This window comes from Pyrus communis, chromosome 3 (genome assembly GCF_041283825.1).
Source record: "Pyrus communis isolate YQ-2024b chromosome 3, ASM4128382v1, whole genome shotgun sequence".
In the NCBI taxonomy this organism is placed as follows: domain Eukaryota; kingdom Viridiplantae; phylum Streptophyta; class Magnoliopsida; order Rosales; family Rosaceae; genus Pyrus; species Pyrus communis.
The window spans coordinates 3,964,433-4,021,636 of NC_142567.1; the positions used below are offsets into that span (position 1 = coordinate 3,964,433).

A 57,204-nucleotide genomic window follows, 5' to 3' on the forward strand; every position below is an offset into this window, starting at 1 on the left:
AACCATTATCATGTACTCTAAGTTCGTCATTAACCTCAGATACATCATCATGTAATCTCTTTTTCAAGAAATTAGACTTGGCCCATTTTGTATGGAAATATATCCTCAAAAAATATTGCATTTATAGATTCTATAATAGTATTGACATGTATATCGCTTACTTCGGAATGAAAAACAAAGAATCTATAAGTTGAACTATTAGATGCAAAACCAATAAAAACACAATCTATAGTTTTAGGCTCTAATTTTGTTCTCTTTGGCAATGGGACTTGTACTTTTGCTAGGCAACTCCACACTTTAAGCAATTTAAATGTTGGGGTTCTTCCTTTCCATAATTCATATGGTGACTCCTTTCTCGTTTTAGGTGGAATTCAATTCAAAATTTTATTTGTAGTAAGTGAGGCTTCACCCCACAAATTGTGTGGAAGCCTAGACCTATTCAACATGGAGTTAATCATGTCTTTAAAACTCCTATTTTTCTGTTCAGCAACACCATTTTGTTGCGGTGTACAGGGGCAGTTGTTTGATGAATTATGCCATGTGTGGCACAAAATTCAGCAAAGGCATGTGACTCATATTCTCCTCCCCTATCGGACCTCAAGACAGTAATCTTCTTGTTAAGTTGATTCTCAACTTCTGCCTTATATGGCTTAAACATATCCAAGGTCTCATCTTTACTATGAAGTAAATAAATATAACAATACTTACTGAAATCATCTATAAAAGTTACATAATAGTTCTTTCCACCACGAGTTGGATATGATCTAAAATCACACAAGTCACTATGAATTAAATCTTACAAATCATTGGATTTTTCATGCACTGATTTAAAGCTTTGACTTGCAAATTTCGATTATGTACATGTCTCACATTTAACATTTTCTAAATCATCAAGTTTGGGCAACAAACCTAAATTATGCATTCTAAAAAGAGAACGAAAGTTTACATGTCCTAGCCTAGAGTGCCATAAATTAGACGAATCAACAATATAAGCAGACGCATTATTTATTTCATTCATAACATTAGCAAGTACATTTAGTTTGAATAATCTATCAGCAAGGTAACCCTTTCCCACAAGCATTCCTCCTTTAGTTAGTACAAACTTAGTCGATTTAAAAACTAGTTTGAATCCCTTACTACTAAGGATATGATAAGAAACAAGATTCTTCCTTATGTCGGGGACATGTAGCACATCAAGGAGTGTTAATTCTTTTCCAGAAGTAAGTTTTAGAACACATTTTCCTATTCCAGCCACAACAGATGTGGACGCATTTCCCATAAACAGTTGCTCGTTTCCCTCGACTTTCTGGTATGAAGAGAACATGTTTATGTCACCACATACATGGCGAGTCGCACCGATATCTATCCACCAATCAGTGTGGTCAAATACAAGGTTGATTTCAAAAATCATTACAGCCAGGACATCCACATTATTTTCAATCAAGTTTGCGCGGTTGTTGTTACCTTGATTTCCAGGACCTTGATCCCTTCGATGGTGACATTCTTAAGCCCTATGGCCTTACTTTCTACAAACCCAACAACTTCCCTTAATTTTCTTGAAGTCTTTGCCTTTCATACCAGGGACAAAATTCATTTCCTTCTTCTTAGTTTTCTGGAATTTCGGCCTTTACTTTGATGAACTTCCTTCAACGACATCTGCCTTGGCTTCCATACTCGAAACCAGGCCCTTCTCATTCTTTCTGTTATCTTCCTCAATTATTAGCCTTACAATGAGATCCTCAAGGGTCATCTCCTTACATTTGTGCTTGAGATAATTCTTGAACTCCTTCCAAGAAGGTGGCAGTTTCTCTATAAAAGATGCAACTTGAAAAGACTCATTGCTCACCATCCCTTCAACATGAATGTCATGGATCATTTTCTGGAGATCTTCAGTTTGAGAGACAACGGACTTGGAATCCACCATTTTGTAGTCCAAAAATTTGTCGCAAATTTGCCTGCGACAAATTTCTTTGAACCAACATCCTCCGTTTTATATTTTTTCTCAAGTGATTCCCAAAGTTCCTTGGCTGTTTTGCACACTACATAGACATTATACAACGAATACTACATAGACATTATACAACGAATCATCTAATGAATTAAGAATATAGTTTCTGCAGAGGAAATCATTATGATTCCAGGCATCTATAATCGTCAAAGTTTCTGCAGAAAAAAATATTTTCTCCATCTGCAGTAGGTACAGTCTCGCGCAGAACATTAGCCAAATTCAGAGTTGTCAAATAAAATAGCATTTTATGCTACCATCTTTTGAAATCTCCACCCTTAAATTTCTCAGGCTTTTCAGAATAAGGTTTAGTTCCTAATTATTCCATATTGTTCGAAGATTGTTGGAGAAAAATTTAAAAACAAAAATAACATAAATACAAAACTTGAAATACTTATACTTTATTACTCAAAAATACTTGCAATACAGAATGAAATTACACAATAAATATAGAAATTAAAACGATACTAACTTGAATGAACCAAAGGTAGAGGCTAGCGTGTTCGAACAGTATTTTTGTCCCACTCTTGTGCTTATGATTCTACGTCTGCTCGACCAACATACAACTACCTAATTCTACAACCCGTACTGGATTATAGAATTCTAGCGAATTGTTTTATGTGTTTACTCTCTGGGAGTTTTGTACATAAGAAAAAGAGGAAGAAAAGATGATGTACGATGGAACTGAGACTCCAGTTATATAGGCTATTTCATATCTATTCAAATACTTTTTGGATGTATCTAAAGCTACACAATTAAGTAAAATGTTTTTAATTAATTTTAATTAAAAACATAATTCAAAATTAAAATTAATGATTTGATTAATTTTAATTCTAAACTAGAAGGGCCCCCTTGTCTTGATTAATTAATAGCCCAAACCTCAATCCTTATTCCAAATGGTCCAACACCTAATCACTAATAAAGGTGACTGACTTAGAAGGTGACTAACTTAATATGAGGACCCCAAGTTCCCTTGAGTTCCCCGATGTGGGACTAAAGGAGCTCAAAACTCCAACAATTATAACTAGACAACCCATCTAATTTATGAAGTTCTTTTGTTTCATACGAGTATATGTGACAAAGACTTTGTACCTATGAGGACGGGGATGCTCAGACATCTTCTTTCTAACCTAAAAACATTGAACGTCAATGAATTGCAATTTTCCAAAGAAAAATAGCTGATTGAATCTTATATGCTGATTCAAAAGCATAAATATTCGAAGAAAATATCATTGAATCATACATGACTTCACCCTTGGGCTCTTTTAATGCTTGTATCGTTCTCTGCTTCAAAACTTCAGATTCAACCAAACTATGAAGGTTTAAAATCCAACAAACATTTACTCTCAGTTTCTATGTACCTGAACCATGTTTCCTGCCTTTGTTCCATGGTATCCTCCCTTTGTTGGCTTGTCCTATTATTTTCCTTCTGTGTCTCTCCTCTTCTTCCTTCCTAATACTCATCAGAGACTCGCTGTCATTAACTGATGGAACCTCCTTGCTTAAACTTTGCTCCTCGTATGCATTTATGTCGAGGAAAGAATGATGGATGTTGATAATTTCATAATTTTCACCCATGACAGCATTGATGCGTGCGGCTCCCAAACAGTGAAGTCTAGGGAAGGATACAAAGGCGACCAAGGGTGACAAAATAGGTAAATAATAGCTCCAATTCTCTGTGTTCTGCCGAATGCGAGTGGCTTCCCCCACATAACCAACCAGTGGAACATGATTGAGAGTTGAGTATGGAGCAGCCAATCCCCAGACGGCAACCCCGAACATCAATCAGAAGCTGATTTCATTCATACAAATTATCAACCAAAAAATAATGCAAACATCCATGACTGTGTGTAAATCACCTGTCAAGATTATTCCATACAGGCAGGAGACGAGACGAGACGAGGGGATCAGACTCGGAAGCTCGGGTTTGGGACTGAATGCTCTTAATCAACCGAGCTATATAACCCTTATTATTCAATCAGTATCAGATATGCAATGCCACCACTGAAATCACCATACAACCTCATTTTTGTTGTACATTAGTCACATTTATATAAATCCCAACCAGCTATAAAGTATGGTTCATGCCACTTAATATTATGGTATAATGGTATTCATCTTCACTTGTAAGTAAGAGGTCTTAGATTCGATTTTCGCCAAAGGAAAATTTGAACCACATTACTGTTAACCCATTATAAGTCAAAGCCCACATTTTCTCCTTTAGACCATCTCCAACAATGACTTAAAACCTAAAATTTCCCTTCCCCCCCCCCCCCCCAAAATCTACTCCAACCCATGACCTAAAATTAACCTAAAACCTAAAACTTATTTTGAGGCCAAATACCAGCCCAATTTTAGGCCACAAAGCAAAATGGTCCCACCAACTGAGATTGAAACAAGGGCTGTGAAGCCCACTGCCCAGCTCCCACGCGCCAGACCACCCACAATTCAACTGAGACTGACACAAGCTGGCCCACCCACGTGGGGTTGTCCCCCGGGTGTCAGCCCACTGTGTAGCCCAACGGCTACTTTTTTTCAATCCAACGGCTGGATTTAATGGGCCGTTGGTTAATCCAACGGTCCAGGTTCAATTTTTTTTTTTTTTTAGTTTTATATTTATGTATTTATTGAATCCAACGGCTTAGATCAAATATAATTAAATATAACGGTAAAAAAAAGATCTAACGGTCCAAATTTTAATCCAACGGCTAGAATAATTTTAAAAAATTATTTAACTTAAAATTCAACCAAAAACTCTATAAATACCTATGTATTTGTTCAAACATCCACACAAAACTCACTTTTCTCCTACAATTCTTCCAATTTTTCTTTATACCATTTATTCTCATTTCTAGAATTTTCAAGATGGCAAAAGAGCATGTTAGAGGTCGTAATTGGACCTTTGACGAAGATATTGCTTTATGTTTGGCATGGATTTCGATTAGCGAAGATGGTGCCGTCGGCACCAATCAAAATAGAAAGGTTTTATGGGGTAAAATCGTTGATAAGTTCCATGAAAACTCCAACGCCGGTCGAAGGGAAGTTGGTGGTGTTTATGATCAGTGGAAGATTATCAACAAAGCGTGCACTTTATGGAAAGGAAGCTTGGAGAGAGCCATGGTTGACATGCCTAGTGGAAGGGGCGCCTCAGAAATTGTGAGTTTATTTGTTGATATTTTAGTTGTCATGTACATAATAGTATTTTGCAACTAATTGTTTTTATGTATTTGTTGCATAGGGTGACAAAGCAATGGCAATTTACAAGACAAGAACTACAACAAAAAATCAAGCTTTTAAGTTGCATCATGCTTGGAACATCCTCAAGGATTGTCCGAGGTGGGGAACCGATGCGAACCAACAATGTGGAAGATTATTTCATAATGAAGCCCCACCCCCAAATGATGTCAATGAAGGTGTGAATTTTGCCGACAATGAAGGTGTCGAACAAATGACCCCAACTTCCTCTTTTGCAAGGCCCCCGGGTAGAGATAAGCAAAAGGAAGCAAAGAGAAAAGGGAAGTCCCAAGATCCAACACGTGCACAATTTGCTAGCGAAATGGCAATAATGAACGAAATCCAGTGTCGTCGGCAAGAAGAATCGGCCCAAATGCTTTTGGCCATGAAGGAACAAGGGGATAGGGAGCAAGAAAGGTATGAAACAAATTTGATAATGGAGGACCTCGACAAATACACTCCAGAGAGGAAGAGATACTTACGTGGTAAGCAAAAGGAAATTTTACGAAGGAATGCCACAAGGAGTATATTTCAAGATGATGATTCATCTCAAGACTATCACCCAAGTCCATCACCAAGTCAAGATGGTGAATATCATTATTAAGTTTATGTAGTCTATGAGTTTTCGATTGTATTAAGTTTATGTAGTTTATTAATTGTTTTTTTTATTTTTTAAGTTTATGTGGTTTATTAATTGTCTTTTTTATTTTTTAAGTTTATGTGGTTTATTAAATGTCGTTGGTATTAAGTTTATGTGGTTTATCTTGATTTTCATGTATTGATTTAGTGATTTTTCAAAATTTATCGGAATTTAAATATTTTTAGGTTAAAATGTTCATAAAATTAATTTAGGATAGTCTACATAATTTTTTTTTTAAAAAAAAAGTTAATTTAAAAAAAATAGCCTTAATTCATTCTTTGATAATCTGGGGCTAAAATTTTAAGCCAGAAGGGTTGGAGTAGAAAAACTGTTTCTGGGCTAAAAGCTAAATATTTTTAGGTTTTAGGTCACCATTGGAGATGGTCTTAGTGTATATAAAATCGTTTGTTAAAAAAAAATATATATATATATATATATATCTGGTTCATGAAACTGCCACGAGAAGCCAACTAGATACATATGTTCTGGTCCAGTCCATACTACGAAAAGCCCATACTTTCGTCAACAGCCCATTTAACTCGAATATTTACTCATATGAAGAGGCCCAAGGTATCCATCCAGTATAAAAACACACAGAAGAATCACCCGCTCGGAAAACTCCCAACCCCTCACCCTCTCTCTCCGCTCTCTTCCACTTCCCAAAGGGTTAGGGTTTATCCTCTCTCTTCTTCTCCTCCTCCTCTCTCTCTCTCCCCTCCCAATCGACGCAACCAAGAAGTCAAAGCTCGACGAAAACGGTGTCGTTCTGGACACAGATCCCTCCTCCGCCCCCAAGCTTTCCCTCGAAGACGCTCGCAGTCTTCTGTGAAGATTATGTGTTGCCGTTCCTTCGTGTATTGTTTTTTAGTGGGATTTGCAAATCAAGATTTACGAGTCATTTACAAAGCAATAACTTTGATAACATAGGGACGTTTATTATGAAATAAAATGCATATCATAGCTTTATGTTAGAAACCCTCAAATGTAACCGAGCAAACAAATCATTAATAGAGATTATTTAGCTAAGCCATCTTTTCATCCTATTCATGCGCACTGCTAACATGACAAAGAGCCTATCTTGTACATTGTCTATGAACCGAAAGTATGCATATCTCCATGTCTTCTTTGCGATCAAAGAACCACATACTCCCCAGAATCCGAAAATAAACCCCAACACAACGGAAATATAGAACCATGGAAGTTGATGCCGATCGTCCTCATCATTTTGGTTGTCCTCATCATCATCTCGTTTGTTCTTATCATGCACATCAATGCGACACTTGTTCGGAAGCGGAGCACCACAAAGTTTTGGATTCCCCTCAAATGCAGAAGCTTCAAAGCCTTGGAACTGAGTGCTTGTTGGGATTGGTCCTTCGAGATTATTGTAAGAGACATCAAAATTTTTCAAGAAATTAAGGCTCACCAGAGATGATGGGATTTTTCCGGACAAGCGATTCTTGGAGAGATCCAAACCCTCTAAATTCTTAAGGTTAGATATTTGTTCTGGAATGATGCCTGAGAAGTTGTTGTCGTTTAGATATAACCCTTGGAGAACCTGCAGTTGGCCGATCTCAGTAGGTATATTACCGGTAATGTTGTTGAAGGAAAGATCTAGGAATGGAGGAAAGTTAGACGACCTGCAAGACCATCTACGGCGAAAGCCATTGGGATTCATCACCGTGTAAAGAGGAAATTCGAGATCATAATGGTCTGCTTGAGCTGCAACAGGTTCATGTACCATAGCCGGTACTTTACAAAGTTCTTTCGGAAATTCACCTGAAATAAGGTTCATTGACAAGCCTATATGAAAAAGTCTTGGTAGATCAGTCCCCAACCAGCTAGGAATTGTCCCTGTGATTTTGTTGCCTCCCAGAGCCAAGATCTCTAGGCTTTTTAGCTTTGCTAACCATACAGGTATTTGACCAGTGAGATCACAATACGCCAAGCTCAAAAGTCGTAGATTTCGAAATCCATCAAAACCAACCATATCATTGTCAGATGGCATTCCTTCACCGTTAAAGGAGTCCGAAAGGATTAGTGCTCGAAGACTTTTGCAATGCATCAATATCTTCATTGCTCCTGTGACATTTTCCAATCGGTTGTAACTGAGAGAGAGGAAGGACAGAGAGTTCAACGAAAGAATATCGGATTGTACTTGCCCCTCTAGATTGTTCGAACTTAATTGAATTGCCTTCAGGGATCTACATGAGTAAAGGCTTGTTGGCAACTTACCAGTGAATTTGTTCCTATACAGGTCAAGTTTAGTAAGTTGAACAAGTTTGGAGAAATTAAGCTTGGTAATGTCTCCTTCCAAGTTATTTCGTCCCAAATGTAGTTCTGCAAGGCTGGTGCAATTCATCAAAGATTGGGGCAACGAACCTTGTAGGTCATTGAAATCGAGCTTTACAATTTTTAACCTGGAGAGCTTCCCCAAACGGAGAGGGAGCACTGCACTTAGTTGATTGAAGGAGAGGTCAAGGATTGCGAGGTTGGTGAGGTTGACAATTTTATCACTAATGCCTCCATATAGTGAATTCTGAGGTACTGAAACTTCTTCGAGTTTGATAGCATTATAGATATCTTCTGGAAGTAGCCCTGAGAGATTATTGTGACCAGCACGAAAAATTTGCAGCTCGAAACACCTCCCAAAACCGCGGTAAATGTTGCCACTGAATTGGTTTGAGGAAAAATCCAACACTCTAATCAAGGAGTTAGAATGGAGACATATAGAGGATGGGATGTACCTGGAGAAGGAATTGTTGCTGATGTTGAAACTTGTCAAATTCCAAGCATGCATGAAGAACGAAGATGGAATTGGACCATGGAAGCGATTGCTTGACAAATCGAGTGTCCGGATGTTGTCGAATGTTAGAGACAAAGGCAGTTCTCCAAAAAGAAGGTTATAGCTCAAATCAAGAACCTGAAGACGATTCAAGGACAAGAAGTGTTTATTTTCAAGTGAACCATGAAGTGAATTGTGGGAGAGATTCAAGTGGGTGAGATGCATGAGGTTTCGAAGTAACAATGACGAGGTAAAAATATCGCCGTCGAGCTCTTTTGAGGATAAGAGCAAATGGATGACCCGACCTTCCGAATTACAAGCGATGCCTTCCCAACGACAGCAGTTAACGGAAGTCCAATTTAAAGGAGAAGAGGATAGAGTAAGGGCGAAGGACAAGAGAGAGTGACGTTCAGTTTGGTTGCATGCATGGATATTTGTAGATATAATGGACGTGAATAAGAGGATCATGAAAAGGAAGCCATTTGCCATTGTGTTAGAAGGCTGTGGTACCAGTTTAATGCTTTTTGTCTTTGTAGGATCTCTGAGTCTCTGCATTTATAAAAAAACCCAATGCAATTTGTCAACCATTTGGCAAACAACCATAATCACACAATGCAATTTTTTCCCCAACGTTGAATAGAGATTTTCCACTAAAGAAACCACAAACGACGACCTTCGCTAATTGGATCTACTAAAGAGAATTCAAGATGGGGAGATGATAGCAACAAAGATAATAAGCTTAATTAGGCCCGAAGCACATGAAAACATTAAAAAAAAATGCTAAGTGCTTTTTAGAAGAAAAAAAAGCATTTTATCTCCTTCATGTGCTTCTTTCTAAAAGCACTTCAAGTAGTGTTTTGTTTTTTTTTTTTTAACTCACACTTACGGTTAGCCTTTTTTGCCAAACGTTGTTAAAAACTTTTTAGGTGATCTTAAAACACTTTTAGTAACTTTTAAAACGTTGTCAAACATGCCTATTCTTGCCAAGCCTCAACTCCAAACTAAGAATAATAGAGAAGTAGTAAGTGTTCTTTATCTCAAAACTTAAAATGCATATTTGACCTAGCAAAATGACATTATTTGGCTAAAATGCATATATATTGTAGAGAAACAGTGAGTGTTGTTCAAAATGACATTATTATGCACAAATAGGATATCGAGGACCACAACCTTGAAAAGTCTCAAAATGTACTTGATATGAATAAGTATACAAGTTCAAGTTAATTCATTCCTCAATTTGGTCCATAATTTGCTCCGCTAATTAAATGTCATGCATCTGGACTTTTCATATGAATTAGTATACACGTTCAAGTTAATTTCCCGGTGAAACGATTTTTCTTGGAAGATTAGACATTTCTCATTTTTTCAAAGCATTGAGTTTTGTATCTGACCTATCATACTTGCAGTATCTATCCATTAAGATGCCGTTTTTACGCCGTAGTAGTTGTTGACCGTAATTAAGATTGCCCCTAGGGCTGGACAAGTGGCACTATGAAGAAAGTTGAGGTTCCACTACAAAGTCAATCGGCAATATGAGGAGTACCTCATCCTCTTATAAGCCCTTGCATAGTTTAGTCCTTCACCAATGTAGGATTTTGTCCACACATTCTCACATGACGAAAGTTGGGGGTTCCACCATGGCAATATGAGGAGTAGCTCATCTTCTTATAAGCCCTTGCATGGTTTGGTCCTTCATCGATGTGGAATTTTGTCTACACATTCTCACATGAAGATAGTTGGGGATTCCACCACAAACCAATTGACAATATGATGAATAACTTAACTCCTTGTAAGTCCTTGCATGGTTTGGTCCTTCACCGGTGTGGAACTTTATCATCACATTCTCACACGTCTCCTTACGTGTGGCAAATTTTCAAGCTTAACACATAGACAACATAAATTATGTGACTTGGAGCACGTGTTGCCATTAGGCTCCACACTTGAACCGTAAGAAAGTTGAAGTTCCACCATAAAACTAATTGGTTATGTGGAGAGTACCCAACTCTCTTATAAGCTCTTGCATGGTTTGGTCCTTTGTTCTGACATTTTCACTGTACCAGCATCGCTATCACCGCCATATAACCATTGCGACCACTACGACCGTTCCGCCATTATAACGCAGTTCAGCAGTAGAAAGAAGTCTACGACCTGTAGTGTGCTGGTTACGGAAAGAAAAGCAAAGAAAAGATACGGTTATGCTGCTATTCAACTTATCTTGGAGAATAGACTACGGTTCTACGGTAGATTTTGCATCCACAACACAACCTTGCAGATCAATAAAATTGTGACCAAAATGGAAAATAGAAGCCAAATCTGAAAAATAAAATCCATCCCGCAAGGCTTTTGATCAACTTCAAAATATTGGCAAGGCAAGCCAGATATTTCATGAGTGTGAAGGTGAGATATAACTTCCGGCAATGGCAGTTCACCGAACACACATTTTTCTCATGAAAAGAATATTGCACTTCAGCTCGATGAACGCTTCGTTGTAATATTGGCAATTCGGCATGAAACCTTGTAAACAAATAAGGGATGAGGTTACCATACGCTATTTCCTCTATTCCTAGGAATGCAGAAACTTAAGCACACTCCCCTCGTTTCTCATTCGCTGCGCTAACAGAGGATGAGGTTACCATAGCTAGTTCCATTTTTCTGTTTTTGGCAGCTCTGATCTGGTCTGCGATCGAAACTTCTTTCGAATTTTCTCTCTCTTTACAGGCTCTAGATCCAGTTTCTCCAAAGATGTGATATGTGACATGCTTGCTTATGCCCCGTTGAGCAGCAAGCTGGCCATCTATTAAAGTCTTTCTGTCAAGCCATTAAGAATAAAGAGTAGAATGCAGTAAGACACGAACAAACAACATTGAACTACATAATTTCTGCTAACTAGCAATTACCTTAGTTAATCTCTTGTTACGTTTCATCCCCTGAGGAACTGTCAACTCTTCATCATCTTCATTAATTACATGTAGCATGAGTGGAAGTGAGAAGGTTGACATGAGAAGGTAAGTGAGAATGTTGCTAGATATTATAACGAGACAACCCATCTAATCTATGAAGTTCTTATGTTTCATACGAGTATATGTGACAAAGACTTAGTACCTATGAGGACAGGGATGCTCAGACATCTACTTTCTAACCTGAAAACATTGAATGTCAATGAAATTGCAATTTTCCAAAGAAAAATAGCTGATTGAATCTTACGTCATCACATTCCAAAGAAAACATTGAATCCGTTCTGGACGAAAACGGTGTGGAACTTTGTCATCACATTCTCACACGTCTCCTTACGTGTGGCAAATTTTCAAGCTTAACACATAGACAACATAAATTAGGTGACTTGGAGCACGTGTTGCCATTAGGCTCCACACTTGAGCTAACTTGCTCTGATACCGTAAGAAAGTTGAAGTTCCATCATAAAACTAATTGGTTATGTGGAGAGTACCCTACTCTCTTATAAGCTCTTGCATGGTTTGGTCCTTTGTTCTGACATTTTCACTTTACCAGCATCGCTATCACCGCCATATCACCATTGCGACCACTGCGACCGTACCGCCATTATAACGCAGTTCAGCGGTAGAAAGAAGTCTACGACCTGTAGTGTGCTGGTTACGGAAAGAAAAGCAAAGAAAAGATACGGTTATGCTGCTGTTCAACTTATCTTGGAGAATAGACTACGGTTCTACGGTAGATTCTGCATCCACAACACAACATTGTAATCAATAAAATTGTGACCAAACTGGAAAATAGAAGCCAAATCTGAAAAATAAAATCCATCGACCACACCCGCAAGGCTTTTGATCAATGTTAAAATATTGGCAAGGCATGCCGGATATTTCATGTGTGTGAAGGTGAGACATATCTTCCGGCAATGGCAGTTCACCGAACACACATTTTTCTCATGAAAAGAATATTGCACTTCAGCTCGATGAACGCTTCGTTGTAATATTGGCAATTCGGCATGAAACTTTGTAAACAAATAAGGGATGAGGTTACCATACGCTATTTCCTCTGTTCCTAGGAATGTAGAAACTTAAGCACACTCCCCTCGTTTCTCATTCACTGCGCTAACAGAGGATGAGGTTACCATAGCTAGTTCCATTTTTCTGTTTTTGGCAGCTCTGATCTGGTCTGCGATCGAAACTTCTTTCGAATTTTCTCTCTCTTTACAGACTCTAGATCCAGTTTCTCCAAAGATGTGATATGTGACATGCTTGCTTATGTCCCGTTGAGCAGCAACCCGGCCATCGGTTAAAGTCTTTCTGTCAAGCCATTAAGAATAAAGAGTAGAATGCAGTAAGACACGAACAAACAACATTGAACTACATAATTTCTGCTAACTAGCAATTACCTTAGTTAATCTCTTGTTACGTTTCAGCCCCTGAGGAACTGTCAACTCTTCATCATCTTCATTAATTACATGTAGCATGAGTGGAAGTGAGAAGGTTGACATGAGAAGGTAAGTGAGAATGTTGCTAGATATTATAACGAGACAACCCATCTAATTTATGAAGTTCTTATGTTTCGTACGAGTATATGTGACAAAGACTTAGTACCTATGAGGACAGGGATGCTCAGACATCTTCTTTCTAACCTGAAAACATTGAATGTCAATGAAATTGCAATTTTCCAAAGAAAAATAGCTGATTGAATCTTATATGCTGATTCAAAAGCATAAATATTCGAAGAAAATATCATTGAATCATACATGACTTCACCCTTGGGGTATTTTAATGCTTGTATATATCGTTCTCTGCTTGAGTCGCTCACAAGTCTCAGCATTATATGAAAGATCAAAACTTCAGATTCAACCAAACTATGAAGGTTTAAAATCCAACAAACATTTACTCTCAGTTTCTATGTACCTGAACCATGTTTCCTGCCTTTGTTCCATGGTATCCTCCCTTTGTTGGCTTGTCCTATTATTTTCCGTCTGTGTCTCTCCTTTTCTTCCTTCCTAATACTCATCAGAGACTCGCTGTCATTAACTGATGGAACCTCCTTGCTTAAACTTTGCTCCTCGTATGCATTTATGTCGAGGAAAGAATGATGGATGTTGATAATATCACAATTTTCACCCATGACAGCACTGATGCATGCGGCTCCCAAACAGTGAAGTCTAGGGAAGGATACAAGGGCAACCAAGGGAGACAAAATACGTAAATAATAGCTGCAATTCTCTGTGTTCTGCCGAATGTGAGTGGCTTCCCCCACATAACCAACCAGTGGAACATGATTGAGAGTTGAGTATGGAGCAACCAATCTCCTGACGGAAACCCGAACATCGATCAGACGCTGATTTCATTCATACAAATTATGAACCAAAAAATAATGCAAACATCCATAACTGTGTGTAAATCACCTGTCAAGATTATTCCATACAGGCACGAGACGAGACGAGGTGATCAGACTCGGAAGCTCGGGTTTGGGAGTGAATGCTCTTAATCAACCGAGCTACATAACCCTTATTATTCAATCAGTATCAGATATGCAATGCCACCACTAAAATCACCATACAGCCTCATTTTTCTTGTACATTAATCACATTTATATAAATCCCAACTAGCAATAAAGTATGGTTCATGCCACTTAGTACTACGGTCTAGTTGTATTTATCTTCACTTATAAGTGAGAGGTCTTAAGTTCAGTTCTTGCCAAAGCCGAATTTGAATCACATTACTGTTAACCCATTGTGAGACTAAGCCCAACTCCTCTTCTTTAGGATAGATAAAATCGTTTGTTAAAAAAAAAAAAAAAAAAAAAAAGTTTCATGAATATACCACGAGAAGCCCAACTAGCTACATATGTTCCCGTCGAGTCCATACTACGAAAAGCCCATACTCTCGACAAAGCCCATTTAACTCGAATAATTTACTCATATGAAGAGGCCCAAGGTATCCATCCGGTATAAAAACACACAGAAGAATCACTTACTCGGAAAACTCCCAACCCCTCACCCCTCTCTCTCCGCTCTCTTCCTCTTCCCAAAGGGTTAGGGTTTATCCTCTCTCTTCACCACCTCCTCCTCTCTCTCTCTCTCTCTCTTCTCCCTATGGACGCAACCAAGAAGCGCAAGCTCGACGAAAACGGTGTCGTTCTGGACACAGATCCCTCCTCCGCCCCCAAGCTCTCCCCCGAAGACGCTCGCAGGCTCATCGAGCGATTCACCCCCGATCAACTCATCGACATTCTCCAGGACGCCCTCTCCCGCCACGTCGACGTCCTCGATGCCGTCCGCTCCATCGCCGATCCCGACGCCTCCCAGCGCAAGCTCTTCATCCGCGGCCTCGGCTGGGACACCACCACCGAGGGCCTCCGATCCCTCTTCTCCGCCTACGGAGAGATCGAGGAGGCCATCGTCATCCTCGACAAAACCACCGGGAAATCTAAGGGTTATGGGTTCGTCACGTTCCGCCACGTCGACGGCGCTCTCATGGCCCTGAAAGAACCGAGCAAGAAGATCGACGGCCGCATGACCGTCACGCAGCTCGCCTCCGCGGGGAATTCGAACTCCAACACTGCCTCCAACAACGTTGCCGACGTATCGTTGCGGAAGATATATGTGGCCAATGTTCCGTACGACATGCCGTCGGATAAGCTCTTGGCCCATTTTGCCCTGTACGGGGAGATAGAGGAGGGGCCGCTAGGCTTTGATAAGCAGACTGGGAAGTGCAAGGGGTATGCGCTGTTTGTGTATAAGACTCCGGAGGGGGCTCAGGCGGCACTCGTCGATCCGGTGAAGAACATCGAGGGGAGGCAATTGACTTGTAAATTGGCGATTGATGGGAAAAAGGGCAAGTCAGACGGGCCGGGTCAGGGTCAAGGACCCGGGAGTGGGTCCAATACGCACGGCGATGGGATGGGGATGGCACCACCGTCTTCGATTCCTGGGCAGTACGGCATCCCAGGTGGAATTGGTTCTTATGGTGGGTATACCAGTGGGCTTCAGGGCCAGCCTCCGTTGGGTCACCATCCATTGGGTGGGCCTGGGTTGTCTGGTATTGGAAACCAGGTGAATTCGGGTTTGGGTGGTGGTGGCGGCGGATATGGAGGGTTGGGTGGGCCTTATGGTAACTATGGGGGCCCTGGGGGTTATGGTTTAGGTGGTGCTGGTGGGCTGGGTGTTGGACTAGGTGGTGCTGGGTCGGCTGGGGGTGGTCCGGGTGTGGGTACCGGGTCATCTTTGTATGGATTGCCTCCGAGTTCAGGTGGGCTACCATCTGGTAGGTATCCAGAGGGCGGGCACTACGCCCTGTCAGCATATCAGAATCAGCACCACCAGCAAGCTGGGACATCCCCGCATCCAAGGGTTCCTCAAGGTGGCATGTACCCAAATGTGCCACCTTATTTCTGAGGTATTTTCATTGTTTTATCTTTTGCTATTATGTGTATAGCTTGGTGGTGTAGGTTGAATTTCTTGGTGCCTGGTTAGAATACTTGTGTATGATTGCTGCTTCTTGTTTTGGTTCTTTCGCTACAAAATTTGTGGCTTAGACTAATTGTGTATTGCATTTGATTTTTCCTTTTGTTTACATGTGTGCCTAGGACGTCTTTGTTCATGCTTCTGCGTGAATTCCCTTTGCTTTTGTTGATTGAGAGGCGATCAAGTGTTTCATTTTTACATAAGACGAAGATGTTTTCCCTTTTCTGTAGTATTTCTCTTGTTTTGTATTTTCAATGAAATGATTTAACAGTACTTTTTGTGTTGCCTCCAAAGTTTTAATTTTAGCAAAAATAGTAGATGTGGATATTTCATTATAATTTATGATGTTGGGTCATATTTAGTGAAGAACTTTAGCAATTGAGTTTCCAAATGAATTTTAGTGTTTTCTATTTTCTCTTAACCGATGAAATTTATATGACTTGAAATTTGAATTATGTGTTAAGTGTTAACTTTTTAGTCCTTAATTATGGAGTAATATGGATATTACAATCTTTAATCTTTACAAGATGCTTCTCCAGTCCACATAGTGAAGCCTTTTTTGTTTGGTGAGTGTGGATGGAGTTGTGTGCATTTTTTTCCTTTGATCAATGTGCGTGGAAGCTTAATACTTGAGAAGGAATTCAATTATCTCTTTTGTGACTTTTATTATATTTTATGTATTTGTATACAGTTTTTGTTGGGAATTTGATGGGATTGATTGAGCAAGTTATCATAACTTTAAGTGATAGAGTCCAACAGTAATGTCATTAGTCCAACACTATAGATTCCAATAAGTGACATTTTCTGTGTCTGTTAAGAGCCTAAGACATGAGGAATAAAAAAAATAGTGGGTCTTACTGTAAAATCAGATATCACATGAGGGTAGTTTATTCCATACCTATACAACCAGATTCATTCCTATTCATCAATTTCCCAAATCCAATCAAGTAAACATGCCATAGGAGGTATAGCAAGTGACTTACATGGATGATGAGCTTTGCTCATAGTCAGCTTTTAGCGTGTGGGTTTCATCCAGTGTTTTAATACGCAAAAAAAAAAGTATAGGGCTTTCTCCGTCTTGCAAATCGAGTGTAGGCTTTGAGACATGAATATTATTACTAAAAATATTTAAATATGTATATGATACTGAATTATGTATATGCATATTTAAGAACATACATGCAGTATCAAATACTTGAGCTAAATCGCTGCTTTCTACGAAGGGCTGTTTATTTGTTATTGGAGGTTAGTGGTTGCTCTAGTGACTGCACTGTGTAATATTCGAAGCATTCAAATCTTTGTAGTTGTAATATTCGAAGGGTGATATAAATTTGGCTTTAGGAATTGTGGTTAATAATGTGTGTGTGGAGCTTTTGTAACAATTGATTTGGAGGGTTAATGAAGTAGTGAGATCATTATGTGATTGCCTTTTCTTCTCCTAAAAACAAAAAATCATGCATAGGATTGCCTCGAATCATTCATACATTTATTTGAGGAAAGATTTGCTTTTTTCTTGGTCAGTGCAAAGTTTAGCTTGACTTACCAATGAAACCGTCAAAACATTTCCACATTCCAGTATTCTATTGATGTAAGCCAACTATTGGTTGTTAGTTTTATTTAATTATTTTTATGCTCAATGAAGTATAGCCTGCTGTAAGATGATGAATTCATCTTCTAAATTTTGATACAGTCGTATTATTTGTTTTTTTTTGTCACTTTTGAATTATCTTATCATTTTATTGTTCTCTAGTTGTGTGAGTGTTTTCTAATATTTTGGTAAGGTAGCAAGGATGTTTTGATTTTGTATGTTAGTGTTAAAGGTACATGAGCTATCACTATGCCCTGTGATTCGTTTTGATTTTATTTCAAGTTGTGTGAAATCTGTTTTGTGGGGTCATTGATTTGATCTGTTGGCGTGTTTATTGAATTGATGTGTTTGTGTGCTTTATGGTTCAATTGAACATGGATTGAGTTATTGATTGATGTTTGATTCAGGTGTATGACCGCTTGTTGGCGCAGATGCTTTATATGGTTCTGGTGATTGCGTGATTGCAGACTATATGCTGTGGTTTGATGATTGTATTAGCTGTGCTTTTATCGCCTCTTCATCTGCACCTTTTAAGATGTAGGTCATTTCCGAGTTATGGTAGCCAAAGTGACCGAATTAGACTAGTTTTCTGTATTCTGTCGGGAATTGATGTGCTCTGTAGGTTTTTTTACCATAAAGTATAGTTTGTTTTTTATAATAACGGGATTTATGTTTCTTTTACTTTGAGAATGCATGTATGGTGGTTGTTGCTCTTTCTCTAGTTGATAATTGATATGACTTTGTTTGTACGGAGCTCTCAAGATGGGGGCTTGCTGCTGTTATATGTGTCTTACAAGTGCACATAGGTTACCACATTGAGTTTACAACTTATGTTTGCTGTAAAATTATGCTGGTGAGGTTATCTCAAGCTTTCTTTTTGGTGAAAAAGATTGGTTACATTTCATTGGTTTTTAACCCACACTGCAACAGTTGTGGGTTTCCCTATGGTCTCTTATGACTATGATGTGTTTATCCATTAGTTCCTTTATACGTTGTGAATATTGTGGGGTTTTCCTTGGTGTTCTTGTTATGTATTCAGATTGTTTTTTTTTTCTTTCTTGGTAGACATTTGTGCTGAATATCAATTTATGTGATGGTACCCTCCAGTGGAGTCATTTCGACATCGTATCTTGTTATATCCATCCAATACAGTGTTGTGTTATGTTTTCGCTGTCACGCTTTTTCCGTTTTAGATGGTTTGGTGCTATTTGATTGACAAACTACTCTTCCCTTCCAATAATGTTGACTGTTCTTGTCCGAAAAATAGTTTTTTCGTTACACCTAGGAAAATAGTTTCCTTTTTCAAACTGTGGAACGTTTTTCCTGTCTGACGTGATTTTGAGTTGTCTCGCTGTCTTCTCGCCCCATTCTTTTCGTCGCGAGTGATTTCTCTTTGTTGGGCGGGGAGTGGAATTTGGGGACCGGAGGCCCGGAAGTGAAGAAGTTGAGGAATCTGTCGATGCTTTAGCTTGGTGATATGAATTGTGTTATGGTGGTCGAGGCGGATTTTTTCTGCAAGTGTTTTCTCTTTGTCGGGCAGTGAGTGGAATTTTGGGGCCAGAGGCCAGAAGTGATGAAGATGTAGAGGAGTACTGTGATGCCAAATCTTCGTGAGATGAATTGTGTTTCGCTGTGTGAGCCGGACTACGGTGATGCACCGTAGTAGCTGAAGGTGTATGATTGATGTTTGAAACTTGTGTAAGTGTACATTCTTTTATGTTGAAAGTGAAAGTAGAGAGCGATTGGGCATCAATTTTCAGCTTTATTCGTCGTTACGTTTGTTTTTTCTGATATCTGATATCGGTCTTAGTCATCCATCGGCGACTCGAGAAAAAAAAAGAGTAGAAACTTGAAAAATGTATGAGTCAATTTATTGAAAACATGGCCTCTGAGAGGGATGGCTGCCCGAAAGATACCTCTGTGAATTCAAATTGATTTGTACCCTTCAACTTGTGGGATCAAACTTTAGGCCGACAAGTCTGCCCAACAGCACCTACTCAATGTCTAACCAAACCAGCCATATAAAATTGACGGAAAACAACGGTCACGAATGGTGTCTACAGTGTACATTGTATTAAAGAAGGAAATGAATGCTAACTTGGGAAATTCGTTCAGGTTTATCCCTTCTAATTTCATGCGTGTGGGTTTAGTGTGTTCTCAACAATTAGTCTATGAAGACGATTTTTACACTGTTGACTACGAAACAATAATCTGCACAAGAAACAAAAAACAAAAGGAATGCATGCGTTGAAAATTTCACGTACTTTGCGTTTTGCCAAAGTACTGTCACTTACAAATTAACTCGGCTCCCCAAATGATGAGGAGGAGTCATCCTTAAAATACTTCGTGATCGATATTCTAATTGGAATTAATATTACGTATTATGTAAGAGCATTACGGATTTGACTCGTCTATAGACTTGTTTTTGGTGAACTCGGACTTGACTTTTTTTTTTTGGTAAACGAGTCCGAGCTATGTATTTATATTGGTGCAACCGGCTCATTTGGATCCGTTTGATAATGCCCAATTCCTAGGGGTCGAACATATACGTTTTAAATTATATGTTGTATAATAGAACAACAATATAAAACAACCTCTACGTGTTTCGTTATGAAAAAATTACGTCCAACAAAGTCAAAACCAATAAATGTTCTAAAGGGGACTCAAAGACTATTTGTTTGAAGAAGTTTGAACCTCGTTTTACTATTAGGGTTAGATAGATACGGAATCATGAATAATGAGCTTCATTGTGGACCACTAATAAAATGGCAAATACTAAGACAACCTTAAACGGTCTGGGCCAGGTTATCCAGACATAAGAAATATGAACTCGATTTTAGACTCATTTTTACACAAATCGAGTCCAACTCATACCCTTATGAAAATTAAAAATAAGAACCAGATGAATTTACATCAGACAAAGTAATACAATCCAGATCCACAGATGCTAAGAATTGTATGTCCTAATAAAAAGCGAGTGTTGCTATTCCAACCCCTATGTCTTATTTCCCCACCCACTTTAAATTAAAGAAATATTTTGTTGACAAATTTATCCTCTTGCAAAATGGCGTTGAAGGACCTAAACAAAAAAGCATTTTGACAAAGTAAGACTTCTAATTAAAACTAAAGATTTTTATTGCAAATGGTCATGAAATTGACACAACTCACCAACACAATCTCTGAAAATAAAAATCAATTAATGTTATCTATGAATATAGATGTTGCAAATCAATGTCGTTCTTCCACTCTCTTTCCATCAACTATTATATTAGTATTACGAACATACGCGTTGGACGAATACGAACAACACCACGTGAAAACCACCATAAAATCTTGACTTAAAAAGCTAAAAAAAAAAAAATCCATCTATAAATAATTATAAATTCAATTTGAATATTAAATATAAAGAAAAAGTTATAAAAAATAAAAAAAAATAAAAAGGAAGAATAGCAGAACCCTCGTGCCCAGATCGTCCCCTACTCCCCTTCCAATCTTTTTCTTCTCCTTCTATATCCACCAGGAGCACCACTGGCCAGTATTGGTCCCCCCACAAGGGCGGCGTCCTTATCATAATAATTATCGTTAATATGATTCATCTTAATATTTTCTTATACGGGTTAAATGGGATTCAAATTATCTCCAAGCAAGCAGTACAGTTCAAATGGACTTGAGATTCTCGTTATCAGGTTGGAGCAGCATGATGGGTTTGATCAGAATTGTCGTGAGCATGGTCTTCATGCATGCATGGGATGCCAAGACGAAATCACAGGGAATATCCTTTACGTGTGTTTGGAGTCGGTCAACCATATAGGTTATTTCGGTTAATAGTGGTACTTGATGATCATCAAAAGATAATGGAGTGGCATATTCTAGATTGGGATAATTAGTAGCACAAAATATATGCTAATAATTAGTATATACTCCAGGGACAAGCACGGCATGGCTTAAAGCGTTTTAGCTTTGGCAATGCATGTACTTGGATGTGAAGAAGGGTGTAAACATTGCATGGTTGTCTCAGGATGCTACGGGAAGAGTTTCAGTAGCGTAGGCAACCAGCGACATCTTCAGTTTGGATAGATAGCACTGGAGTCATAGAATAGCACTGCTTCGAGGCCGACTGGTTATTTATCCAAGTCTCGGTTGAGAAGGATTTCTGAATTCTTGTTGGCAAAGGTCATCTCATCAACCTTCTCGGCGAAGTGAGATGTTACAAATTGCTAGGCTCAACACATTGAAGGCCTTCTCGGCGATAACTTCTCTCGCCCAAATCCAACCCATGACAAACTTCTCCAGCTGAGATCCAAAGGGAAACTTTCAAAAAGCTATGTTATCTCAAGCTTTTCCATTGACACCATCGAAAATAATCCATTGAGCAAATTAAACAAAAATAATTTTTTAATTGTTTTTTTTATTTTTTATTTCTGGTTAAGAATTTAAAATATTAAGATTATTTTAGAAATAATGGCGGGTGTGGAAAATATCATCCTGTTGTTTTTTCTTTTAACGGTAGGTGGCAAAATAAGTGGGGATAGGAGATAAAAACGGGATGAGTGTAGTGGCACTCTAAAAAGCGAAGGGAGGAGAGGACAGGAGGAGGGCCCAAGGACGAGAGGAGGAGGAGGAGACGGCGGCCTGGCTGACCTTTTCCCAATCAAATATTTGGAAGTTTTTTTTTTTGGATTAATAATATTTGGAAGTTCAGTAGGACTGAAATTATGTAATTTAAACTTTAGTATTTAATAATGATAATATTATTATTATGCGATTAAGATGAACAAACATAACAAAGACGTTCTTTATTAAACCCTCCCCTTCCTTCTCCCTAAACCTCTCTCCTCCCTCTCCTCTCTCTCTCTCTCTTTGCCATCACAGAAAGGTCCAACTGAGCTTGCCGGCGTCACCAGATGCCGGTAATTCTTCTTCTCCTCTTTTCTGTCTTTCTTATTCATTCAAATTTCGTTGCTTTTCCATTCAATTCGCACACTTTAAATTTATTTTTGCTGGGTTTTTTTTCTTCTTTTGTACAGAAAAACCCTTTTTCCGATTTGTAACAATTATATATGCATGTATGTGTTTATATTTGGATCGTTGTTTTGAATTTTGTGTGTACAAATTATACGTAGTTTATGTTTTTCTGTATTTAGAGAGCTGCTGTGTTTTTGTTTTTGTTTGCCTGTTATGTGAATTCTGAGAATGATTTAATTTCAGTGTGAGTTTTGGGTTTTGGAATTGAATTTGATGATGGTGATTGATGAGATGGTTTGATCAAGTTTAAATTAATAGCTTAATTGTGATTACTGTTTGAAAAAAAACTCTGTTTTTGTTCTTGGGCGAGATGATGATGGAAAACTCATGTATGAAACTTATATGAATTTGTTGAACCCTAAATTTTATTTGGTTTCGTTTCTCTTATGAGTTTAAAGATTGAAACCCCCGTTAAGAATGTGCTTGCACGCGGTTGATGTTACTGTTGCTTGAGACTTGCATAAGAGCAGCTAAGGTGGTGTAAATGAAAGAAGCACTGGTAAGGCGGTGTAAACGAAAATATTGGTGTTGCTCAAGACTTTTGTGTTTTAAGTGCTAAAGAATAGGTAAGAGTCTTGAATTTGAGGAACTTCGATATAAGTTAGTGAAGTTTTCTATTTAGTTTTAGAAGACATTGAATAGGTTTACAGAGCCCGCACTTATAATTATACATATACATATAAGTGTGTATATATATATATGTGTGTGTGTGTGTGTGTGTGTGTGTGTGTGTGTGTGTGTGTGTGTGTGAATAAGTATGTTTAATATATTGTACGCACAAAATAGTGATCCTCAGATATATACAAATATACAATCGTTGCATTGATGATTATCTTGGATATTTTCCGTTCTCCGTGTTCTCTAGACCAGTAACCTCTCAATTCGTCAGAAATATTTTGGTTTATTGATTTGGTCTTTTCATGCATTTTCATTCACTGTCAGGTTTAGACCAATTTCCTTGCTTCGATTCTATTTTACTGCAACTGTGATGCTTCCCGTAACCTAGCCTTTTGTTAACTTTATGCACAGTTTTGTTTGTCACTCGAAAAATTTGTAATCTGGGACTGAATGTGAACTTATTATGCACATTGTAGTTCATCTACTATGATATTCTATGTTATATCTCTGTTTTCTCACTATGCCTGTATCTTGAGCTGGGAGCCTGGGATGGTAATTTTTGCTGTCCTCTCTGTCTGACTAATGTAAACAACTGAATAAAACAAAATACAATTTGACTGGTTGCAGGTACAGTTTGGTGGTCGTGATGGATTTTAAAAAACTCAAAAGTATGAATTGGGTTGGAAACATTTACCAGAAATTCGAAACAATCCGCCAGGAGGTGGATGGTATTGTGAATCAGGTAATAAGGGCAGAAAAAGCCCAAATGAAAAATATTTCATTTGCATCTTGTCTTTGGTTAGTGTGGTTGCTGCTATGCAGTAACTGAAGTCGTCAATTCCTCTCGTAATAATGAATATATTTCTTTCGCAGGACTCAATTAAATATGTTGAAAACCAGGTGCAGACTGTGGGTAAAAGTGTGAAGAAATTTTCTAGTACCGTCCAAGATTTACTTCCTATGGTTAGACAGAAATCTGCCATTAGTGTTAAGTCGAGGGAAAATGTAAAGGAAAATTCTTTGGATGTAACTGCAAACCAATCACCTGGAGAGCCCAATGTAAAGGATCCTGTGAGAAACCAGCTGAGTCTGGTCTCTACGGAAAATGACCTTGCAGACCAGCCTAATCCTCCAACAATGAATACTCTTGAGGTGTCGGAATTATCTGTGGGAAAGATCGATGAAGTTTTGGCAAATGAGAAGTCTTTAGTTGCAATTGAAAAGCAATCTCCTACAGAGCCCAATGTAATGACTCCAGTGAAAAACCAGCCGAGTCTTGTCTCTAGTAAATATCACCTTGCCGATCAACCTAGTTCTCCAACTTTAATAGATACTGTTGAGGTGCCAGAGTCTGACTTATCTGTGGGAAAGGTTGATGAAGTTTTGACAAGTGAAGGTCTTGTAGATGCGACGGAAAATAAATCACCTACAAATCTCAATGCAATGGATCGTGGGACAAACCAGCTGAGTGTTGTCTCTAGTAAGTATCACCTTCCAGATCAACCTAGTTCTCCAACTTCAATGGATACTCTTAAGGTGTCAGGGTCCGACTTATCTGTGGGAAACATTGAAAACTCATTAGATTCAACAGAAAAGCAATCGCCTATGGAGCCCAATGTAATGGATCATGTGACCGAACAGCTGAGTCTTGTTGGCAGGAAATATTACCTTGCAGATCAATCTAGTTCTCCTGCTGCAGTGGATACTCTCGAGGTCTTAGAGTCTGAGTTATCTGTGGAAAATACTGATGAAGTTTGGACAAATGAAAATTCTTTAGATGCAACTGAAAACCAAACACCTACACACCCCAGTGTAATTGATCCATACCAGCCGAGTCTTATCTTCAGTAAATATAACCTTGCAGGTCAACTTAGTTCTCCAGCTTCCTTGAATACTCTTGAGGTATTGGAGTCTGACTTGTCGGTTCCAGAGTTTGATGACATTTCACCTGAATCAGTAGGTTAGTATTTTTGGTTGGCTTGTTATAGATGTACTCTTGCTTTCTATGAGAAACCAGTATTGATTAACTTGTGTATTACTATTACAGCAGAAGGCACTCCCAGAACTGCAGAGTTCATGCCTCTGACAGTACCATCTAGAAAGAAGCAAGTTCAAATCTGCGACTCTGTTCAGTATGATGCTCTTAAGCCGTCTTTAGATATTGGTGTGTGGCAGAATGTGCATTTGGTACTTTTATTTTCTTTCCTGTTGTTCATGTTTAAAACTCCTAGGCTCAAAGTCTTTTGCCTTCATGGAGATATCAGAAGTGAGAATCCTGATATACATTCATATGGATTTTTGTTGGTAGTAAAAGCAATAGTGTTGTGATTGATGTTGCAATCATGCAGAGCCTTAACGCTATCTATTAGCTTTGAACTGATCTAGACCAGATCCTTTTATGATGTCACCTTTTCTCTAATGTCGTAAATTGTTTACAGGAAGTTCAGATGAATCAAGTAGTGAGTTTTCTCGCTCTTCTATGGAAACCATCGATTTGCATGATAAGGTAAAGCTGGAGGAGAGGAGTGTTGATTTCTGTGATAAGGTATCGCTGGAGGAGAGCTGTGTCATTGTAGACGATAGCGTACTGCACGCTGTCTCTAGCAGGGCAAGAAAACAAAGATCATACAAGGTACATGTTATATGGTATTCCATTGTCCAAACACTTACAAATCTCTATTGAAATGAATGAGAAGACAAAGAAGATTACATGCATCATTTCAGACTGGCATTTTACATACTTGATAATATGCTTATGGATTCGTTCTCACATTTAAAGCATATTTACACTTTACAGTTAACTCTAATTTAGATTTATTTTGCAGTCACCCATCTGAACTTTCTAGAGATCAATGATTTTATCGGAAAAAGTTTTATTATATATTATTTTTGAAAATTATGAAACTGTATCAGAACATTATGTGCCTAAATAGCAACATGAGCCTGACTGATCAATTCTCTTTTTTCTTTCTTAAATTCAGAAAAGAATCCAGGATGCTTTTACATCAAAGAAGAGGTTGGCAAAGGAGTACGAACAGCTAGCAATTTGGTTCGGAGACAGTCATATAGAAACCAGCCAACAAACACTCTCTAACGTGAAAAGTTCGGAAACTGATGATGCCTGTGATTCTGAATGGGAGCTCCTGTAAATAAGAACGTGTCCTTGTAAATATTTCAACGGAGTGGTTGAAGGGCCGCTTGCCTTTGCAGGTAAATATGGTGAGAATTATACCAAACCGCATATTTATAAATCGAGGATGATTCCTCGATCTCATTGTTGAAATACACAAAATAAACTAGTTCAAAATTATAGTATTGAGTTCTAGCTGGTTAGTATTGTTTCTGGATTCTATCTCCTCTTGTCCGTTGTTTGCTGGCTAAGAAGAACAACGAAAGCGTTTTGAATTTTGTATGCTTGCGGTCACCAAATTCAATTCAAGTCGTATTTCGTTTGTTGGTTGAAGATGATCAACAAAAGAGTTCAATACAAATGCTATTGCAGGTGTCACATCTCTCTTCTTACTGGAAAAATGCTGCACTACTAATCTTCAATGTTAACATATAAATGTGCCTTTCGTACATTTTATCGAAGGCTTGATTGTTAAATTCGTGTTACAAAATATTTTGGTGACTCTTCAACAAATGTGCATACAAAATTTCATTCCATGTATCAGGAACCCCAGGTAGGCACCAGTGAATGCAGTCGGCGAATTTTTTAGGATCCGATCTTTGTTTCTTCGTCAAGAGCTTTCCCCGACGTTCTCCATAAACCGATGTGTGTGCATCTTTTCGGTACTCTGACAACTGGGTGATGTTCAAAAATGTTACCTTCACTTTCAGATCCTGCATTTGGTCGTTCATAATATCCATGATTTCCATGTTTGAACCAGTTCCCCAGTATGAACCCTCAATCGGGTATGACTCATTGAAGCAGTTTTCGTCACTTCCCGGCTTCCATTCCCAACTCCTACAAAAGAATTTTCTGTCAAGTTTCCATGATTACGAATAAAACTCTAAATTGTGAACGCCAAATTCATGACACGTGTTATTATATATAGCAAGGGGCTTTGTGGGACCATCTCTACATTTGAGATCTTGTGTTTGACTCTCCCTTTTCCCAATATTGCTTTGTATTGAAAAAACGTTTTTTCACTTTCCTCTTTACGCTTTTGAGGATGTTCGAGTGAGAAGTGTGAAACTCTTACCATAAATGTGTTGGAGACATGCTCATGAAGAAGACCTTTTGCCTTTCAGGGTTGATGCTGGATTCTAACCAGTCTGCCCAAGTTTGTAAGGCTAGTTTGTATGCCGTAGTGACTTTATATTCTTCTACATCTGGAGATCCATATCTGACAAAAATGAAAAAAAAAAAAAACATAAGGCCTTCGTGTGGTAATGTTTTCAGACAGTTTTTCGTTTGACAGATAGAGAAACACGCGATACTAACTGAATTCGGAAGAGCAATGAGATTTATAACGTAGGGGTGCCCTACAAATTTATGTCACTCACGTAGCATTGACTGTAGGGCTGTGCATCCACCACACGTAGCTCTCAAACACCAAGATATCTACTCCTTCCCAGTGCTTGCCGTGGTTAGCTATGGAGTCAAGCTTCACCAGCCGTTTCAGCACAGTATGTTTCGTCTCGTGGTCCGAAATAGACTCCACGAGAAACGGAGCCCAGTAGTACTCAATCGATGCATCAAACTCCTGCGAAAGAAAAAAAGGGTGAGGGGACGTCGAACTCTTGCCGTGAGTAGGGTTTAGTGTTATAAAACGTGAGGTTTACCTCTACTCTGAAGATCTTTCGAGGAGGGACTCTTTGGAGGGACTTTTTTCCTTGTGTTATAGATTGAACCATGCAGACCAGGGATTCAAACTGGCCTCTTTGTACTGAGTCTCCAACAAACATCAGCCTTTTGCCCCTTAAAATCTGCATTAGCTTCAATGCATCAAACCTGAATTTTCAAAGCCAAAGCCACTCACTAAGTAAACAAAAAGACATGGAATGCCTCTAACACATATGTTTTAGCATGACCGTCACACAGTCACATGATATTACTAATTCACTAACATAATATGATCAGATGACAATTAATGTTGATATGTGATGGATTAAGGTATAACACTAACAAACAGATAAACGTGTAATGACCTGGATGAATTAGTTAGACCACGTGACAATACGATGGTCTTATACACTAAAAAATTAGAGTTTTGACCTTGGGAGGTTGCAGTCATTTGGTTGCCACCTCCAATTCTTGTAGTAAGAATCAGGCCTCCCATTCCTCTGGCAAGTAACTTGCTTTACCAAGTAGGGGCAGCTCTCTTCTGTATAGTGAGGATGTGACAAATTATCCCACACCCACTTCCCTTCAAACACATTGCAGCTCTCGTCAATCCGGTCCTCCGGTGAAATAACAACTGCCGGTCTCGGTTTCTGGCCTCTTGGCCAGCCATACATCTGAAAGACAAAGCTGTCATTGCTCTTCAAGGCGTCAAGGACTAGGCGTGCGGTCCCTAGGACAAGCAGCGAGGCCAGTGCAGCAGGGAAGAGGGACTGGATTCGCCGGTCCAGGGAGGGCTGCTGCTTTGTCATTTGGGGAAGGGGATGAAGGTGGTGGGTGCGGAAGTGCTTGATTGTTAAAGGACATTTTGTTGGTGAAGTACTTGAAAATGGTAGCTTGAGTTCTAAGTGTTTTAGGTGAAGTCACAACATGCAACCACCAGTTGGTAGGATCAAGCTGTGAATCCTGTGATTGCTTTGAGTTCTTATGTGGACCTTTAGATAGTAAACAAATCTTCTTATTATTAAATTAATTTTATTTATTTTTTCAAGTAACAATATTTTCCATGGATTAAGAGAGGTGGCATGTTTAAGCGCATCACCGTTTATAGTAAAAATGGTGGCGGTTTCACAACGGAAATACCTCATTTAACACTTCAAAATAGAGAAGTTTAAGTGGCAAGCGGAATGCTGAAATGCCTATGTGGGTCTTTTCGGTTTTTTGAAGGGTGGACTGTTATGACGAAGCCACCAACTGATTCTTTTTTTAAGGAAAAAAAAAAGGAAAAATTTAAGCACACATTAATTTCAAATTCTAATTTGTGCATAGGGAAGTATAACTTTTTACACGTAAATAACACTCTCATACTTACAAGTGATGGATTGCCTTGATGGTAAGGTGTTCCACTTTAACCTACCGCATTCCGGATTCAAACCCTCTCCATTCGGTATAAATTAGTGTAAAATAACACTTGTATTAAAAAAAAAAAAAAAAAAAAAAAATCTCATACTTGATGAACAAGTTTAAGTGTGATAAGAAAAAGAAATTTAAAAATAAAATGAAATAAAATAAACAAAAAACACGATGAAATGTCCAATAAGAGTTGAGACCCAAAACCCCTAAACCCATACGACCGGACACAAAAATAGTCCAATCCAATCCAAACCTGTCTCTTCCTCCCTAACCGAAAATATGATAATCAGTAGCAGTTGTGTCCGTACATTTTGCCCGCGCGTCCTCAGGACGGCTGGGCTGCTGACTTTCACTCTCCGCCGGCGGCGTCTGACCACCGCCTGCTCTGTTTCAGCCACCAAGAATAAAGAGAAGGAGAAGGTGATAGTGGAATCTGGGCCCACCGGCTCCGGGAAGACCCTCCTCGCTCTGGAGCTCGCTAAGCGGCTCAATGGAGAGATTATAAGCACCGACTCCGTCCAGGTTTGAGCAAAAATACAATACCCAGTTGTTGGTTTTTGTTGTTCTTTGTTAGGATACTGGGAAAAAGGGGAGGAAAATGGGAAAATTTAGCTTCTTTCGAACTAAGCGGCAAACTGGGTAGTTGGGTTTTCTCTAGATTCTAACGTGCAAGTAATTTAGTTTATTGGGTATTTAGTGATAAACCATTTTGTTTGGTTGATGATAAAATGTAGGAAGGTAATAGGTAGAAAGTTGACATTGTTTTATACCCGAAAATATTGAATTTGTTTCGTTGAGAATTTTGACTTGTTCTGGTCAATTTCGTGAATCAAGCCTGCCTTCAATCAGTAATGCTAAGGCCCCCACTTATAGACGTTGCCATGATTGAATTTCCAATCTACTTCAGTAAAAGTGGGTTTTATTGGTGTATGGATAGCATCGCTCTCTCTGCCATGAGAACAAAGAAAGCCTTATGGCATTGCCTTGATTGAATTTCCTTTTGTTGACGCTTGTAGAGTTAATAGGTAGTGCCGTATTGTCGAAGTGAATTTGTTTGTTTTGGCTTTTGTGCCACAGGTATATCGGGGTCTTGATATTGGATCTGCCAAGCCTTCGCCAGCTGAAAGACAGGTGCTTGTGTAATTGATAAATTTGTACATTTTGTGCAGGCATGATTCTACATTGTAATTGAACTATGTTAATCTAGATTTCTAGAGTATGTTGATTTCAGATGCATTGTATGCCGTCTTAGTTTTATGTTTTCCCATTGAATTAGGTTTTGAATTCTCTTTGATTCCGAATAATTGTCACTATGGTGTTGATGTTGTGCTTAAATTTTACGTTTTATCATTTGTAATACGATGTTTGTGGATGCTACTGTTCCATCATGTGACTCATATCTGACTTGAATGTTAACAGTTTCAAAGACTAGCAGTTCGTATTATCTTCTCCAACAAATCCTATAATATCCACAGTTAATGTGCAGTTCAGGAATAGTATCATATGTTATAACTCTATTGTATAGATTTGATCTTTAAAGAAGAATTTCATATATATAATAGAATAACTTCACCACATTTTTTGTTTCAGGCAGGAGCCTTTCAGTGCGAATTTTTTTCGTGCAAAAAGAAATACTTCGCTGTATTGGTAAAACAGAGTGTTTCTTGCTAATCCAAAATATGACAGAAACAAAGAAACAAAACTAAGTATAATTACAATGTATGTTATTGTTAATTTAACTCGATTTCAAATTTTACTGTGAATGATTGATTGGACGTCTCCCTTTGCATTCTATTCTCAACTGGTCTGTTATTAGTAACTGGATCTTGTCCAATAAATTTGGTTCATTTGGTGGATTCATTGTGATACTCTTTAACGTTTTGTGTTTTTCTTTCTTTTGGTGCAGGAGGTGCCACATCATCTTGTTGGCATACTGCACCCATCTGAAGGTGTGTTGCTAGGTTTGGGATTTTGGATATTTATGTTCTGCCACTTCAACACGTGCTTTATTCTTCAGACTACTCTGTTGGACGGTTTTTTTTGAGGATGCTAGGCAAGCTATAAGAAATATTCTTGATAGTGGCCGGGTTCCCATAGTTACTGGTGGTAGTGGATTGTACTTGCAATGGTATGTGCCAATATCTTCTTTGTTTTTCTCATCATTTTAAAGTTAGGCTGTTTTTGGTCTGTTTAAAGTTTAAATATTGAGTAGACATTAACATAACTGGCTTCCCTTGTGAAAATAATATAATTTGCAATGGCATCTGCATGTTGATTGGTGACATTGCTGAATAAGAAAAACAAAATCTCTGTAATTAAGAGTAGTAAGCCTAATTATTTTTCTCTCTACTTTGTGGTTTTATTGATAGCATTGATTTTTTGTTGTACATATAAGGCTCACATACGGAAAACCAGATGTTCCCAAAGCCTCTCTAGAGATTGCATCTGAAGTGTATTCCGATTTAGAGGACCTACAGAAAATTGACGACTGGAATGCAGCTGTGGAGTTGGTGGTCAAGGAAGGTGACTCAAAGGCTCAACTTTTGGCTGCTAATGACTGGTATCGATTAAGACGCAGCCTTGAGATTATTAAGGTTGGTTTGTTCTGGTTCTAATATTATGCATTCCTTGGACACAGACACATCAATATATCGTTGATATATCTGCCTGAATATTCACTATTTAGTTGAGTTGTTTTGCATTTAGAAGCTTATGTCCCTCCATTTTACTGATGTTGGATGCATAACATATACATGTTCTGCAATGCAGTCTAGTGGATCACCTCCATCTGCATTTCAAGTGCCATATGATTCTTTCCGGAAACAGTGTGATGCAAATGACGCTAGTCCTTCAACTGATGTTGTGGAGGAAGTAAAATCAAAGGAATTGGACTATGATTTAATTTATCTTTTCCTCTCAATCAAAAGAGTCGATCTTTATAAATCAATTGACTACCGATGTGAAGATATGCTGTCAGGTAAATATATTATAACACATCACTACAAATTGATCATTCGCCTTTGAAGTTTCAAAATCAGATCAGGCAATTCATTTGTTTTACACAACCTGATCTGTTAGGATTACAATTTCAATTGGGGCGAGGTACTTTTTTTTCCTCTCTTTCTTTTAATCTTTTTTATTTTTTTTTATTTTTTATTTTTATCCTTTTAAATTCCTGCAGGAAATGATGATATCTTGTCGGAAGCTAATTGGCTTCTTGATTCGGGTCTTCTTCCAAATTCAAATTCAGCAACCAGAGCAATTGGTTACAGACAAGTATGCGACCGCTATTGTTTATTGTTCTTTAATTTTTGAAGCAATGGTTGTCTGATTTTGTTTCATTAAAATCGCGTGACACTGTTTTTTTGGTCATTTTATTACTATCTGTGATAGTGGTAACAGTAAGAAATGTTCGATTTTAGACTATGGAGTATCTGTTGATGTGTAGGCAGCAAGGAGGTAGTTCTCCAAGAGAGTTCTACAACTTTTTATCTGAAATTTCAGAAAGTGTCTCAGTAGTGCATTTTTACTTCAAATTCATGGATCAAAAGCCATAATACCATATGCTTTGCCAAACTAGGAGACATTTTCAATGTACATTATAAAAATCGTGTTTGCGGGGATACAACAAAACTAAATTTCAGTTAGTAAATATAGGAAGTTGCAGGTTGGATTCTAATTTTGTATTATGATTATCGAATTGTACGGTCTATTCATCAGCAAAGGGAGGTTCCAACTTTCCGTGCGTGTTTGTGTCAAAAACCTGGTGCGACAATGAGAGCTTAATACTCCTTGTGGCCTTGTAGAGTAAGATTCTCACACATTACATTCAGTCATAGAATTTTTTTCGATTTCGTGTGCAGAAATTTTGCAAAGCGGCAGCTAACATGGTTTCGCAACGAGCATATCTATAACTGGCTGGATGCTTCCAAACCCTTGGTATTTTTCCAATCTTGTTTTCATTATTTTTCAGAAAGAGAGATTTAGCTTTCCGCCCTCCCAAGCATTGTTCCTATATTATTTTCGTCAATCAAAGTTTTGGCTGTGTAAGTTCTTCATTTCCCCAAAGCCTATGAATCAGTGAATGCTTAATGGACAATTTATGCAGGAAACAGTGCTCGACTTCATTTATGATGCATACCATGATAACACCGAAAATTTGGTTGTGCGTGAATCACTGAGGATGAAGAAAGAATTAACAAGCCATCGAGAAGTTGCCGAACTAAAGGCTTATCGACCCAAAAATAGGTATGATTTACAAACACTGAAGGCTTGCAGTTAAGTTAATTGTTGACTGTTGGGTTTTTTGTCAAGTCTTAATCCTAGAGGCTTGGCAAGATTATTCGTCGTACTCGTTATTGATATAGTCAAAGATTGTTGTTGCTGACTGCATAGCTGAACCATGTAAATTTTTAGTGTTATTTTGTCTTGGTTATTTTGTTTTCAGTTTCCCGAGTTTTTTTTTTTTTTTTTTCCCATTCGTTAACGCGATATTCACAACATTGACACAGTGGACAAAATACTAAATAGTTTTGTTTATGACACGAAGGCATTTTATTAGACACGAAGATTGTTCAGACATTCTAGACTGGATAAGAAAAACACGGTGGTCCAACAACAAATCGGAACTTGATCATTCACTTCATTGAGGTTCTATCTTTGCCAAACCAACCAGTGTTACATGATCATCCACTATTCCACCTGAGTTGTGCTCAGTTTGTCTCTGTCGGACCAGAAAATCTCACGAAACAACTCCGGAAAGGTTAGTCTTTGATGCTCTGGCTTAAACCGGTTGTTCATGTCTTAAGGCTCGACCGATGTATCGCTGCAGCCGGCCGAGGACTACATCGGAAATCATTTTGTGAGAACTCGTCATTCAACATATGGATTTCAAAGTCTTGACGTTAGCTCTCTGCAGTTGTTAAAATAGCATGAAAAGTTTTGAGTTTGATGGTAATTTTGTTCACCACTTAAAATGTCATAAACTTGTAATTTATAGTGATTTGGTGAATAAATCCACAAGATTACTAATCGTTTAACAATGGACAAAGTGCATGTGGTGCAATATCCTAATTGATAGGGTGTTGGGTTTCTACTCATAAGTTATGGTACGAAACTCCCTTCTCCTGCCGCTGGTCGGGCGGCGGGTAGGTGTCTAGGCGAGGCCTAGGCAGTTTTCTTAATTTTAATTAAATTTATTATCTAACGTATAAATAAATGTCTTTATATGTTTACTTATACCCTAAAAAAAAAAAAAAAAAAAAAAAAAACTAAAAGACTAAAAAAACATGATTGTTTGGGATATATTGATTGCAAAATAGAATGACATATAGATTATAAAATATTAGAACATATTGAAAACATGAGGAACATGCATATAATGGGTGTTGACCTAAGTATTCAACAACTTTCTTATAATTTATTGAAAAAATAAAATGTAAAATGGAAGTTATATATTTTCTTTTTAAATGACAGTTGCGAACTAGGTGGATGTTTAGGCGTCATCAAAGCGTCATTTCTGAATTTTCAAGTGCTTAGAGATAAGGCAATAATTAATCGCCTAATGCTTAAACGAAACGAAATTTTTTAAAACACTGATAATAATAAATATTATTTAAAAAAAAAAAAAAAAAAAGCTAACAATGGACAAAGAGAGAAAATAAAAGACAATGTAGTAGTGATAAACGAATAATGTTCTCATGTGCTTTTATTTTTTCATCTCCAAAGGGGAATAAAAGGAATATAGGCTTGAGTCACTCTCCTGCAACTTAAGCGATTTTTGCAAAAAAAAAGTTGGCTTTAAAGTTTTCTTTTTTTCTATTTATTTTTTTTCTTTTAATTTTTAAGAAAGTGAAATCTGAAAAATGGAATCTTTCTCAAAGGCTCTGTTCATGATATCCCAAAGAGTCAAGTCACTTGTTTTCCACTATCTCATATGGCATCTCGGTGCAGTCCCACTGCTGATAGCCTATCTTACCACAAAATAAAAAATAAAAAAAATAAAACATTTTAGTTAGGCCTTCATATTGGAAGCCCTTCCAAAAGGCATTGCTTCCTTTCACCAATCATAATCTCGGGAAGATGGGCTTCTGCAGATCTAATTATTACATACCAAAGAAACCATGGTTGATTTGTGATTATCTTGTGGGGAACCAAGATTCTGATAGTTTTTTTTTTTTTTTTTAATAGTCAATATTATCTACGCTAAGGGAGGGAGGGGGATCGGCTTAACCTCATAATGGACTAGCAATAATGTGATTCAAATTCTTCTTGAGTAAGAATCTCACCTAAAACCTCTCACTTAAAAATGAAGAGAAATACCACTAAACCGTAGTACTAAGTGACATATTTTGATAGTTTAGACCAATGGTATCGCCTAAAATGGGTAATCTGCTTGGAAAATGCAAGAGGAGGTGAAGGCCCTTTATTGGAGCTTGGCCCTGCAGCTCAAGTTGGGAAGTGACATAATCTAGGTAGAAACGTCGCTGTCAACTGGATGCTCTAGCCCAACGACCAAAGATGTTTGTAACTCATTTCGTTAAGAACATTCAAACTACAATTGAGATTTCGTGTTCAAATCGCCCTTTACGTCTAAATTTATTTACTTATTTTATCATTTGTCGAAAAAGGTGAAGGACAATGTAATAATTATTTATTATTTGAAGACCTCTTAAAATTACACATTGAAAATAATATTCAACACCACGAATCCCTAGGAACCAACCATAGAAATATACCAATAGCAGGCATTACCGCTTATCGCTCGCTCGCTAGATTACTTCTTGTTGGGTCAGTACTTGCAACTCGCGAAACAAAGCTAAGCAGAGGGCTTTCGACACTCGCAAAGCAAAAACATGAGGCCTTCAATGTCCATCGCCAGATCCGTACACCGAGTCGCCCGCCGCAGCTACTCATCCGCCTCCGTCCCCGAGAGGAAGGTCGCAGTCCTCGGTGCCGCCGGCGGCATCGGCCAGCCCCTGGCTCTCCTCATGAAGCTCAACCCCCTCGTCTCCCACCTCTCCCTTTACGATATCGCCGGAACCCCCGGTGTCGCCGCTGACGTCAGCCACATCAACACCAGATCTGAGGTACTCCGAACCCTCTCTAATACTTCGTCTTCGCCAATTGGGTGTTTCCGATTCGATCGTAAATTTGTGAACTTTTTTTTTTTAATTATTTCGGGGATTTGGTGAACTGTGGTGATTAGGTCAAAGGTTATGCCGGAGAAGAGCAGCTTGCTCAAGCCTTGGAGGGAGCCGATGTCGTAATTATCCCCGCCGGAGTGCCCCGAAAGCCCGGCATGACCCGAGACGATCTCTTCAACATTAATGCCGGTATCGTCAAGGGTCTCACTACTGCCATCGCTAAGTACTGCCCCAATGTGAGTATCCCTTTTGTGCCCTATATTTCTATGAAATTTTTGGAAATCTTGAGTATTTGATCGAATTGGGATGTTGGGTGATTGTTTTTTATAGGCACTGATCAACATGATTAGTAACCCAGTCAACTCTACGGTCCCGATTGCGGCCGAGGTGTTGAAGAAGGCCGGGAAGTATGACGAGAAGAGGTTGTTTGGTGTCACTACTCTTGATGTGGTCAGGGCTAAGACTTTCTATGCTGGAAAGGCCAATGTTAATGTTGCTGGTATATACATTATTGACCCGCCTTCTAAAAGCTCTGTCCTTTTAGCTATGCTTATCATTTTTTGTGCTTCTGTTTCGGGTTTTTGCAAAAGATTGATGTTCTTGAATCTCAACTTAGCTAGATGTAATTAAAGCATTTCTATTGTACTTTTTGAGGGGTTTTCGAAGCCGAGTTCCTTTGTAAGATTGCGTTTTGTTCAGTACTAAACAGAGGAAATGGTTTGTGTTTGCAGAGGTTAATGTACCAGTTGTTGGTGGTCATGCTGGCATCACCATTCTGCCACTATTTTCTCAGGTATATATCACTCGAATAGTTTAAGGCTTGTAGTTGGATTGTATGAGATTAATTTCAGTGTTCCTCCTGTGGCATCTGCTTTCGTTGGGCTTGGCTTAGAGATGTCTAACTTTTTACTGTTCTTTTTAATGTTTTAGGCTACCCCGGCAGCCAATTTGCCTCATGATGTTATTGTGGCTTTGACAAAGAGAACACAAGATGGAGGAACTGAAGTTGTGGAGGCGAAGGCTGGAAAGGGATCGGCAACATTGTCAATGGCGTAAGTGTTAGGATAAAACCATTGCTTGAACACTTTGTTTTACAAAGATGATTCGACTTTATGTTTCATCATTATATGTGCTTATTTTTATATTGACATTTATATCTCATGTAATGCACAAAGATGTAAAAATGTATGTGGTGGATGTTTCCTAATAATATGTTTTATGTGTTAAAACATTATGGCTCCATAGCTATTCCAAGGTGTTACATGCTTCTTCCATAATGTTGTTTCCCTTTTGTATTCCTCCATTGATTTCTTTGTTTCAGTTTTCTATTTTTGTTGGGGAAACAAAGAAAAAGAAATTTATGTTTTTTGCTGAACTAACTTACCATTTATCTTGCAGCTATGCTGGAGCTATTTTCGCTGATGCTTGTTTGAAGGGACTTAATGGAGTACCCGATGTTGTGGAATGTTCGTATGTGCAATCAAGCATCACTGAACTTCCTTTCTTTGCTTCTAAGGTTAGTGAGACAACAAATTAGGGATTCATCTCCTCATCTTTGAATTTTTTTAAGCATTTAGTTCATAACTTTCTTTTGTTTTTCCTCGAGCTATTTTTATTTCTTAATATACCAGGAATTGGATTTATGGATGAGTGCTGTTCAGCTTTAGTATTGCAGTGTGCTAATTATCATGTCTCCAAATGTGATTATGTTTGTAGTCATGCATACTAGCCTGTGCCTTGATTGTGTTTCCCTGGTGGCTACCACCTGGAACAGTTGTGTATAAATCTCTAGACGGTGCACTTCCTGTTTTGGCTATTGATGGCTGTTCTGTTTTCACCATATGGTGGTTGAAATATATTAGTTAATAGTATGTCTCAACCATTGTGGTTGCATACATGTCTGCATGTTACATGAGTTAAAAGCTCGAATTGCCACTTAGTACTACGGTCTGGTGTATTCCTCTTCACTTGGAAGTGAGAGGTCTTAGATTCGAATCTCGTGGATAGCGAATTCAATACAGGCTGCCCATTGTGTGGCTTAGCCGAACTCCCCCTCCCCTTAGTGTAAAATTAATATCGATGTACTCAAAAAGCTCAAGTTGTAACACATGCTATTGGAGGGTAGACACTTAATAGATATAGCATATGTTGGTCAGTTGCATTGCATATCACCGTAATGGTTCATCCATACAATGGCCTGTTTTAATCTTGCGTCTTGTGTTTGTCTAGTTGGTCGTGAAATTGCTGATGTTATATTTTCCTTTACCTTTCTTGTCATAAGCAATAAACAATACTCTGCATTGGTTTTCAGGTGAGGCTTGGAAAGAATGGAGTCGAGGAAGTTTTGGGGTTGGGTAATCTCTCGGACTTTGAACAGGAAGGACTCCAAAAATTGATCCCTGAGCTCAAATCATCCATCGAGAAGGGTGTCCAGTTTGCCAACCAGAGTTAGTGTAATGTATTATTGGTGCCTTGGGGGGTGGGGTTTATCTACCCATCCCGATGGTAACACATCCAAATTTTGCATTTGTCCAAGTAGTATTGTATTTTTAGTGCTGCCAGCGGCACAGGCATCGGCTTTGCTGTTCTCATTGGAGTAAGCTCTAATAGACCAAGGTTTCTATGAATAATTCCCAATGACATGTTATGGGAGGGGGTTAAGTTGTTTGAACTTGAATCGTCATAATGTTTCATCGAATCAAAAGTTGATTAGTGGTTACTGGTTAGTCACTGAAACTGGATCATAATGCTTGTGAGTTGCGAGTCTGATCGTCATCGGTTTTACCTGTAAGGATTTGTGATATTATCTTCTTCTGCCTGTTTCTTGAATGTGTTTACGCCTTCTTGTGGTGCGTAGAGGCAAATATTTCTTATTTCCTTTCTCGCAATTTCTTCTTCAAAATAGTTTTGTGCATGTCGTCTCTCGTTGCGTGAAAAGAGGCTAACAACAGGGGTATGAATGTGTCACTACCAAAGTTCTTTTGTCAGCAATCCACCACGTCGCAAACCTCTATTTGGCAAATGGTTCACTTTTTGAACATCGGGACGCACCAAATTGCTAAAGAACAAGGATCCCACTTGGACTCGGCATTTGCTCATTTCAAAGTGGATTCCATCAAAGGGCGGCGTGACCTCCACGACTACAAAACACAAATTCACCTAAGAGTAGACCTCTTTTTGTTTCTATTTGCTTGGGCAGAGCGGTGTATAGATCTTGGCAAAATTCTACAAAAGATTTACTATGCTTCGGTGTATCTTATACACGGGCATTATTGGTAGCTAGATCTTGATCATTGGGTGATTGACCAAATTCGACGAAAAACCGTTTCATCCAATTTGTTCATAAACTTCTCTAAGACTCCGAGATGTCAAGAGATGTGAAGGGACTTGTGTAAGACGCCTTCATCATAAATCGACTTCCAAATTCTAAGGCATATAGGCAAAACGAGGAAGAAGTGGATCACAAAAGTTAGACAAGAGGAATTCAAAAATGCACCTCTTATACGTCGTATGAATTTGTAAATGACTACTTTCATGCCTTTGTAATGCTCATGTACTGCATTTCTAATCCCTCCTATCGAACTTTTTCTGATCGATTTCTTCATCACTATGCCTAAATCCCTTTGGATTTTAAAAGTTCCTCGCCCAAACATAACCCTTAATGTCCAACACATGAGTTTTAGGAAAATGTTGCAAGTTTAGTATGCTTTTGAATTAGGATTAATAACACTAAACTGTTGCAAATTTAGGATGATAGTAGTAACTTAAGGTTGTGTTTGGTGCTTATGATCGGATAACTCAATCGATTCGGATTTAAGGTCAATTACTAAACTGTGTCCGTGCTGAATGAATTAGGTGGAATAATCATGAACGGATCCCTTCTAATCCCCACGAAATGTAGGATGGGAAGGAGTAAGTTACCTTCACGGGTCATCTATCTTCTTCTACCTTAAACTCGGACAAAATTTGGTATTTGGCCTCTAATTATTTAACACTAAACATTCTCAAACATTTACATATTTCCAGCAAACCGGATGCAAAACTTTCAACTCCAAAAACTTTGCAACTCCGGTACAACTTCCAGATTTTTTTTTTGTACGGAGAAGGCCTAGGATGCTCCAAACAAATGGTAAAAGTGCAACTGAATCTCATGTTAACAGAAGCATCTTAACAGAATTTGTAACGGAATCTCATGTTAAGGACGAACGTGATGAAAACCCTAAACACGAGAGAAGTTTTTTGTTATCAATCCAACATGCGTAAGCAGATACTGGACAAATTGTTTCACGTTTATTGGGCAGATAACGCCATTGAAATTATATATCAAATGTAAGAGAGAATCTCTCTAAGAATAAGGTTAAATATTAAGTCAGAAACAGACGAATTATTTCTTTTCATTGACGTACTCAAAAAGTGATACACCGTTGGAGAACTCATCAGTTTAGTTCGACGAAAATTCTACCATACTATGGTGTAATCGCCAACCCCAAATTAAATTCTTGGACTACAGATAACAAAACCAGATTGACCCCAAGACCAGGTAAAGAAACCAAAAGGGTGCGCACTAAGACAAGTCAGAAGCACAACCATAAAAACAACTTCTAACATATCACTTTTTAAAAGGAAATGATGAGCAAGTAGCTTGCAGTTTCCACTCGTACACATTTTTCATACAAACTGTTTCCTGCCATCATAATTGTTCGTTCTACGACTTTCATACAATGTCTTCCCTAACAACAACTAATTAATTTACCTTCCTACATCAATGTACACCTTCGACGAACTCTAATCAGGAGCAGCAGTTGACCCGCTTTGGATGCTTTGATCTACACCAACTATATCCCAGGTCGAACAAAAAACTTCGCAAAAGATCTGTGATGTCAAAAAATGTGAAAGAAACTTGTGTGAGATGTCTCCATCATAACAGAAGCCACATAACTAGTGAATGACTGAATATGTCATGCATGTACAGAATCACTCAACCTGAATTGTAGGAAACCGTTGCAAATTTAGCATGCTTATGAATCGGGATTTAATAACATTATCCGAATTTATGCAAATGTCTGTTACTAAAATCAAATATCTTAAAGATTGTCACATAACTACTGGATCTTGTATGTGCATTTAAAGATGTCCGTAGCACGCAAGCTATCTATGTATAATACAAACTCAGAATCCTAGTATATGCATATACACTAACATTTAGAGGTTGTGGCCATATTTTAAAACGAATATTATTGGAGCAACTCGTAAGTGTTGCTCTCAAACCAGCAAGAGTTTTCTTGATACATGAGTGTGCAGCATGCACGCATGCACATGGACACTTCACTGACATGCACACGAACACACTGCAGTCACACATGCTTATCCATACATATGCAGAAGCGTTGTAAATAAACTATGACCATGATATCTTTTCATCATTTGTAACTAAGGAACACAAATAAGGTTCAAAATCCCATTAGACATTCACAGTTTGAAAATTTTCATGGTAATTGGAGAAACTTCACGAATCCAGTGGACAGCCACTGCAAAACAAAAATTCAAGGCAAAACCCTCACTGGTACTAGAGTGATGAAAGTTTTTTAAACCGGAAACGTCATGAAATACAGAACAAAGACATTCAACATATTATGGAACACAAATTGGGATTGTAAAACTTGAAGAAACAAACAATTTTCCATTGGTCTAATGGAAAGTTAGATTAAACTACTGTTAGGGCACCCCAAACATTTTATAAATTGGTCTCCTGCTAATTATTATGATCCAAATAGAATGAAAAACTTTTAATGGAAAAACTACAACGGTCTAACACTTCTGACAGATATCTCTGCATTTATTTATTGACAAATAGCCATTGAGTGGAGAGAAAAAGAACGATCATAATTGCTGCAATGACAACTGGCACAATACAAATTATCGTTTAGTTATATAACAGAAACTCAGAGTTTTACTCTCTTTCTAGTTTCCTTTTTAGGGTTTCCAAGATCAAAGAAACACAATTGTAACCAATCATGGAACCCCAAAGATTGAATATTATAATTCTGTTGTTACTATCTGTTCTTGATTCAAGATTTATTCAGTAGTCGACAGGCCAACTTTGACTAAAAAATAAGAACAAAATCATTAACCAAGATAATGCCACCTACCTCAACTAAATCAATTCAAGTCCTAGGTCAATGATTTGAATCTGATTCAACACCGGAGGAACTTTCATTGTCAGAATCTGCATAATAGAGTATACCACAATAAATAAACTCTCAACAACATCAAACAGAACTAGGACCTTACATGAATAGTAACAGAAAAACACTGATAATTACCACTTGAAGAGGATTCAGAATCACTCCTAGAACTACTTGATCCACTCACATTATCACCTTGCTCTTCTCTTCGAACCGGGGAAAAGGCATTACTGTTGTTTTCCTCTTCTAAAAACGAAACAGGAATTGTTAAGCAAATAGAACGTCATAGATTCAAGAGTGACCTCAACCAATGTGCTACTGATGTTTAAGAGTTAAAATTTATTACCTGCGTTGGCGTCTTTTGCTGCAACTGTAGTGGTTGGTTCTACAGTCTGCAAAGATGATAAGTTAATCATGTATTAGCCAGAAAAACTTCAAAGCGAGAAGCAGGGTAGGGAACTAATTTAATGTCTTACCATCTCCTGGATGGCATCGCTGGGCTCTGCTATTGATTGAGGACCAAGCTCCACGTTTCTGTTAACTTTGCTCAAGCTTTTTTTGTAATTAGTCACAAACCTATCCAGTTCCCAAAGCGTTTCAGGATCAACACTACCAATGTCCACCTCAATCTCATCCTCTTGCTGAAAAGGCCCTGGGTTCCTCTTCCTAATAATCTTCACAACGTTATCTAGTTTCTCAGAAGGCAAAGTCATAAGGCTTGCGCTGAGCCTCTGCTTCTCCTCATAAGTCATATCCCTTTTGTCGGGGTCCCTAGCTTTTGGTTTCTTTGGAACTGATACCCTACCTGAATGACCAGAACCCACAGGTTTCAACTTGGGATCAACAGGCTTTGTCGTAGATTCTGCTCTATCCAAAGTCCTCATATTTGATGCCGGAAGAGGAACAGGAGCTTCAAACTTTCTTGAAAGAGGTGTTGTGAAATTTGAAGTATTACCCAATCCATTTCTCAGATTGAGATTATACTCAGCCTCTATATCGGTCCACTTGGCTTCAAACATCTTCAACAATTGGTCTGCCATAAGATGAACATCCTGCTCTTTCGGGTTATACAACATTGCATTATTAAATGTAAGTCTCACATCCTCTGCAAATTCCTCAGGCGTCTTATAACAATTCTCGTTCAGCCTCGTCCTCACCGTGCCCAAATCCATCGGTTTCTTAACAATCTTAAAGTAATCATGAAGACCAAGCATCTTCGCATCAACAGGCTTATTAAACACCCAGCCAAACTTATGCTTCATCAACTTGTCTAGCAAAGCACAACAATTCTTGAACATTTTACTCGGATTCTTACCTGACCTGAACCAAGGCTCTCCTCCACCCCCACCTCTCCCCCCTCCATTGGGTTTCAACTTCTTGCTACTCCCCGAAGGCGGTAACTTTCCCTTCCCAATTGGAAACTCCGAACACTGATTTGTCTTCGGCCTCTTCTTCACTATCTCTTTCTCCACAAACTGACCAACCCCATTCCTATTCTCTGCAACCGAAACACTCAAACCCCGATTCAGCCCCGAATCACGGAGTCCTACAGAACCTGCCTCCGAGTTGACCCTCATTGTAGGTTTAACATTATCTACCGCATAATTAGCCGAAAATTGCGATTGACCGTACCTGTCACCAAGATCAACCTCCTTAGCTTCAAGATTCTTCACCAAGCGCCTGACTTGCTCGAGCTCACCCATCAGCTTCCCCTTAATCTCTCTCCTATCGTCCTTGGACTGAGAATTCAACCGAATCCGAACCATGTTCCCGAACTTGGCGTACCCACGCGGACCGTCGTCCGGCTCGGCAAGGGCCGGCAGCAGGCCATTGTGGCTCGTCGAATCGTTGGACGCCAGTGCGCCGCAGAGTTGCGTCAGGTTCTGGGGCGGCGGCGATGAGTGGTGGAGGACATGGTTGGCACTGTGACTTGTTCTGGAATAGCCTTGTTGCTCGCTTCGTCACCTACCAATGGTACTGAAACCAAAATAAGGAAATGCTTCCAAAAACCTGAAATTTGATTTCTTCAAGATTCGCCTGCAGAAATGGAAATTGAATAAAAGCTAGGGTTTGGGGAAGAAAACCCTAAAAGTTAATACATGAAAAACCCTGAGTTTCAATTTTTTTCTTTTTGGTTGAAAAACCCTAAATTTCTAAATTTGCTGAAAACCCTAAATTTTGTTCTAGGAATTTGGGACAAAGATTCCCACTTTTAGGGTTTGGTGAAATTCGGGATCATGGGCAGGGGAGGTTGTCGTACCTTTGTGGTAGCAGATAGTGGCTCTCTGCAGTAGTAGTGCATCATCTCCTGATCGAATTCTGAGGATTCGTAAATTGTGTCCGTTTATTATATATTATGCGATCAGTTTTTGTCAAGTATCGTTTATGTTTATTTTTAAATAAAAATATTTAAAATAATTTTTTATCGGACAATATACGATGAAATGACACAATTTACATATCTTCGGAATCCTCACAAAGAGGATCCGACGAGGATTCAGAGTCGTAGTAGTGATGCTAGTGTAATCGGATTCAGGATTTTAAGATCGGTGGTGCTAATACATTAGGTGTTAATGGAACGATGGATCGGAGTCTAAGCCTATGGGGCTAGGCTTTTTTTTTGAGGTCCTAGGAATTTCTAGTGATTTTCATAAAAAATTTGTGGTGTTAAACATATGGTATAAAAAATATTAATTGCGTAATACATCATCATTTATTAATTAAAATGGCGGCACATCTTGATTGGTCTATAACTAAAGAAAGAAAAAAGGGAGATTGGTCTCGTGAGAAATAGAGAGAGAAAATCTTTCTTTGAACAAGGTTCAAGAACAAAAGAGTCATGGTGGTCTTCTATACGTTTCTCTTTGTTTGAAATTAGATTTTTTTTTTTTTTTGTTCAAAACTTATGTTGCACAACATCGGTACAACCATGGTGATCTTCTCTTCCACCACCTGCCTAGACTGTTGGGTTGTCCTCAAAAGCCCTCACAACCACTTAATCGGACTTTCACATGGATGGATCTCCCCCTGGTTCCCACTGTGTCGTTTTGTTTGTAATTGTCGTTGTTTTAAGATTTTATTATTATTTTCATTGGATATTGTTATTTGTTTTGGATAAACAAGTTAAGCTCACTCATGAATAGAGGAGAGGGAGTCTCGAGCCCTGGACATGCGAGTAGAAACCCAACTCTATCCACTATATGCATTTAAAATACTAATCCTTAATGTATACTATTAATATTTAATTTTAATACGTTACATGGAGGCTAAGCTTAATACCAAATCATGGTTTCCATCATAGTCACTTTGTCGCCGTCATATGCATATCCTCGAGTGAAAGAACAAAAATTTGGAAAATAAAGGGGAGTAGAAATCACTCCCCCTTATAACTCCTCCATTTTTTTAAGCCAGTCAAACAAAAAAATTAAAGGACAAAATTTAGCAGATGAGCTCACAACGTCAAGGAGGGTGCGACAATTACTTTTCAAAATACACACTTGCAACTTGAAAGTGAAATGTCTCTTGGTACTAGTCTAGTGAAATTGTTTTGTATTTGTAAATGATGACTTTCAAACCAATTCATTCTTCCCAACCCCTCAATCGGAATATGGCTCGTTTGGAAGCTCTTCTAATATGATTGAAAACACTTTTAGAAAAAATGTTTTGGGTTTCAAAAGCACGTGAAGTGCTTCATGCATGTGCTTCTTACAAGTGTTTTTTTAGGTTTCACTTGTATTTTTATTAAGAATTGGTCTAAAAAATATTTTCACTAAAAGTGTTTTCCGTCATTTTAAAAGTATTTTCAAATGAGCCATATACGGTTTATGCCATGGTATGAAAAAACTTCCACTCTGAACTACAGAGTTGCCGAGATCTCATCAGGATGGATCATGTGCTGCAGTTACTATACAAAAATGGAACAAGTTCGAGGATGGATCAGGCAGCAATGGCCGAAGCCCTTTATTTAATCCCTTGCGAAAAGTCATCGAACAACTTGCACTACCAACTTAATATAATATCAATCAAACCATATTCTTCATCAACAAAAAATGTGAAACAAACCAAAACTTTCTTTGAGAGATTCTTAGAAATGGGATTGAAGCACCAAGCTCCCAAACCTTCCTCCAAATTTTTCTCTTTCAGATATTCAACAATTTTCCCATTGATCCTACTCTTCACATCCTTCTTCGTCTTCCTTGTACCCTTTAGGAACGTTCAAGAACCGTTTTTTGGGGCCCATTTTCCCCAATTCAATGATGATCTTAGAGATGCTAAGTTCTCTTGGAACCAGCTTTGTTTTGGACCGACATACGAAAAGCTCAAGCTCGCCGTCTTCTCCAAGATGTGGCCTGTTGGCCCGGCTCCAGGCAGCATGGAGCGCCATGCTTCGACTTTGTACCATGAGCTTGCTGCCAGGGCCACAAGATTCATGTCTTCACCGTGCCTTCTGACAGAAGGGCAGGCACGGTGTAACATACATGAAGGTAACCTTCATGTGTATTTTGCATCCAATAATCATGGTTCTGTTAACATCTCTTTAGCATTTGAAATTTTCAATAAAGCCAATGCAAATACGGCGTTTGATTATGTGCACACCGAGAGCGTTTCGCTGGTGTACTGGCGTGCGAAAATGGTTACGAATGTGGCTGTCACTTGGCATGGGATATGGTACGAAATTATGCACTCCAAGTTGCTGCAAGAGCTTCTTTTGATTCCGACAGGGTGGCAGCTGGCAGACCCGACAGCAGAGCTTCACGAAGCAATGCCAAGGCTCGTAGAGGAAATTCGATTCTTTAGAAGCTACACGCAGCACATATGCATAAGCAGTAGTGTCGGTGAGGTTCTAATGAACATCTATTAACTCCCCCAGAGAAATGTACAGGTCATACTCAACGGCGTTGACGAAACAGAATTTACCCAGGACCAAGAAGCGGGTGTAAGGTTCCGCGATGCGAGCATTGTGATGGGAGTTGCAGGGCGGTTGGTGAGGGACAAAGGGCATCCGCTTCTCTATGAGGCCTTTTCTTCGATTGTGAGGCGCCACCCCAGTGTTTTTTTACTTGTAGCAGGGGCAGGTCCTTGGAGAAGAAGGTACGCCGAATTAGGCCCAAATGTAAAGATTTTAGGAGCATTGGAGCCTTTGGAGTTGTCTCAATTTTACACTGCGCTCGATGTGTTTGTGAATCCAACATTGAGACCTCAAGGGCTTGATCTTACATTGACCGAAGCAATGCATACTGGGAAACCAGTTTTAACACTGAATTATCCAAGCATTGTTGGGACTGTGGTTGTAGATGAAGAATTCGGATACACATTTTCGCCCAATGTCAAGTCTTTCATAGAGGCATTGGAGTTGGCGATTAGACACGGATCTAGTGTGCTGAAGAGGAAAGGCCTGGCTTGCAACAAATATGTGGTTTCGATGTTCACTGCAACAAAAATGGCATCAGCATACGAACGCTTCTTTCTCTGCTTGAAGAACGAAAAGTATTGCCAGTACACTCTTCCCATCGATTGTCAGAAGTTTTTGGGAGTTCAGTAGTTGAAGCAACATTTGGACCATATATGAGTACTTACACACTTTTGAATCTTATATTTACTTACATATATGATGTATTTTACCCAGAAAATAATCTTCTGCATTAGTTTTCTTGTACGTTTTCCATACCGGTACTAATTGTAACAGCTTCCTTCACAGTTATAAACTTAATTTCTGGTTGAAAACGGTAAATCGAAGGGCCATAAAAGTGTCTCCCAATCCTGAAGAATTTCCTAGTTGGCTTTGGTCGCTGTTGTGGTGAGGCCAAATCCAAAGGGGAAGAGAGGGTCATAATGTGCAACTCCAACATTCATAGGTAATTGATGAACGCTTTTGAACCAAGTCCGAGGAAGCTTGCCAGTGAAACCATAGTCATCAAACAAAACATCAGCTACCCCTTGGCCTTCTGTTCCTGGAAGCCAAGCTGCAACAAGAGCATTGATCATCGGAACATAGGGTTGGATCTCAACAGGACAGTCAGAGATGACGTAACAACACATTTCACAGCCCTGCAAACATTTGTGGTGGTGCTCGGGCGAGGACCAGCAATTGTCGAATCTAAGCTGTCACCATAGTTCTCTGCATACGGTGTTCTCCTACCAGCATGCGAAAATTCATTAGGTTCCACAAAGTCAAGAGTCAGGAATTTTCGTTGTAAACTACTGCGGTTGTAGGATCCACTGTGTTCTTTATGGCACTAATAATTGTGCTACCTGCTGAAGAAAAATAAGTATCATTAGAGCTTCTTTTTTGGGTCGGAAAGTTTCATATAGCGCTTAATAGGTAGATATTTTGGTCCTGACAGAGTTTCAAACAACAGAAAGAGAAGGCTCTCAATTTACCTTCTGTGAGATTGTTGCCGCTTGCTCCCTGCCGCTCGATGGTCCACCCGCCACACTGATATCCAAGTTTATCTGCATGACTGCCGAATTCTGTGAGATTACTACGGATTCTCCATTCTTTAGCAGCACTAGCAATCTCCTCACAGCTTCCTGAATCAAATTTTCTAGTTCCTGTGAACATAGTAACACGAAAAAATCATGTTGAATTATAACAATACAACATTCCCTAGATGATAAATATAATTTATTAAGGAGATCCTTTCTGGAGTTAAAATTCAAAACAAAACAAAAGGACAATTGGAGACTTGGAGTGCGATCAGATCACCGGCAGCAGGTTGTGGCACGGTGAATTCAGATTTTCAAAATAACAATAGTACTAGGGATTGTCATACCTTTGAGTGCTCAAACGATCATAGAGTTGGCCAACTCGTAACAACACACAACCATGTCATCTGCTACATCATTTGGCGACTAAGATTTGAGACATGTTTTGGCAACTCTAGCGTTATTTCTGGCAAAAAGAAAACTCCTAAGTTGGCTAATAATGTTGGGGATCTGGTCCTCCAGATGCAGGTCTCTTTACGTCACCAAGAAGAAACCTTCAACGAAAAAACTCATTTTTCGGTACATGGAACCCAAATTTACAAAAAAAATATATTGCTATCAGTTTTATTGGGAAGAGTTGCGAACACGAGAGAAAGACACCCCTCTGAGCTCATAACGAGCATCGAAGGAATGATCATGAATGGTAGCAACAAGCAGCTTGCCCTCAGAAAACTAGGCATGCTGATCAGTGAAAGGCTTAAAATCGTATGACGACGACTGTCAAAGTAGCTTTGAACATAATATATATGGTAGCAACAAGCAGCTTGCCCTCAGAAAACTAGGCATGCTGATCAGTGAAAGGCTTAAAATCGTATGACAACTACTGTCAAAGAAGCTTGGAGCATAATATATATGGGAGCAACAAGCAGCTTGCCCTGAGAAAACTAGGCATGCTGATCAGTGAAAGGCTTAAAATCGTATGACAACTACTGTCAAAGTAGCTTTGAGCATATACATACACACACACACACACACACACACACACACACACACACACACACATATATATATATATATTGAAGCACAGAGAAAGTGGGAGAATCTTTCCTTGAGGTCTTTGATTAAATATAAATTGCTCTCATATCATGCGTAATAGAATACTGCAAGAAATGGCTGTCCTGTCTGATATGAAGTTACATAAATACAATTTGTTAAGTCACTCCAAATCACACAGATCTGTGTCTCTCCTCTCACTGACTGTCATCACTTCGTTTTTTCGTCACATCTACCCATTCCCTTTATCTCTTAGGTCACCACAAGAATGACCCCAGACGAAACACAAAGACATAAAAGCCTTTCGGCTTTTCGCACGTCCAAATAGCAGGAAGCAAATGGATCTCACTGACACTGCATTTTACGGAATATCGTTCGAGGGGCGATGCCCTTTCCCCGGCCTATGTAGTCTATGGTTCTGGATGTTCTAATTAACTGACCCAGCACAAGCGAAGAGAGATACGAACATAAACCCTCGTAGAATAAGTTTTCCGGAATTCATCAGAGTTTGAGAGAAAACCCAAAAGGAAGCAGCCACGACTTAAATAGGCCGTGTTATAAAACTTTTGAACAACTTAAGAGGCTTAGGAAAAAAGAAAAAGTAAGTGACATTAATCGAACGACAAATGAAAAGTTCGATTTTTATTACAGAAATTAAATGCAGTTTTGGTAGCTTAAACGGCATCGGATGACTAAAATTCATCTTATATCACGGCACAAACGTGAGTTTGAACGGCGGTGTCATTCCCTCTCCACAAAAGGTGAGCTCAAACCAGAGCTCGAACGCCATACCTACGAATTCTCAATGCATCATTTTATCTTCTGACTGTCTATTTCCTCTTCAATCCACTTAGCCATTGTTTTAAATCATTAACTATGGTAAGGCTGCTTCGCATATTGCTTATCTTAGTGTACGTATAGATTCTTAGGTCTTGCTTAAGTATGTTAGTGCTTCTACGCACATATCCAATGTGTCATGTGAATAAAATTCACACCTATTTTCTATAATCCAATTGCATATTAATATTTTTGTTCCTAGATGAATCTTTTCCTCTGTAATTGTTGTGTCTTTTTAATGAAGTTCTCTTTAACAAAAATAAACAAATTAAAAATACAAAGAGCAAACTGTTATAAAATAAAAATAAAAATAAAAGTTCTTCAAATAGTTGTGGAACTATTGAAGTCATGGCAAATAAGATATAAAAGGGTGACACAAGAAGGCAGAAAAGGTCAAAGAACACATCATTTCAAGAGTTAAGATAATCAGGTTTTGTCTGGAAAGATAAGGCTAGTCATTAAGGTACAACTTGGATATGACAATCAAGGGACTCGTGCATGAATATTGGAGAAGTACTAGAGCACCACGCATGAATGATACACCAAAAAATCAATCATTTCTTCTTGTTTAATTTTAGCTTATAAGTTAATATGATTACATCATCTCTTTCCATTTTTATAGTTAAGGTGCTTATCGATTCATATTTTAAGTTTCTAGTTACCCATTAAATGACTTCCATCAATGCCAATCTCTACTTTGTTTTTTCATCCTTGAAATGATTTTTACAAGTTTTAGGCAATAATTCACAAGAGGATATATAATCCAAATTATTATGAACACAGGTTTTTGGCTAGTTGACTTAACCCCCATATGCATGTAAATTTATTATTCTTACTATAGGTTTGACCATTTTTTTCTCATTACAAGCGATATGACTAATTTAAGCTATACTAAGAAGGAAAAAATGGTTTGAACGTTATACATAGTGCGTTGATAGAAAGACTCTATCCATCAATGCAATCTACTACTCAATTTTAGGAATCATCTATTATGATAAAAAAAAAAAAAAGGGGGCTTAATTCACGCCACACCTTATAATTGGATATGTGAGTGTGCATAAGTGTTTGATGTCATTAAACTAACAAAATTTTTTTTAACAAAAGTGAACGGTATGAATGACATTGATGTGTTGTAGTAAGATTTAAGGACGACATTAATTGATCATCAACTTGAGGACTAAAATAATAATTTTATGTAAAATTTAAAGATTTTTTGTGATGAAAATCCAAATATAATTAGGATATATGTCAACTTGCTCTATTGACAAGGCAGCGGTAGTGTTAATTACTTTACGCTTAATGTTAGTTTAATTAAATGAGTCCAAACAGCCTTAATTTATAGGGAGGTGGATTGTCTACCCTCCCATTTTCATACTTTTCTCATACTTTCCTGTGATGTGTGATCACGGTTAAGCCACGTTAATATTTTATATTAGTTTTTTATAGAAATAATGAAAGAAAAAGTAATAGGAATATAAAATATTGACGTGGCTTAATCGTAATCACACAAATAAGAGAACATGAAAAAAGTATAGAAATGAAAAGGCAGACAATCCACCTCTAAATTATAGGAGTGTTAAGCCACCCACTTAAAAGTGAAAATATTATTAACAACTTTGTCCGAGAATGGCTGTAAGGACCTAAACAATAACAAACAATATTTTGCCACGTAAGCATTGGTTTTTCCCATTAAAAACCAAAATAGAAGAAAAGAAAAACAATAAAATTGCAGAAACCCCCCCACCCCTCATTGCCACTGTTACAACCCCGACAAGTCCACACCCACACGCCTCCCTTCCGACGGCGTCGATATCGGCTCCAATCTCTTTAACTCTTCCCTTTTCCCCTTCTCTCATGACAGTGTACAACCTCGATCCAATTCCGACAATGAAAGAGAATGTGTACAGTGAAGGAAGATGGGTGAACCTGTGGAGGTGGGCAGTTTCGAGGCTATATGCTGCCAAGGTTGGATGGAGGGTAGCCTGGTTGTTAGTGCGTCTGCTGTATTGCTGGTCGTGGTGCAGGTGGGATTTGGAGGTCTGCTGTTTCGATGCTTTGGAATTTGGGATGGTTAATTGATTTTTATCATTTGTTTTGTTACAGATAATGCAAATATATATCCTATTATATTATAAATAAAATGTAAAAGAATATAGAGATAAAATAAAAGAAAAACTAACGAAAAATTTAAAAAATTTTCTTTTTTAATGAAAAGCCATTTTTAAAATTATAGTAAATAGTACCAGAGAAATGTATAAATATGATTTTTTTTTTCTTAAAAATGAATAGTACCTGAAGCATTTCATTAAACCTCCCTAAAATAAAAGGTTGCATAAGGAATAAGGGTCGGTGGAAGCAGAGAGTTTATCTTTTTTAGTTTTTTTTTATGGTGTGTGGGAAAATAAATGGGATGGGCATAGCACCCATCTAATTTTATTAGTTTTCCTCCCACTTTTATAACTTTTATCTACCCCATGAAAATGAATGGATATCCATGTTAGATTAGATTCCCTAAGTTTCAATATTCTAATTTGGAGAAAAAATATATTAAGTGACTAAATTAAAAGTTTGTGCATCTCATGCAAACAAGAAATGACTCAACTTCATTGGTGTTGATGGATAAGAGTTTTAGGTACGAAATTTAGGAGTTATAAAAGGTTTGAAAGTAGCCAATGACTGTTACACCACTTTGTTAAAAGGAGTGTTGTGTTGACATTTCATGAACGACAATTGTTGAATCATAGTACACAACAAAATCGAGGGTAAAAAAGCAGTACACAAATCATCCTCCTTGCAGGATTTCCTAATGACACGTCAGTTGTGGTGGCCGTCAGGTCCACCGGGGCTAACTCTCTTGGAGTCCCTTAATTGACTTCCGGCAGCGGCAGCTTGTCGTGCAATGCTAGCCTTCAAGACCTGTTTGGAAACCTGCATCAATGTGCGCTCTCTGGTAATCTTGTTTAATAATGGAAGAGGAGGAGAACGAGACTCGGAGTTGGAAATTGTAAGCAACACCAGGAAAAGGCAGAAGGAGAATTTGAGGCTTGCACTAGCAGCCATTGTGGAGGCAATGTGTCTTAAAAATTGCTCAATGTATAGACATTTGAGATCCTGTGAGCCGGGAAGGATTGCACATATAGATTCTTATATATATAGGCCTCCAATATCGCCTTCACATTTTAATAATATTGCAAGCACTGATAAATGAGTCAAAAACTTATATTTTAGTGCCTGCATTCCACTACCAAAGAAAGACAAAATCATTTACAAACTGACATTTGTTTTGTTTGCTGGTATCCATTGCACAAGTGAGATTTTGTGCGAAGTGCTAATTGTCTTCAATTATGCCTTTAATAACCTAACGAAATGTGGAATTGAATGTGGAGGATTAGTATGCTTTAAGTAATTACTAATTAGGTTATACAAATTGATTTCCTAGAAATATGTTATATAACCTACACTTTAAAAAGTCATTCTTATCTCTGCTTGTGTGTAAATATAATGAAAAAACTTTAGTGTCAGATGACCTTTTTAAAGCCAATAACAATCCATGCATTTTTCAATCATGTCTCAATTTTCTCATTATCCGTTCTCGGTTTTCATTCACTTGTATAAATATAGGGCTTGGTTTTTGATGAATTCTTTAAAATTATTTAACTTCAGGATGGAACCTTTCAACAGACTGAAATTTAAAATTCATTCATCAGTTCATTTAAAGGTTAGCAGCACGTATGTATGCCGAGTTTGCCTCCCAGTTTCTAAGTAGATAAAATATTGCAATGTGTCAACTAACTAGCTAGCTAGATATTAGTCATTCACACGACAGGAAAATATAATACTAATTGGTATTGTTATTCATTCATGAATGCCATGTCTAGTTTTCACCTTTAAGAAGTTGGTGCCGAGTCATTTGAGATTTGGCCTCACGCAGCATGCATGAGTTTTATGGGCAAAGCCTCAGAAGATGTCAAACTTTGGAAATATACAAGATAAATTTGGTTCAACTTTTACTCTCATTTTTTTTCGTACCCAAGTTGAAATATTTGTCTCTTTGGTAGCTAGCGAGGAAAGTTGAAATACTTTTTGGGGGGTACGTAATAACTTTGGGTTAAAATTTGCCTGTTTTCGATCTGTACACACAACTCCAAATCAAGTGTTACCCACTTTTTCACTTTGCTTTTTCTTTCTGCTTGTTAATTCTTTTGTTGTCTTGTCCTAGGTGTGTGCTTCAATCAGATTGAGCTTCAAAGATTTGGAATCCCGGTTAACATTGCAAAAAGATCTCTCAAGAGCTTCTCCCTTCGGATGCTTTGCTATTGTCTAAGGGTAGGGACACCATTGATTTAAACATATTTTGTAAATCATATGACATAGTTGTTGATTATTGAATTCTTACTTAAATGTTATAAATGTTGATTAACATGCTTACACTACCAAAAAAAGAAAAGAAAAAAAAAAACACATTGGCAGACAAAAAAGAATTAGGGTCAAACTGCTTTACGTCACCATATACTTTAGCCGACAGAAGTTCGTCCGAAAAGATTGGTAGTGCAAAATCGGTCACTCAAAGATTTTCTCGATGAAAACACATATTCGTCGAGCGAAACAGGGTTTGCTCGACGAACAGAATCGTCGAGTAAATATGCGTTGACTGACTTGACCCGATGAATATTTCTTGCCCAACTACCAGGTTTTGCCGCCCCACATCAAATTAAATAATTTTCAAATATTGAGCTGACAAAAATGTCGTTGGGCCAACTGTCTAAAACCAAAATTAAAATATAATTTAATGTTTGCTCGACAAAAATATTAGTCGGGCTAATTTATTTTATTTTTTTTAATTTGTTATTATAACAATATTTGCAATAATTAATTAATTAATTAAATTGTGACTATATTAATTTTAAAATCTATAATTAATGAAAGCTTTAAAAAAATATTTTATTACATTAAAAATCATGTTAAAAAATTAAACTAATAAACCTAAACTACTCGGATGGGTGCTCAGGTGGCTAGGGAATGGCGCTTGAAGGTTGGTCAAGGGCTCGAGAATGCGAATGCCAGAAGCTGACATTGCTTGGGCTATCCCAGCATTATATAGGCACACTGTTTCTCGATCGCGTACAACAACTTCTCGCTCACAAGTAGCTTCTTCTATTAGGAATGCAGCTTCTTCTCTTTGTCATTTAGCTTCTTTTCTTTAGAGCGCTAGCTCCATCTTCACATGCTAAAGTATGGAAGACGTCTTGGCCGAAGGATGATAGCTCGCTGAAGAAGACATCCCCCCCTCCCCCCAAGGTCTTGAACCCAACTCTCTTTTAAGTCACCGAGTACCTAGCAAACCGGGCCACCCACCCTAATGGCACAAACCGGGCCACCCATTTACTCAGTTGTGGCCGCCTGGTGGCACTGTGACATCCCACATCGCCCAGAGGGTGATCCTTATATGGATATTCCCATCCCTACCTAGCACGAGGCCTTTTGGGAGCTCACTGGCTTCGGGTTCCGTAGGAACTCCGAAGTTAAGCGAGAAGAGGGCTAGAGCATTCCCAGGATGGGTGACCCATCGGGAAGTTGCTCGTGTGAGTTCCCAAAAACAAAACCGTGAGGGCGTGGTCGGGGCCCAAAGCGGACAATATCGTGTTACGGTGGTGGAGCGGGCCCGGGAAGTGGTCCCGCCGGGGCCGGGATGTGACAGGCACTAAGTGATGACCTCTCATTCTGAGTAGAGGCGGATGCAGACGACCATTGGTAATTAAGCGTAAAGAATTTTGTGAAAAAAAAAAAATCATAATTTCAATTCAACCAAATTTAAACATATTTCCTACACACTTTCACATATTTCATGATTTTTACCGAATTTTCATATTTTCCACCAAATTTCCTACAAGCTCAAATATTTCTACAATTTTACCAATTTAAGCATATTTCCTACAATTTCACCTAATTCTAAAATTTCACCATATTTTCATATTTTCTACCAAATTTCACAAATTTTCACATATTTCCTAGAAGCTCACATATTTGTACAAATTTTACCAAAA

General features: G+C 38.4%; 8 protein-coding genes and 3 pseudogenes across 17 annotated transcripts; 6 read left to right on the forward strand and 5 right to left on the reverse strand.

The window, feature by feature from the left end:
* Positions 1–4,800: 4,800 nt before the first annotated feature.
* Positions 4,801–5,986, forward strand: LOC148697774 (uncharacterized). Its single transcript, XM_088690219.1, has 2 exons — positions 4,801–5,161; positions 5,244–5,986. The coding sequence occupies exons 1-2, from the start codon at positions 4,871–4,873 to the stop codon at positions 5,841–5,843; spliced, it is 891 nt and encodes a 296-aa protein (XP_088546345.1). The 5' UTR covers positions 4,801–4,870; the 3' UTR covers positions 5,844–5,986.
* A 911-nt stretch (positions 5,987–6,897) lies between these two features.
* Positions 6,898–9,261, reverse strand: LOC148697775 (tyrosine-sulfated glycopeptide receptor 1-like). Its single transcript, XM_088690220.1, has 2 exons — positions 8,112–9,261; positions 6,898–7,958 (listed from the first exon to the last, which is right to left on the reverse strand). Exons 1-2 carry the CDS (start codon positions 9,214–9,216, stop codon positions 6,898–6,900), a joined length of 2,166 nt encoding a protein of 721 aa, XP_088546346.1. The 5' UTR covers positions 9,217–9,261.
* A 3,433-nt stretch (positions 9,262–12,694) lies between these two features.
* Positions 12,695–14,199, reverse strand: LOC137714572 (uncharacterized; annotated as a pseudogene).
* A 382-nt stretch (positions 14,200–14,581) lies between these two features.
* Positions 14,582–18,353, forward strand: LOC137715302 (UBP1-associated protein 2C). The gene is made up of 2 exons (XM_068454581.2): positions 14,582–16,016; positions 18,080–18,353. Exon 1 carries the CDS (start codon positions 14,714–14,716, stop codon positions 16,013–16,015), a length of 1,302 nt encoding a protein of 433 aa, XP_068310682.2. The 5' UTR covers positions 14,582–14,713; the 3' UTR covers position 16,016; positions 18,080–18,353.
* A 3,884-nt stretch (positions 18,354–22,237) lies between these two features.
* On the forward strand, positions 22,238–26,648 carry LOC137715521 (uncharacterized). 4 transcript variants are annotated; one of them, XM_068454871.2, is made up of 6 exons: positions 22,238–22,582; positions 23,943–24,057; positions 24,189–25,275; positions 25,363–25,479; positions 25,754–25,947; positions 26,297–26,648. In XM_068454871.2, exons 2-6 carry the CDS (start codon positions 23,962–23,964, stop codon positions 26,462–26,464), a joined length of 1,662 nt encoding a protein of 553 aa, XP_068310972.2. In that variant the 5' UTR covers positions 22,238–22,582; positions 23,943–23,961; the 3' UTR covers positions 26,465–26,648. The 4 variants fall into 4 exon arrangements, 3 of the variants coding, with proteins under 3 accessions (XP_068310972.2, XP_088546817.1, XP_088546816.1); XR_015960501.1 differs by having other exon boundaries at positions 22,436–22,582; positions 25,363–25,502; XM_088690691.1 differs by having other exon boundaries at positions 22,440–22,582; positions 25,366–25,479.
* Positions 26,649–26,831: 183 nt separating this feature from the next.
* On the reverse strand, positions 26,832–28,966 carry TBL31 (trichome birefringence-like protein (DUF828)). The gene is made up of 5 exons (XM_068454873.2): positions 28,537–28,966; positions 28,104–28,272; positions 27,825–28,024; positions 27,521–27,664; positions 26,832–27,282 (listed from the first exon to the last, which is right to left on the reverse strand). The coding sequence occupies exons 1-5, from the start codon at positions 28,911–28,913 to the stop codon at positions 26,928–26,930; spliced, it is 1,245 nt and encodes a 414-aa protein (XP_068310974.2). The 5' UTR covers positions 28,914–28,966; the 3' UTR covers positions 26,832–26,927.
* Positions 28,967–29,718: 752 nt separating this feature from the next.
* On the forward strand, positions 29,719–34,556 carry LOC137716513 (tRNA dimethylallyltransferase 9-like; annotated as a pseudogene). Its single transcript, XR_015960502.1, has 11 exons — positions 29,719–30,036; positions 30,592–30,645; positions 31,421–31,463; positions 31,532–31,642; positions 31,910–32,108; positions 32,284–32,491; positions 32,696–32,790; positions 32,937–33,029; positions 33,378–33,453; positions 33,623–33,762; positions 34,064–34,556. The product of XR_015960502.1 is annotated as a tRNA dimethylallyltransferase 9-like (transcript).
* A 1,412-nt stretch (positions 34,557–35,968) lies between these two features.
* LOC137714918 (malate dehydrogenase, mitochondrial) lies at positions 35,969–39,378 on the forward strand. Its single transcript, XM_068454078.2, has 7 exons — positions 35,969–36,602; positions 36,722–36,895; positions 36,990–37,158; positions 37,391–37,452; positions 37,590–37,711; positions 38,058–38,175; positions 38,971–39,378. Exons 1-7 carry the CDS (start codon positions 36,369–36,371, stop codon positions 39,109–39,111), a joined length of 1,020 nt encoding a protein of 339 aa, XP_068310179.2. The 5' UTR covers positions 35,969–36,368; the 3' UTR covers positions 39,112–39,378.
* A 1,870-nt stretch (positions 39,379–41,248) lies between these two features.
* Positions 41,249–45,217, reverse strand: LOC137715383 (transcription factor GTE4). 6 transcript variants are annotated; one of them, XM_088690693.1, is made up of 6 exons: positions 45,105–45,217; positions 43,321–44,881; positions 43,191–43,236; positions 42,983–43,087; positions 42,809–42,885; positions 41,249–41,531 (listed from the first exon to the last, which is right to left on the reverse strand). In XM_088690693.1, the coding sequence occupies exons 2-5, from the start codon at positions 44,608–44,610 to the stop codon at positions 42,836–42,838; spliced, it is 1,491 nt and encodes a 496-aa protein (XP_088546819.1). In that variant the 5' UTR covers positions 44,611–44,881; positions 45,105–45,217; the 3' UTR covers positions 41,249–41,531; positions 42,809–42,835. The 6 variants fall into 6 exon arrangements, with proteins under 6 accessions (XP_088546819.1, XP_088546820.1, XP_068310790.2 ...); XM_088690694.1 differs by having other exon boundaries at positions 43,032–43,090; XM_068454689.2 differs by having other exon boundaries at positions 42,983–43,090.
* A 1,717-nt stretch (positions 45,218–46,934) lies between these two features.
* Positions 46,935–48,458, forward strand: LOC137714571 (uncharacterized; annotated as a pseudogene).
* A 158-nt stretch (positions 48,459–48,616) lies between these two features.
* Positions 48,617–53,016, reverse strand: LOC137714569 (uncharacterized). The gene is made up of 4 exons (XM_088690207.1): positions 52,905–53,016; positions 49,226–49,396; positions 49,047–49,096; positions 48,617–48,946 (listed from the first exon to the last, which is right to left on the reverse strand). The coding sequence occupies exons 1-4, from the start codon at positions 53,014–53,016 to the stop codon at positions 48,617–48,619; spliced, it is 663 nt and encodes a 220-aa protein (XP_088546333.1).
* Between the last annotated feature and the right edge of the window lie 4,188 nt (positions 53,017–57,204).

Coding starts and splice junctions, on each gene's coding strand:
- TBL31 (XM_068454873.2), bottom strand. CDS start 28,913: ATGACAAAGCAGCAGCCCTCCCTGGACCGGCGAATCCAGTCCCTCTTC. Junction 28,273..28,536: donor AATGACTGCAACCTCCCAAG/GTCAAAACTCTA, acceptor TTGAAAATTCAG/GTTTGATGCATTGAAGCTAA. Junction 27,665..27,824: donor AGCCCTACAGTCAATGCTAC/GTGAGTGACATA, acceptor CATTTTTGTCAG/ATATGGATCTCCAGATGTAG.
- LOC137715521 (XM_068454871.2), top strand. CDS start 23,962: ATGGATTTTAAAAAACTCAAAAGTATGAATTGGGTTGGAAACATTTAC. Junction 25,276..25,362: donor CATTTCACCTGAATCAGTAG/GTTAGTATTTTT, acceptor TTACTATTACAG/CAGAAGGCACTCCCAGAACT. Junction 25,480..25,753: donor TAAGCCGTCTTTAGATATTG/GTGTGTGGCAGA, acceptor AATTGTTTACAG/GAAGTTCAGATGAATCAAGT.
- LOC137714569 (XM_088690207.1), bottom strand. CDS start 53,016: ATGAGAGAAGGGGAAAAGGGAAGAGTTAAAGAGATTGGAGCCGATATC. Junction 49,397..52,904: donor TGTAACAGTGGCAATGAGGG/GTGGGGGGGTTT, acceptor CTATGTTCACAG/GAACTAGAAAATTTGATTCA. Junction 49,097..49,225: donor CGGCAACAATCTCACAGAAG/GTAAATTGAGAG, acceptor TTTCTTCAGCAG/GTAGCACAATTATTAGTGCC.
- LOC137715383 (XM_068454689.2), bottom strand. CDS start 44,610: ATGGTTCGGATTCGGTTGAATTCTCAGTCCAAGGACGATAGGAGAGAG. Junction 43,091..43,190: donor AGCAAAAGACGCCAACGCAG/GTAATAAATTTT, acceptor TTTCGTTTTTAG/AAGAGGAAAACAACAGTAAT. Junction 42,886..42,982: donor TTCTGAATCCTCTTCAAGTG/GTAATTATCAGT, acceptor TCTATTATGCAG/ATTCTGACAATGAAAGTTCC.
- LOC148697774 (XM_088690219.1), top strand. CDS start 4,871: ATGGCAAAAGAGCATGTTAGAGGTCGTAATTGGACCTTTGACGAAGAT. Junction 5,162..5,243: donor GAAGGGGCGCCTCAGAAATT/GTGAGTTTATTT, acceptor TTTGTTGCATAG/GGTGACAAAGCAATGGCAAT.
- LOC137715302 (XM_068454581.2), top strand. CDS start 14,714: ATGGACGCAACCAAGAAGCGCAAGCTCGACGAAAACGGTGTCGTTCTG.
- LOC148697775 (XM_088690220.1), bottom strand. CDS start 9,216: ATGCAGAGACTCAGAGATCCTACAAAGACAAAAAGCATTAAACTGGTA. Junction 7,959..8,111: donor GTATAGGAACAAATTCACTG/GTAAGTTGCCAA, acceptor AAAATGTCACAG/GAGCAATGAAGATATTGATG.
- LOC137714918 (XM_068454078.2), top strand. CDS start 36,369: ATGAGGCCTTCAATGTCCATCGCCAGATCCGTACACCGAGTCGCCCGC. Junction 37,159..37,390: donor GGCCAATGTTAATGTTGCTG/GTATATACATTA, acceptor TTGTGTTTGCAG/AGGTTAATGTACCAGTTGTT. Junction 38,176..38,970: donor TTCCTTTCTTTGCTTCTAAG/GTTAGTGAGACA, acceptor ATTGGTTTTCAG/GTGAGGCTTGGAAAGAATGG.